This window comes from Saccoglossus kowalevskii, chromosome 22, assembly GCF_978046115.1.
Source record: "Saccoglossus kowalevskii chromosome 22, keSacKowa6.1, whole genome shotgun sequence".
NCBI classification, from domain to species: Eukaryota; Metazoa; Hemichordata; class Enteropneusta; family Harrimaniidae; genus Saccoglossus; species Saccoglossus kowalevskii.
In genome coordinates this window covers 12549358-12621446 of record NC_140662.1, presented here as the reverse complement: position 1 = coordinate 12621446, position 72089 = coordinate 12549358, and the positions used below count along the sequence as shown (strand labels likewise).

General features: G+C 33.6%; 1 protein-coding gene across 1 annotated transcript; it reads left to right on the top strand.

The window, feature by feature from the left end:
• Positions 1-54037: 54037 nt before the first annotated feature.
• Positions 54038-60641, top strand: LOC100378737 (uncharacterized). The gene is made up of 7 exons (XM_085495752.1): positions 54038-54086; positions 54499-54576; positions 56168-56722; positions 56848-56880; positions 57316-57873; positions 58095-58120; positions 60376-60641. The coding sequence occupies exons 2-6, from the start codon at positions 54501-54503 to the stop codon at positions 58115-58117; spliced, it is 1245 nt and encodes a 414-aa protein (XP_085351878.1). The 5' UTR covers positions 54038-54086; positions 54499-54500; the 3' UTR covers positions 58118-58120; positions 60376-60641.
• The last annotated feature ends 11448 nt before the right edge of the window (positions 60642-72089 follow it).

Sequence of the window (72089 nt, the reverse complement as noted above, 5' to 3'; positions counted from 1 at the left end):
ACTGCCAAGCACAGCAGACCACTTAGCCTACTATATGGGAATTCTTCTTCCAAGACTCAACACATGTATCAATAAGGTAGACCGCTCTGAGAACAATTGCGAACATGTGATTTCTAAATTGCATCATACTCGCAAATAAACCTTGCATGTCTCAATGTGTTTCCTTTCTGCAAAGGGTCGAGCCAACTACATAAAAAGAGGGTTTCCACTAACTAAATAAATCATAACGGATTGCTTCGAAAACTCTACACGGTTACACAATCAATAATATGAAATAAAAAACGTAAATTCTTTAGGGGTTTTCAGAGAGTGTCAACGAGTGATGACAGAGAACAAATATCATCTGATATCATATGAACACTCAAGAATGACTTTTACTTATTTTAATCTGAATAACATGAACACAATTTTGTTAGAGTCTAAATATGTTATATTTCCATACTCCATATATAATTAGGAGGTAAATAAGATTAACAAGTGAAATACTGTGAGTATGCAAATTATGTTCGCTGTCAATAGAAATAATGCTCCCGTGCTTGAAACCAAACTGACCAACACTGAAAAGGTTCTCAAAAAAGTTTCCATATTTTAAGAAAATTGTGCAAACTCTGGTTTAGAACTATTTCAACAAGATATCTTAGTTTTAAGGAATGATAAAAATAAGCTACCATGGATTTTAGTAAGTTACTGTCAAACGTCTTCGCCAATTCCACAAACTTAACATGAAGGCAATGTAAAATATATAATAGTAAATGGTATTCGTCTTTAATTTCAGATTGATTGCATTTTCTTGTCGGTTTCTATCCTGAGACAATGAGCAAAGCAACGAAAACGCGATAAAACACACTTGTGAGCGGGGACAGACAGGGAGAATAAGTATCGTTTGGGTTCAAGACGAATTTTGAAATATCAATAGTTTTCTAGTTTATCCTTGCTAGAAATGTCAGATTACCAATAAATGCAAATGATATTTCAATCTACAACCAAATATCTTAATAATTAAATCAATATTTGAGACTTCTTGTACACCCCAAACCTCTTGCATATTGTACAATACAAATAGTTGTTTTAATATAAGCGACCCAGTTTGTTCTAGTTCTAGACTGAGAAATCTCACAGTGGTACGACATTTACTAGGGTACCTTGAACATGGCATGCGTAATAATTTGGCCCAATACTTGACGCATCTCATAGCTGTTAATATAAAAATCCTGTAACGCCCACAATCTCCCATTACTGCACAGTTTGAAGCATTTTGGAAGACACCAAAAAATATTCTACAAACAAGATAGTGTACTCTTTATATTTATTCACAACAATGGTGACCCAAAATGTCAGTCTCATGAAAATCGGCAGAATAATCGTGTCAAATATTTTGAATAAATTGTCATAATATAGCAGACCCAATTCTCTCGTGCGTTTGATTAGACAATTTGAAAAAATTGACAGTCAACTTCCACAAATCACAAAACTATCTCAAACTATTTAACAATCGTTGTAAAACAAGCACAGATCTACTAAATCTTGTGACAACTGTATCTCAAACTTTGTAGTGCTAAGATTAATTCAATTATGAAAAAAAGAGAAAAATGAACTTATTATACATCCTTGTCTTACACCAATAGGGCAATCAAAAAGCTCGGTGCTACCTTTAAATGTTTTGACACTGACTTTACCAACAAAATAAATGCTAAATAGCATTCTAAACATACCAGTCGATTTTGACTCAAATTGTAATATAATTACGAAGTCGCTAGCTGCCATTCGGTAACATAACTTATTACCATACGACTATTTTGATTTCAGTGTGTAGAGTAAAACATCGACATTTTTTTCCATTTTTGTGGCTCAGAGAAAACAGACTTACACCCATGGTTCACAAGGTGAATACTTGGCCTATAAGTGAAACTATTCAAAGATTGGCCAAACAAACTTTTTGCGACATACAAGCAGTTGACTTTACAGCGTCACTATTTTATTAATCATTGCTACAAAATGGTACGTCCCCTTGTATGCTTGGTGAATTTTACCGGTATTTTTGAATTTTCTTGCGTTCGGATCTCCACGATGTTCTTAACGCCTCAGTTGAGAATGGACAACTCTTTCTGACATCATTCACCCCGACCAAACCTACTGTGCCCCAAGTAAAACAAACCTTTAATTAATAATTGTTTAGACTTGCAAATTTACAACTCTTCAACAAACAAGATATTTATTTGCTCCCTATATGTGTTCACATTTCATTCCCCCAACAATTAATTAATTTCTGGATTTGGAAACTTGTTACTGCTATAACATATGTTGCTAGTAACCTGTCTGAATATAGTGCTGAATTTAGTACAGTTAATGTGATTATAATCCTTATAAAATAACAAAACTCATTCATTTGTTTACCATCAAAGAGATGCTCCAACAAATGCTGTGATGTCACCATCTCCAGAAGTGGTATAAATCAAATGTGGATATTGACAAATTCACTTTAAAATATAACTTCAACATTTGTTTCTACCCTATACTACAATAACACATGATAAATTTAACCTTAGCATTAAGAACATTATCATTATCACATTTATTAATAATTATGGTTCTAGTCTCTGCAAACATATTATATAATTCCACCTATCTTGTTAAAAAAAATCCAGACCGATGTAAAACCATTCTACGCTAAAGACGAGGCCGAAATGTCAATGGATAATAGTTAAAACAAAATGTACAAAGAAGCCAAATTTTTCAAATTCATATTCCGATATTTCGATGCTTTACACTTCAGCAACAGTTCTAAATTTAGAGATTATACAATTTCACATGCGATCTCCTGCTCTGTGAGCTATCACTAATGCACACTTCCCTAAGCAATTCCCTATTTTAGTGAATTTATTCATTGTATTTTCAGCGCTCCGTTTCGTTTAATTATTTTGAGAAGTATTAAAGCCAGGAGCTTTTACTCGATAATTTGGTGTATGTGTATTTCATTTCCAGTACTATTGCCCATCCTAGCAGTGAATGAACCCCATGTCCAGTGTGAGTGCTGTGTGTGGCCCTCTCAATTGCAATACGCAGGCCTTACACTGTGACACCCTACAATGCGAAGATTTTTTTAATATTATCCTGTAGTGCTAGTAAATCCTGAATAAAGTCATATTGTGCATATCTAATATACATGATGCAGATTCTACAAAAGAAATATACGAGGGGCGTTCAATAAGTAATGCCCCTAACCCTCATCCAGTTGTCTGATCTAGATGAAATTTTGCATGTGTAATGATTTATATCTTTATGGGTTATGCTGCAAATCACAGCTCTAAACTGACTGTGGTTTCTGATTTAGAGTTGCTTTAACTGAGTCAGGTGTGAAATGTAGCCAGTTGAGTGTCACGCAGATTTGAAAAGACGCACACCAAATGAGACTTTTGATAAAATAAAAGAAACGGATCGTGGTGATGTCCCATCATATGATCTTGTAAAACACTGGCATCGTGAATTCAAACATGGCCGGAAGTCTATGGACACAGCTCCAAGACCTGGTCGTCCCTCATCTGCCATTGATGACGCATTTGCCCGTCAAGTAGAGGGAGCCATATTGGAAGACCGACGCATTACTGTTCGCCAAAGAGGTCAATATTGGTACATGGTCAGTGGAAATTATCATTCATGACCATTTGCATATGCATAAGGTGTCTGCCAGATGGATTCCCAGGTTTCTCACACCTTTCCAGAAGCAAGAACGCATCGAGTGCTCGAGGATGAATTTGGAGATGTGCCAAGAAGATGAGTCAAAGTTTTTCAAAAAACTTATTACACATGATGAAACTTGGGTCCATCACTATGATCCAGATACCAAAGCCCAGTCAATGCAGTGGAATCACTTGGACTCACCACCTCCAAAGAAGGCAAGGGTGCAGCCCTGTGCTAGCAAGTTCATGCTCACAGTCTTCCGGGACCAGGACAGAATAGTGATGACAGATATTCTGGCAAAGGATACCACAATAGTCTTTCATAGTAGCATTTCTATGGGATTGACTAGTATGAATGGGTTCAATTATCACTGTTCACTGATGACATCATTTGACTGGCCCTCTAGAGGCAAAATGACGCCAGGCAAAGCGGACATTTGTCGTCTGCTTCACAGCCTATTTTATACCTGATATTTAGGGCATTGCAGCACAAGTTGTACATACAAGTTGTTTTTGTCGACAGAATTCATTCAGAGATCACAAATTTAATGTACAGAGTGTCAAAAGCCAAACCTCTACTCCCCTTTAAGAGAAGCTATCAAAATCAAGAGGCGGGGCATGATCAGGTAAGGTATCCGCATTCTGCAGGACAACGCTCCGGTCCACAACTCGCATGTCGCTAGATCAGAAGCACGGGCGTGTGGCTGTGAAATTCTTTTGCATCGCCCTTACTCTCCTGACCTTGTACCTTCTGACTTCCATCTCTTCCCAGCCATGAAGTTGTTTTTGAAAGGAAATCGTTTCCCAGACGATACAGCCTTGATTTCTGAAGTTACGACGTGGTCGGATGACCAACCCGGGGTGTTCTACAAAAATGGTATCCAGAGCTGCATCAAACGATGGGAGAAATGCATAACTCTGGGTGGTTCCTATGTAAAGAAAGACAACTGTGCCAAGTTTCATCAATCTCCTGTTATGGGAAATGGGTCAGTGGCATTACTGCTTGAACGCCCCTCGTAGATGTCAAACTCTGAAACAATGCAATGTCAGGCCAAAAAACGTGTATTTGTAGTGGCTAAAATATGCTGTTAAAGTAATGTTAATAACGCCGAATGTCCACATTGACCACTTTGATCGTTAAACCTTACCAGAATAACCATAAATAGTAGTTATGGTCGCTTGTGAAGAATACACTCAACGTAAGTCAATTACAATGCAGATATATAATATATATATATAATATATATATAATATGTTATATGCAAATCCCTATCTATCCAATCAGGCTACAGTGTGCAGACGCTGTCTCCGGTATATCATAAATATATTCACCTTATTGTTCAGCTGAATTATGTTGACTGGCATGATATTCTGGAATGCAGTTTTGTTGAATGAACAAAATAACATTAAAATACTTATTTGAAATTCATGAAAACGAAATCGTGTATAAATGATACTGACAACATTTTGCATATTATGCAACATATTTATAGTAAGCACATATAAAATATCAGTTCTTTTAATGTAAATTATGGAAATTTTGGTCAGGCCGCCCTGTAGTATTTGTGGGGAATCATTTTTATTTGGAATGCACAGTTTGGATGGAAGTTTGAACCTAACAAGGTGTGATAAAATTGGCCTGTTATGTACAGATTCAAATCAGCATTGACTCATTAATTTGACAGAGAAGTGATACTTAAAATGCAGCAAGGTGTTTTAATTGCTGTTGTTTTTGATTTTTCTTTCTTAAATGTATTTATTGGTCCACTGAAATAAAAATAACGTTTCCCTGTAACTTAGACTCTTATTAATCAAGGCATTTTTAAAATAGGTGTTAACTCCCTTCAAGGTATGTCCCGTGCCCCCCATCAAATAATGGCTACATCTAATATGGAAATAAAGATGGCGGACTGTAGCGTTGATTCATCTCGTTCTACTCTAAATTACTTGGAGCAAATAAAGATCCTAAAAAGTTAGTATTTATTTGTGTTTTTTGTTTTGTTTTTTTCACTTTCTTTGACTTTTCCCATATGTTTGTTGCTATTGACAACAATTCAGTCTTTTGCAATGTTTTTCTTCACTACCTACCAGCTCCTCGTCGGGCACTATGTGGCTGGTGTGATATATTTAAGGTCGGTTTAACCCACTAAAGCTGCACAGAGAGTAGGACAATTTTCATATTCAGTGCTCTAAGAACATATTTTCTGTCCATTTGTATTTATATACATATATGCAGTTTCTTGGGCTTGAATCAAATTCACTGGCTTCTTACATGCAGGTATACCAATTTACCTGTTTCTAGTTGTAATTTAGCCAATCGTGTTATCCAAGACATTTGGACATTTGACACATGTCACAACACTCATTTCCAATATGTTTACAACAGGTAGTCAAATCTGATATTGGCTGAAGCTTTTGTTTATATGGAAATGGTGATGGTAAATAGCAAACTCGATGGTCAGAAAGTAATAAAAATAAAGGCTGTTTATAAGGCCATTTATGATGGTTTCATGTTTTTATGGAAAGCAGTTTTAACTATAAACTTCTATGCTCTTGTACCCAAACGTGGGGATCCATCATACTAACACTGGGCAAAATCGTTGATATACGATTGTATACGCAGATATACATGTTGTGTATATTCACGGTATACGTTTAGTATACGCAGATATGATTACGTATACAAATCGTGGAATATACATACATATGCGCTACGTATTTTTATGGTTTCTTTCACACATGCCCGCCTTGGGTGGCACGCAGCGTATACGTACGCATTTTACATGCATTCTTGTAGTACAATTAACGTTGTTTTACGAAGTCTGTATATTTACGCATACGTGAAGAATACTGTGCGCGTGGAATTGTCCGGTTTTATTTGGGATCGGTTGTTACTAATTTCTAAATAAAATAAAAAAAAACATTTCCTGACTGAAATGTACCATAGCTTTGATATTAACGTGACGTCTTCATTTGTCTCACTATACACTGGTGAATTCGAACACAAGACAGGAAATTGCACAATAGAGTATATGTTGATTAATTGCAATATCATTCGCAAGCCTGAATGAATGCGAACAATATAGGTGTGAATATTTTGGCGAGTGTTAAAATACTTTCCCTTCGGGTCATGTGCGTGTTTTTCGGGGCCGGCTTGTGGTCTCATACACGTGAATGTTGGCCGATCGGCATATTGGTAAGAATAGCCACAATGTCCATACCAAGAAAGTGAAATGGATTCTCACTGAGACACATGTAACAAAATTGGTCGAATTTGCCGTCATCGCATTTTCTAGGGATCGTTTGAATACGGAGTTTCATTTCTATTCCATTTACCATCGTACGCTGCGTTATTTTCAGAATACGATCTATATCACCACAGTCACTCTACTAGTAGAGTGACTGTGATATCACCACATACACTCGGAACACATACAGTGAACAACGCTAAACATCGCATTTTCTCTCGTTCGGGTATATATATTCATTTCATCTTTGTGGTAGAGTGTCCCACAATTCTTTGCGCGAACAGACGTCCGTAGAACACTGTCCAAAATAATGAGGGCGCAATACACTGATTGGACGTTATCATTATGGGCTGAGTTGGATCCGTCGTCACTAACAAATCAAACACTACGTTTTTAGTACGTACAGAATAGTAAAATAACAAATATCTATATTACTGTTGGAAATAAAATAATAATCGAACATGATGAAACTGTGAAATATCGAATTTCGCAATCGCACACCCCTACTAACAAAATGCTATACGCTAACGTGACTGAAGTGATGAGCCCTTTTGAAATCAGTTACGTAATTGTTATATTAAACCAGGAACAAGATGTCCCATTTCCATCGTAGTTGTCGATTGTCTGACGTTCAGCGTTTAGGCTGAGCTCAATCCCCATCTCATCTTCACCATGTCAAAGTTTATTCGGAAGTTTTGATAGATATCGCCCACAGTCTTCAAGCATCTCGGATCACCAACATTATGCGATCTTTAGTTACAACAGTAAATCGTTTGCGCAAGGAAGTCATGGCTACATCAAAACAGACAGAAAAAGGCGTGCTATTTTAAAAACCGAAACCAAGTCATCACAAGAGAATGATATCAACCATTTAAGAAGTTCTGAAAATCAGCGTCTCCGGATTGACCCTGCAGTATTTGTGTCAGTTGTGTTTAACTTTCAGACGAAGTAGCGTGTCAAGCTGTGTCATTTCAAACACTCATAGAAAAGTCACTGTTCAATTTTTCACACTTAGTTCATACCATTTCATTGTAACTATTATAACTTGTATTCAGTGGATCGATTTTGATTACAGCCTGTAAATCGCTATATACGCAATTTTATCTTATGTGTCAGAAAAAACGTAAGTATGCGAAAGTCGAAAATTGATGATCTAATTAATTGACCTCTTCACCCAAATTACTAGTAATTCATGTTGGCCTGGTTATACCATATGATGTCCGTTGTTCCATGCTTTTATCTGATCCTTCATTGTTTTCAAAGAGCTCTACTCAAATTGACAAAGGGCTCAGGCTGTTCAGCAATTAACCGATACAGTCTAGTGTAAAGTGGGCGTTAGACTTGCATACAGTCTCTTCTTTTATATTTTTATTAAATAAAATATGGTAGTGTATAAATGGCGATAGCGGTAACCCAACTTTCGTGGTAACCCGGCTCTTGCCATTTACACGCTCCCACTACCAACGAAGGAGCTACGACGTGATCCTGGAAACGTTGCCTGAACCAATCACAAACAAGAACAGACAATGAATTTTCGGATTAACACCTCTCCCTCCCCCACGCTGACCAACGTTTCCCCACACTAACGAAAAAATCTTTTGTCTTCTACTGACTTCCTGTAAGCAAGTGTGCGTGGATGTAGTCATATAGCACTACTGGTAATACTTCATACCAACTTGCATTTTAACAACAGTTTTATGTGGCATAATATTTGAGGCAAACATTTGAAATCACGAGATATGACCATTGCAATTATTTTTTTTTTCCCGCTGTCTTATTTATATTTTTTTTTTCTTGAATGTGTCAACGTTTGTTCCAGCTACAGCTCGCGTGCATTTTTTATTCTTGGTGATTGGCTTGCGTTTTCTTAACAAATGTTTCACCCCTATAATTTTAAATATAAAATACATAAGTTATTACTACAATGATTAGCACGTTTTGATTTCGAGCGGGAGGTAGGTTTGAATCTCATTGCCCACTGTTGAGTCGGTAATATATTGAGTAAAAACTGTCCAGGTCACCAAACATTATAATACAACACCTGTTCCTATTCAAATTTGCTTGACAAATCTCAATTAAACTGTTACATATTCTATTTTAGGTACTGTTACCAGAAAATGACAGAGAGAGACGAGAGTGTTTTTATACAGCATGGAAAAAACAAATAAAGAACCAAGGAGGAGATGAGTAAGTGTTAATTTATAGTTTTTATAATTTTGAATTCGTTTTATTCAAGCTTGTTAAAATAGCAGTAATAATAAATATAGTGTTCGTTATAAATAACATTTCTATCATTGCAGCTGACGGAATGTCGGGAAAAGAAGTTAAAGAGGAAGAACAAGAGATGTGGAAGATGGTGACGAAAGTTGTGGACATTATGGTGTCAGATGAGGAAGACGGCGAAGAAGATCGGAAAGGAATGTTCATTGTGAGGTCTCCGACATTCAGGTCATGGCACTGAACGACTTGATTTTGGATTAAGACAACCGAGTGGCAAGGAGGCAACCGATCCGCATGCTCCAGAAATAAGTAGGACCACCATGTACCTGTCAAACCCCACATGATTGCCCTAAGTTTTGATGACCAGCGTGATTTTTTTCTGATTCCTACTCAAATGAACCCTTTCAATATTTTTAGCTTATAACTGGAATTTTATTTCTTTTGTTTCATTGAATTTATAAATTACTTGACATTAAATGCATTAATTTGTTGAATTTCGTTATTTCTGTTAAAGAAGTCCACTAAATTTAAACCACTTGAAATGAACTTATTTTTCACCTTCAATTAAATTGGAATTAAAACCCCATATGATTTATTTATGTATGTCGAGGAAGACTTGTGTACTTGTAAGTGTGTGTATTGTTATTACAAATAAATACTAAATCACTTGAATCACAAATGTACGTCTTTTATTCCCACCTTTGCAATTACCCAAAAACAAATCCTCAATATTAATTAACACGAAATTGCATTAGTTGCAATGTGTTATCGTTGACCGTAGCTCTACTGTAAACGTTATTTCCGATTATGAACTGTTCACGTTGCCCTGATCCTACTTGTGTTGAACATCGAATGGCCAAATGTGTCATTGTGAATCACCTCCCACGTTTAATTTCCTGTGGTATGCGATCTAGTCCGAGGCAAGTCACGGGAGAACAGTCACTTGTAACTTACAGATAAAGAAAGGGTTAATGCCTCGTTGCTGGTCCTGTGTTCATAAAAAAAACGTCTGATCACTGGGATGGCCATGGGTGTGGCAATATCCATTTCTTTATTATCTTTACATGTATATGACTGTAACAGGGGCTCGTGATATTGCTAGGTTGTTGTATTGTGTTTATAAATAAATGTGTTGCGGTAGCAAACACGAGTAATACTATCGATACTTTATTTATAAACAAAATACTAGTACCTAGAAAAATTACAAGCACGTGCGGCGCCCAGGAACCAAATTACTACGTGAATGATTAACCGTAAATAAAGCATGACCTAAAATATGTGACCTGTATACAAATGTTCCTGAAAAATCAGCCAATAGCATGCGCTTTAAATATGCCGAGTATACGCAAAATATACGTAGATCTACGCCGATGTTAATTGCGTACACTGGTTTATTGCGTGACAGTATACGCTACGTATACGTCGATCTGCGTCAGTGTTAACTCTGTGCATTGGTTTATCACGAGTCCGTATATACTACGTATACGTAGGAATACGTTAGACAGCATTGTTCTGCATTAGGTGTACGTTAATGTGCGCACTGTATACTTCCGGTCTGCGTAAATATACTGTTGTGTATATTTACGTATCAGTATGTTCCGAATGTGTGAATATACGTTGCGTATTCCCCGTACATACGTTGAATGTACGTGTGCGCCGACAAACGTCTATCTTCGAATATCGGGAATATACGCGTGCGAATACACTAATGTACCCGCCGTATACTAACGATTTTGCCGCGTGTAAAGAACAGGTGTCAATATTACTAAGAATAATGCACTTCTTTTACATTAAAATTACTGGATGCTTATATTTATGTTCTAAAAAGTTGGTTACTGAACTTTTAATATCAGGCAATGCATTGGTTTATTAACCTGGCTATGTGTTATAATTGGTCTGAATTCACTTTGGTTCATTATGGAACTGAACGTCCAATATTGGGCTTTTATTGTGCATGCAAACCTGTGTTCTTGCCCTGTGTAGTTTTGGGTGGGTACCATTAAATTTCATTACCCTGGCTATGTGCTAATATTGGTTTGAATTCACTTTGGTCAGATAAGAAGATGTTTGACATCGCGACACCACCCTACCAAAGAGCTCTACGCAAAAGCGGTTATACAAACACCAATTATAGTTTGAGGCTCCCATGGAGAAGGGTAGAAAAACCGGCCGCGCAGTAATGTCCTTTGGTTCAACCCACCATATAGCTCCAACGTCCACAAGAGCATGGGCAAGCGATTCCTGGATTTAATTTACAAGTGCTACCCGACTGGTAATAAACTAAGGAAAATCTTCAACAGAAATACCATCAAAGTCTGCTATACACTGTAAATATAGGTGTTATATGACACATTTTTGTCCCCACTTTAAAACCACTTTTAAGTGATTTATAACACATTGATACTTTTCAATATATATGCTTCATACAGTCGGTAAAAAGTACTGTGTACAGCGTCCTGTTTATAATCGGGTGTTTTAGGTTGACACATTGCATGCAGTGCTTCAAGATAAAATAATTTGTAAGAAAAGTGTTCCAGTTACACTGATGAAATTATGTACATGTCATATACATAAACACATGCATAGTCGAGTGTTTTACCTTGAAACTGTATATGTGTGTTTGTCTTAGGATGTGCTTTATGGTAAAACAATATAACAATTTGAAAGAAAGTGTTTTACTGTTTTACTCTCATGAACACAAATGCGTCTTATACATTAACACTCTGTGAAATATTTATATATCAATATTTAGTCTGGTGTTTCGGGTTGAATTATCGTTGGTGATTTTGCTTTCTAAAGTGTTTCAAATTGAACATTTTTCGAGAGAAATCACATGTTTAAATCACAGGTGAGAATGTTCAGATGTGATTGTAACTACAACTACCTTCCACCAAATCCAGATTAATAAAATGCGTTAGACAACGGGGTACCGATTTCATCACGTGTCTCGATTTGTTGTTGTTGTTTTATTTCCCATATTATACAAGGTGAAAAAGTTACAATAGGGAGTAAGTTAATTAATTATTAAGTATAAATAAATAAACAAATGAACAAACGAACAAAAGTCTTAGTAAATATGCTTAATATAGCTGGGAAGCAGAAATAGCTATAGCAAAGCTAGTGGAGCCTGCTTCCCAGAGTTTGAGTAAGTAATATGAATTAAACACAAGGGCGATAAAAGGGGCATATTGTACTAATATTGTCCAAGGTAAAAAAATATATAAATAAATAAATAAATGAAAACATAAATATTATATACACAAATAAATAGTAACTAAATAAGTAACTTTATCATAAACTAACTAAATAAGCAAATAAATAATTTAATATCATTTAATATAATTCCTTGTTGCACTTAGGTTGGTAAGACCATATAGGTTGGTGCTTGACATACAATTATTTTCTGGGGGTAATGTCATAACCCATCTAATTTTGCGTTGAATTGTGTCACGTTCTGCATTTTTCTAAAAATACTAGAACACTACTGTTTTGATAGACAATACAAGTGTTTTATTATTTGATACACATGTTTTTAATTACAACATTGTGTTTTAATGAAAAACATGAAAGTGCTTCCAAGATTTATATTGTAGCTGTATGTAGAATATAAAAGATACTATCAACTGTAAAAACAAACGCAAACTTGCGACTGATAAGAACACCACGACTGATAAAACGAAAGTCAACAAGTTATGCAATTGCCGGAAGAAAACGGCATGTCCACTGGACGGGAAGTGTTTGCAGTCTAGCGTCATATACCAAGCGGAAGTTGCGAAAACATACGTCGGACTTACTGGAAATGAATACAAAACAAGGTACAGAAACCACACGGTCTCATTTCGTAATCAGGCCTCTCAAAATGCGACAGAACTAAATGACCAGGTTTGGTCACTCAAAGAAACAAATATTGAGTATAGTATAACATGGAAAATTCTTGCTCGCGGTAGCACGTACACTAGCTCCAGCAAACGATGCATTCTATGAATGAATAAAGAATGTATCATAATTTTTAGACCTCACCACTCCACACTAAACAAAAAAAATGAACTCGTATCATCATTCCGACACAGATCGAATGCTTTATTATGTAACCCGTAGGCATGTACGTTTTTATTTTATTTTAATTATATGTTAATTTGCGAAGCTCATAATGTATGTTCGTCGGTGAAGTGAATTATTAAACATAAAGCTCCTGATGAGTGAGGTACTTGTACCTTACGAAACAGTGCTGTCGTGTTTCAATATTCATGTAGTTGTGTCTTAATCCCCCTATTACCGTAAATAACAGTTTGTTCAAATAAAAAAAATAAAGAAACAATGAACTACAGACCTCACATCTTTTTATTTTGAGTGGGCCAGCAAAGTTCCCTCACCCGAAAATAAACATAATATTTCTGTTTAATTTATTTTATTTTATAATATTTTAACTGAATTCTTGAAAATATATTTGAATCTGTTTCAAGACATTTGAAACATTTATTTTTGAAGCATAACAATACGACAACTAAATTTAGTGTCACAGTTTGCCCCAAATTCATATTGGAATATTGCCAGCAATAATTAATAAAGCTTTTTCAGAATAGCAGTTATTCCCGACATCATATTCAATGGCTAGTTCTCAGGATCTACAACAGTAATAAATAAACATAAATCATTTTGATGCCATATTTTTAGAAGATACCGCCATATCAAACTTGTATTTGAACCATACCATTTCAAGATGCAGGGTGTCTAAACAATGACTCAACAAGCAATATAAACATCTTCCACCCACCAAAAAAAATGTAGCTATAATTGAACAACTAAGAAAGCAACAAATGCCAGGCTGCATCCTGAAGACAACGAGAGAGCATATTGCAACTAGTCATTACAAACATGAAATCATCCACTCCTCCCAGTACACCCTACAGCATTAATGGTTCCTACATTCATTTGCATCTATGTACAACAAGCTTAGTCAATAGATGCACATGACTCCTCAAACTTTTAACCAATCATTATTGTTGAGTGTGGGCGCTATTTACTAATAAATGGAATATTTTAAAAGAATTAAACAGATATGTATGTTTACTTATTTATGTGTATATGCATATGCCATCGAAATTGCCTATTGGATACTACATTAAAGGACAGAAACCATTTTAGGTTGGTATGCTACTATAATGAGAATAATTGAGCTATATGAATACATAATGTGTGGTGTTTCTTTTGGGTGGGGTCACGAGCATGCCCCTCCAACTGTTTATCTGCTTGGATGTTCGAGGAGCGTCAACATTTTGTTTGTTCATTTGTGCATTACTGGTATATTGTTAGCCATATGCATTTTCTGTTTGTACAGGCAACATATGTACTATACTGTTGTCTGGTTTAGCCCTTTTATTTTGTTATTCTGTCCTCTTAGCTTTTGTTTTCAAATGCTTCTTCAGCTCATTCAATCTCTCAATTTTTATTGTTTCTTTTATTTACGATCTGGTATACAGTAATCCAATTAAGGCATGGAATATAGTTTGACATGAATGATCTCTCAATTAAATTACTCTCACTCGGTGTGACAATATAAACAGAAACAATATAAAGATAACCAAATTATTTACATGGTTGAAACGCAACAAATGCGACATTAGTATGCTGCAAGAAACTTATAGTCTTCAAGAAATTGAAGAGCAGTGGGCAAAACAATGGGATGGCAAAATGTGTTGTCACATGGTACTAATCACAGCAGGGATGTATGTATTTAGACAATTATCCGATATTACAATTCATGACAACATCAATGATGATGAAGGAATATTTGTGTACTTTGACGTACCACCATTCAAAATTTGCGAATTATATTGGGAAGCATCTATGCACCTAGTATCTCAGTGAACAACTCCTGTTTTATGATTTGTGGTGCCGTAGTTTTAATAACCTGTTAGGAGCAATTAATTTTGGGAGGAGATTTTAATGTCTGCCTTAACCCTACACTGAATAAACAAGGAGGGAATCTAAAATACAAAAAGTGATTAATAGTTAATTTGAATGATAAACTGTCCGATTTTTATCTAGCGGAAATCGGCGGATAAAAAATCAGCAAACGCTTCACATGAAAACAAAAATCTCCTGTTATACAATGCCGTCTTGATTATTCGGTTATCTCTGATACCCTACTAGATCTTGTGAAATCAGTAGATATCAAACCGTCCATCTACTCAGATCACTCCGCTATTACTCTCTGTATTCAATGATTATGTGGGAGTATTTTAGGTATAAAAAGACGCTTTACAAGAGCTAAAAAAAAAAAACTTTAAGAACTGGAATCGTTATTAGAGGACTTAGGAAATAGTCTTGATAATGAAATTAAAACAGAACAATATTATGAGACAAAATTGAAGAAAGACAAAATCTGGAATGATAAAGGACAGGGTACCATTATACTATCTAGATGTAATTATTACGAGTTGGGAGACGCTTACAAATTAACAATATTACCAATACCTATATTAAGAATTTCTATTCAAACATGTATGAGAAATATCAGAACTGGGCGCTGAACAATTTGTATATAGTACGATAATTCCTTGTTAGCGTCTTGTGAGAAAGCACTAGCTTTGAACGAATGTTTTATAGCCCTAAACTTATTACCTAAAGAATAGATCGGGTAATGATGGCTTGTTTGTTAGTTCATATTCACTCAATAGTTTAAATTCTTCTCATATAAAATGACAGTTAACAGAGTTGCAAAGACAAGGAGTCATAATTCTGCCAAAAATGGCAAAGATAAAACATTCCTTGAAAACAATAGACCAATCTCTCTCATAATACTGATATTAGGATAGCCTGCAAAGCAATTGCAAATCGCATTTATGCCATCTTGCCAACTATCATTTACCCAGACCAATGTGCATTTGTGAAGGACATATTTATAGGTGATGCAATTCGCACAATTTTTGATGTAATGTGGCTAACTAGACATCAAAATTCACATGGCGTGTTAATATCACTGGACATCAAAAAAGCTTTTGATTCAGTTGGTCACACATTTCTGATAAAAACATTCGAGCTATTTTATTTTGGTACCTCCTTTATAAATTGGGTAAAAACGTTTTAAAGTAACATCTCTTCCTTTTTGATGAAGCATGGAACATCGACGGATTACTTTCCCATTGCAAAAGGTGTGCGGCAGGGGAACCCCATGTCCCTAGCTGTTTATAACAGTAGCGGAAATACTTGTAATTATTATTCGAAATAGTCCAACTATAAAAGGTATTGGCATCTTAAAACAAATATTGAGTTAGTTATGTATGCAGACGAAATAACCTGTACAATCAAGCCTACTTCAATGCAGTTAACACATTTGGAAAATGTTCAGGATTAAATCTATATCAGGATAAAACTGAGACACTTTTTTTGGGGTATGGTCACAGACAAATAGAGAAAAAAAAATATTAAATTACCTATGCATCTGACATGTCTATTGAAAACAATTTTTACAAAGCAAAATAATAGTTTCAAGTCAGTATGCTCATTATGGCCTAGAAGAAAACTCTCAATAATTGGTAAAATACAAGTCCTTAAAACCCTTGGCCTTTCCCAATTCATATATTTAGCATCAATGATTACAGTGCCAAAATAAAAAAAAATCAATAGTATTATTTACATTTTTTTTGGAATGAAAAGGATAAAATTAAAAGAAACATCCTTATTACAGATATTTAAAGAGGTAAATTAAATATGATTGAGGCGGACTCCTTTTTTAAAGCACAACATATTACGTGGGGTGGAACGGTTTGTTTCTGATAGCCAAGCCGGATGGAAGGATATATTGAAGGGACTATTGAAAAAAGTTTGGGGATCATGTTTTTTTTTGCAATAGGATAAATCCGAACTTGAAAATAATGGTCATATCTGACATCATATACTCCAAAAACAACATCTGAAATTGATGAACAGATATTATGGAACAATTGATTTCTGAAAAATTGGAAAGTTTGGCAAGAAAAAAAGTATTAGGAACAATATACCTAATAATAGACTTCCAACATTTTTATGGGATAAATCAAAATGTAATTTTCAAACAACCTATCAAGAAAACAATCTACACAGATCTTAGAGCATTACAATACAATATTGTTTGTAATGTCACAAATATTATTATTGGTGTAGGTGAACCGGAAAATATTTTATTTGATTTTGTTATATATGTATACACCTGCAGATTTCAAAAGGTTTATTTAATGAAATACGCATATAAAAATTGGATGAGGAAAATTAGAAATATTGAACTACAAATCGCAATAAACAAAAACAAAGAGACATTCATTATCAGAGATGGGAACCACTAGATAATTGGCTAGATATTGGGCACTTCTAGTTATACCAGATCAAATTTGTATTTATTTAATTATTTTATCTTAATTTTTTTTCATATACCTCTATGTTAAGTAATATTTTGTGTTGTATGTTTATATTATTGAAACGAAATAAAAATATTGCTTAAATATAAAAAAAAAATCTCTGCAGAGTACCAGTGGAAAACCTTATAATGTCGCATGAGGCCGTTTACACGCAGAAACAGACCTTACGCTTCCGGCCTTCTTGTATATGTTTTAGTCGTTTGCCGAATTAGTATACTAACACATTAGGCCTGATGACTGTCTACAGTCTACTTATGGATCAAAATATGGCGCAACACGAACTAATATTGTATTGGAGTAAAATATAATGATTATTTTCTCTCAGATGACATCATTATTTATAATCAACCTAAACATGAAATAACTCACACAGTGAAGCGGATGTAAAGATTTGATCATGTTGAGTTCATCCTAGCTTTCAAAAATTACTGAGAATCATTTTTAGTTAAATGTAACAACAAAAAATGTAGAAAAGGTGTTTTCAACCATGCCTTTCTTATCAATCCCCTCAAACATATTCTCTTTGAAATTACACATTTATTAATTAATAAATCAGAGTGAACATGAATCCTAGGTAAGTTTTCATCATTTTCACTAAATATAATCTGAACTCAATAAAATGCCACTAGTAAAATTATATGAAAAAACAGAATAGGCTGTATAAAGGTGTGACTACGGATATAATGAGAAGACATATATTATTACTCTGTTGCATAACATATTTCGAAGTGTTACTTGTATTAGGATCATACGTACATAAATATATTTATTTAATGCGAATTGTGTTCATTTTGATCACAAAACTTCCGGTATCCGGTCAACAAATCATCACCTCGCCGTGTATTGCAATGTGCTTATTACACTTTGTTAGTAGTTTGATTTGGGATATAGTGAATGTAAATTCGTTGTATAACTGTGTATGTGAGATATGAGGAAGTGTATATGATGTAATTTATGTTATACCAGATGGGTTGTCTATGAGTATGAAATTGTATTGACAGTATTTTACATATACTTTTGGTCATATGTTATTAATCACATTTACTATCCCTTTCCAACCAAATAAATCCCAACATTAGAATTACTAAATAAACTGTTTAATTTAATAAGTTAGAAACGATTAGTAAATGCGATGAATAACACGTGTCAAACAGTATGTGTTAAATTCAACATATTTATACTCTCACATTACCCACCTGGTAAGGCAGAAATCACATCATATCCATTGGATAACCACATTCAAATTCCTACAACTAATTTATATTTTACAAAACTGAAATCAAACGACTAATACAAACAAATTGCAATAGGCAGATTGTGATACACATGAGAACCGTATTGATGAGCAAATTTAAAAAAATATTCATAATCGAATATGAATGCTCATGACGTACACCTGCCCGAATACATATTTACCACGGTGCTTTACTGTTTCTGAACAATGACGAGAATCACTATTATATTGCAATGGCTGTCAATTTTGTTTCAATAGTTTATATACACAGCACGCAATGTACAGTTTAGATTTGACATTAATTGAATGTGTTGAGTGTACACATCAATAACGATTGCGCCACGCTGAATGATGACAATCTCAGCAATTACCAACTAACTTTGTCTTTTATAATTGTTTACATGTTCCAGTTTTACACTCATGTGACTGCAGCTGGAAGGTAATTTTTTATTTCAACTTTTATTTGTCGGCATTGATATACCAATGTGAATAAGCCACATTAATCCGATTTATTGTTTATTATTAATTATTTTGTAGTATTTGTCACGAGGTAGGCTTGCGTCCGACCACAGTTCTGATGAGAATCACGTCTTATTTGCCTAGTAATGTGGGTTCTTTAGTACCCATCAAATTATGATATTAAAATAAGCCAGATGAAGTGTTGTTGGCCCCATTCATAAATTATTAACGTGACAAACCCGCTCGCATACAATGCAATACACATAAATGTCGCCAAAGATGTTTCAATGATACCAATAGTACACAGGGAAACATGAATTCAGTGTACAATAGAAACATTACCACACATGTCATCGCATAATAAACGAGTTACGTCCCTAAGGTAACCCATATACTCATCTACAAAGTGGGATAATTTGGTTGTGCAAAGCACTCGACACTAGAATGACACAGAGCGACCATCACGCCATTACCTAACAGGCGTGCGAAACAATAAAGCAGGAAACGGGTCGTTATAAAATACAATAAACTTAATGCTACTACAACTTCTGAAATCATGCAAATACAATTATTTCGCCAATACATTACACCAATAATTACCAAAAACAACATATACAAACACAGTCAATAATCCCTAGCCTAATATGTATGTAACGAGTGATAATTAGCGGTTTCTGTGGGGTTATATTTATTTTTGATTCATGGGTAAAATAAAACAAAAACCCTAACGTTTATTGACATTTAACTAGGAAAAATAACCCTTAGAACCCCGTCGGCAGGCCTGTCACACTGGTTCTCACTGCAAGAGGTTACGATCTCCCCTGCCAAAATTCTAAGGCAGATAAAAAAATATATACAAACACTTAACGTATTGTGTAATAACAAACAAACAAACAACGGCATTGGATGAGATGTATTGAAGTAGACACATTGAACCAGATGACAACTTGAAAACTGAAGTGTAATAACGACCTCTGAACCATAACAGTTTAACGTTGAAGTTCACAAATAGATTTGTAATTTTCCATTTTCCAAGGAACATAGAGAGTCAGTAGTGGTCCAAGGGTATTTGAATCTGTTCGCTTGTTTGAAAAGTTTGAAGTACTGGTATTCAGATTTAATTCTGATTTAATTAATGGTGATGCGAGTTTTGAGAATTTCAACAGATTCACAGAAGAACTTCCCTCCAGTTTATTCCACCGGGAGATGTGGATTGCTACTTTTGCAGTAATACGGATAAAAAGGAAAATACTCTCACACTGACGAGAGGAAAAACAACGTGAGTGGTGAGGTGGCAAAATAATAAAGCACCAAAGAGGAACCGTCAAAATTTGTCATGCAAATGTTTGGTAACAATTTCTTCTTTTGAACAAACTGTCAGCCTGTATAGAAGGGTGGCTGTGATTGGCTGTTGCTTGAACGAGATGGAAATGTAATACCTATGTGTATCTCGGTTTCTTGGTGTAAGCCACTCAGAATTTGTATTAACTTATATTATCCGAAAATAAACTGGTCAATAAGAGTTGATATCTTCTGTAATTATTTTGTTGAAGGCCCATGTGATTTCATGTTATGTGGGGTAAATAAAATATACAGATAGTAAAGTATAGTTACATGGATATTTTCAAACTCTGAAAAAAATTAAATGTGTTTAAAATGGAAATTGTGATGGAATAAAAGAAATATGAAAATCGTGATATTTGCACCAATTCGCAATGATTCCGTTTAATTTCAATAGATTTTTTGTAGGAAACCGAATTCCGAAAATAAACAAATGGAATTGACTGTTCAACTGTTTTTGCCAAACTCCGTAATGTTATAATGCCAGGCACAGAATTATCAATCCTGGTATATCAATGGTATGGACAAATTGACAAACTAGTATATTAATGTTTAATCTGCTTGTATACGTCACACTGTAGGGATGCACATGTTAGGCATGCGATAAAGTGGTAATTGAAATTCATCATTCATGGTAGACTGTGTAATAGAAGTTTTGTACTTCACATAAAAACATACGGATATGTCGCATATGGAAATATATAATGCACCACATTTCATAAACTCATCTAATAAAAGGTTGTCTAATTAACTGAATTAGGGCAGTCATCAGGAACAATATCAGATCAGCATTTAAATATAATTTAGAGGGTATGAAAACCTTTCTTTTGATGTTTTGTTGGGGAGTATTGCCTTCGGCTGGGTATTATTTTGATCTGGTTTATGCCTGATGAAATGGTAAAGATAATCTAAAAACACCGTTTTACCAATAAGGCAAGGGAATTTAAATAGAACAAAAACTATGATGACTTAAGATATCAAAACACGTCCTACGCTCCACGTTCTTCAAACATAAATGTGAAAAAGTTGATTCCAGATGCCAAAAGCCCGCTTCAAGGAAGCGATCCAGAGAACTCTGTCAAATAAGCAATGTCAAAATTTGACTTTGATTGTAATCAATACTTTTGACCTGTTTACGCTATCACTTAACAAGGCACAACACATGTGATATCAATAAATTGAACTTAAAATTAAATAGTGTTTGTCAATTATGAATTAACGTCAAACCAAAACATGACACAACACGACTAAAAAAATATTTTTTTCTCTCTTTGAAAATTAGATGTCAGTCATTATGTATAATCAAACGTAAGATAACACGCACTATGAATTAGTCTTGACGATGTTGTTGTGTTGAATGCGTGTTTTCTCGGTCTTTCAAATATAGATGATTTTTGAACATTAAATTAATTTGATGAAAAATACATGGATGTCTGTTGTTGCATATTCCCTTCGGTAAACGGTATTCTCGAACTACAAATGTAGAAACGGTCTTAACTACTACATTTTAGGTAAAAACTAGAAATAATCAGAGTAAATTCGATCCAACAAAGTGAAATGTTTTCGATCTTATAACGTATCCGGTGACATGCAGTAAATATATTGACTCTTGGTGCCGAAACTATTGTAATCTAGTTATTTTCTAGAGCATATAAAGTCGCGATAATGAGACATATTTGACTATCGGCATAACATATTTCATATTGCGATAACATACACAATAAATAAATATATTGATTTAATAGGAATTTCACATATGCAAAATGTGCTCGTTTTTCATCCGGTATTACTAATTTGATATGTGCATTAATGTCAACAAATCTTCACGTCGTGTATTGCAATGTGCTTAATACAATTTGGCGGCGTTAGTACTTGTTAGTTGTTTGATTTGGGCTTTTAAATTCGTTGTAGATGTGTGAATGTGGGTATCTAGAAGTCATGTTGTCATTTCTGCTATGCCAGGTGGGTAAGGTGAGAGTATAAATATATTTTGCATTTAACATATGCTGTTTGATACGTGTTATTCATCACATTTACTTTTCATGTCCAGATACATATTACAAAGCATGGAAATTACTAGCGAAAATATGAGAACATTTTTGACGATCAGAGCAAATATAACAATATTCATAATCGAATACGAATGCTGTTTCTAAACAAAAAAGACAATAAATATTATATTGCAATGGCTGTCAATCCTGATTCAATAGCTCATATACACCATGCAATGCACAGTTTGGATTTGACATTGATTGAATATGTTGATGATACATGTCAATAACGATGGTGCCATGCTGAGTTATGTCAATCTCACCAATTGCCAACGAATTGTGTCTTTCAGAATTTATTACATCTATTGGTTTTACCCAAATAAAAAGCATGCATGTGACTGAAAGGTAATTTTTTATTCCAACTTTTCATGCGTCAAAACCCTGTTAAAACACAGCAAAATAAAAATGGCGGCCACTATCGGCTTTTGCCAGGCAAAAACATAATGCACTCGAAGGTAATTTTAAATTTGCAGTGATTTCCCTTTTGTGTCATTGACATAACAAACTACATCACTTGTAGCAATGCTGTTTTTGTTGATGTAAACTATGTTTTCTACTGTGATTAAAGTCCGGTTGTAGTTTGTGTAACAATTCAAGCAAGTAACGAGAAATAAACAGAATGAATATGGGATAACCTTTCAATCATATCTTTGGCACAATCATGTGCAATTTGTTGACAGAAAAAAAAATGCTTTCAAAATCAGTTGAAATGCCTGATGTATTCAACCATTTTTTCCTTTTATTTCTGCCAGCCAACTTGTTCTTTTGATTGAGGAAATCTTCTTTAAAACGGAACCCACATTCGTCAACGTAACATAACAAGATTTAAATGTACATTGAGTCTAACCAATGCAATAACAACTTTTAAAACAACTTCTAAGACATGAATGTTAAATTCGACAAAAATAATATAAGTGTATGAAAAATAATTAATCGAATACCTATGTAATGAGCAATGAAAAAATAAAATAAAAATGCAACTACATACTAGAATCAGACTGAGCACATATGAACCGACACTACGAAATTGTGTTCAATTTGACAAATATGTAATATATTATGACTAAGACCAACTAATATCACATTTCCTTTGTGTGTACCACTCTGATATGCTGATGGATACTTCGTCTTCAGCTAAAAATGTTAAAATTCAACACCCTAAAAGTCAACTCGATCTTTATGCGTATAAGAATACAGGTTATGATTAATGTTGCCCAATTATTATATAAGGTAAATGTAAATTAATAAATCGTATACAAATACCACGAAGTTATAACAGTAATGCTGAGAAAATAACAGACGTGTTATTCCAATCCAATACTTTTTTTAATGTTGTGTTCTGTTTCATCATACTGCAGCCTCTGATGCCATTGTTACAGTTCATTGTATTTCAATTCCCTTTGTACATTGCCACTCTTTTTTTCTTTTATTTCATTCTTAGTTTATATAATAATACATATATAATTTACTGTTGCAGCAATGCATAAACTTATCTAATAAGAGGTTAACCAATTCAATGAATGAGAGTCATCATCGAGAACCACATACTCAGATAATCTTTTTTTTATATAATTTCAAGGGAGCATGCAAACCTTTTCTTTGTGATATTTTGTCGGAGAAGATTGTCCTGTACAAGGTGTCATTTTGATCAGTTTTATTCCTAAAAACGGTTAACGTAACCTAAAAACACTAACATCGCTTAATCAATAGGGAAGGGGATGTTAAAATAGACAAAACCTATAACATTTGATCTTACAATACTCGTACTATTACTAACCTCAAGTTCTGTCTGGTTTATGTTGAAATTCTTCGTCTTTCAAAGATAAATTTGTGAAAGTCAATTCCTGATACCAACAGCCCACTACAAGAATGCGATCTAGAGGGCTCTTCTCCATAAAAAAGTATGTTTTGCATGTTCTATAGAAGCAAGCATTGATCAACTCAAATAGATGATCATATAGCTGTGGATACAGTTCAGTATCGCATCGCACAAATACACATAATATTGAGAAATTCAACTCACAATTATGCACGCTCGACTTAAAAGTGTATGTCAACTCTGAGTGCACGCCGTGAATCAAAACGCAAAAGAATATCAAATTAAAGTAAAAAAAATATAATTGTCTTTCTCTCATTGAAATGTAAATGTAAATCATTACATATAATCAACCTGAACGTGAAATAATAAGCACAACAAAGTGGTTGTGACAATTTTTTGTTTATGTTGAATGACTGCTCATCCGGGAGGACTTTCGAATATTGTGTATTTGTAAACTTTTATTTAGTTCTATGAAATACACTGATTGTTTTTTGTTGCGTGACCCTTCCACTAAACCGTACTGTCAAACTACTAATGTAGAACAGAGTTTTAAGTATTTGTTTCACATACCCTCAAACATATACCCTTCAAAATTACATATGAATTAACGACTTAGTGCTGATTCCACATGTGAGCCGAATGTACATGTTTTGAACAAAGCATCCGGAATCACCTAAATGTAAAAGTGTGAATGTAAGTATTCAGTGGATATGATTTATGCCATACCAGGTGGGTCGTATAACTTTAAATAGGTGCCCTTATTGTTGGACACTTGTTATTCATTACATTTACTGCTTATTTCCAACTAGATAAACTGTCTAATATAAAATGAAAAGAGATACACAAAAGAACCGTCGCATAAATAACGAGATTTAAACGTGACCTACTCAGACTTGTATAGTCAACTTATCAGAGACCCCTTCTATGTCGCCCGGTTACGTCGTGGGTCAAAGATTTGTCAAAAACAAACTAAAATAAAAATGGCGGCCACTATCGATGTTACCCAGGCAAATTACCCAGAAAAAAACATGATGCCTGCAACTGTACTTTGAAATTTGCAGTGATACTATTTTCTTTTTGTTTTGTGTTTGTTCTTATTTCCCATTCCCACAAACAAACTACACCAGTCGTAGCAATGGTATTTTTTCTTGTTTTTAAACATAGTGGTTGCACCGCATTGCATATTCTCATTTACTGTATTAGAAACAATATCCCCAGATCAGCTTTTAAAATATACTTTAAGATTTCAAGAGAGCATACCAACTCTCGTTTTGATAGTTCGTTTGAGAAATTGTTAACACGGTGGCATTTTGCTTTATTGCTAACAAAAAAGAATCATTCTTGAGTATTATTGTTTTTATTTATTTAAAGAAACGTGATCTTCAATATTATAATGACATTGTGATATAACCCAAGATCTTGACTTACTCTTTTTAATGTTTAATTTCTTTTCTCCAATGTTGCAAACAATAATCACTGAAGCAAATATTTATATCCACTGCATTTACCAAAAGTAATTATACCTAACAGGATATATGTATATCTACTTACTAACCTATAACTTTGACAAATAGAAATGTTAAAGCCTTTCAGAAATTATTTCAGAAATGTTCATGGCGACTGTTTTATATAGGCTCAATTTGTGTCATCTTTCACGTTCAAAGGCAGCGTCATTCAAAGAAACAAGTAATGTCAGAAAAAAACAGATATTTGGAAATCCAATACAAAATCATTCGCTTCTACTTAAGAAATGCAAGTCAATTATGAAAAAAATAATTATTAGTATTTATTTCACTCATTGAAAAGTTGATGTCAGTAATTATATTTGTATTATTATAAAGGTGAACTGAAATAGTGATCAAAAAACAAGCAAGATGAAGCGGTTGTGAACAAATATACATTGTTAGTTTAGGTGAGAATTCTACCTAGTTTTCAAAAATAGCTTCAAAAATTCGATGCATATATAGATAGAATGTTACCGGTCAGTGGTAGCAAGGTGGCTGTGCATCAGACTCATGATCGGTAGACCCAAGTTCAAATCTACCTCAGGGTGAACATCGACTCCTAATCTGGGTGAGTGCATCACAGACTCAATGGGAAGGCCAATTCCGCTGTCCGAGATTCATTCACTAACGAATGCGACGTTATCAGTCAGATAAAATGTAACCTTGTGCTACCTGCCTTATATTCCTATTGTCTAAGCGATTGAGCAATGGGCAACTCACTAAACCTAATCGAACCAGCGTGATGAGTTACGGTTCGTGGAAGTCACCCGCCATCAGTGGCGTGAAAGGCTGAGGTGATGATGACAGATAGAATGATACAGAAATGCACACTGGTCAACAACACGAATTATACTTAGTAAAATACCATCTTTCCCTACAATCCAATCAACGCTAACGCGGCCTTGATCCTTTACCGATGTAGAAACACAGTAAGTCTTGAAGACGCCAAAAACAAGCACGACATCGACAAAGTCGTTAACGATACGATGAGAAGGAGAGATAACATTTAAATCTCTTCACAGATATATTTGTAAAATAGATTTGTTTCAGAAAGCTAATGCAGACCGGTTACCAACTTTTTCCTAGGGGGGACTAATAATAATACACGGCATGTATAGAATGCATATGAACCAAAAATTGTATTTTCTGATGCCTGTATACAAATAATATCAAACATCAGTCAATTCGAAGATTATGTGGTCAAAGAGCCCATATATAAATGATCATAAATAATGTATTAAATACGAGGGCGCACCTACAATCATTCTATTCAATAAAAGTTTATTTATATAAAGTTCACTTCAAGTTCAGTTCAGATAAAGAAAAATTCCTTAAAGTACATGGTTCTCAGGAGGCCAGGCATCACACCAAGCTCTTCCCCGATCAGGCAACATGCGTGAATAAAACGCACACGAGTTTCACAGTTTCTAAAACGGCCCCTTCACTGTTTTCTATTTGCATAGAACATAATGTACTCTTCCAAAGTAAAATGTTGTGTACTACCTCTATGTATTTATTGCAATGTGTTTGGATAATATCGTTATTGAACTATGAATGTTGGTGTTCAGTGGGCATGATGTCATTTAAGCATTTCCAGGTATGAATCATATGAAAGTATCAACTTAAAAATGTTTAGTTGACCATACTTACAGCATTGGACACATTCACTCTCGTGTTATTCGTAATATTTACTATTCATTTTCAACTAGACAGAACATGAACATTGCAAGTTACACTTGTTGATATACATAGGGATACATATGAAAACGTGCAAAGTAAAATTAACAAAATTCCATGTACACCTACCTTGTATGCATGTTCGTATCCGATTTGTTTATCTGATTCATAATGATGACAATCACAATTATTGACTCATGGCTGTCAAAAACAGTGTTTACTTTGAGCTTGATATTTATTCAATGTTCAATATGACGCTAATATCAGCGATTGCCTATGAACTGTGTTTTCTTATTTTTTTTTTATTTTTTTTTTGCATTTTCTAATATATGTAATATTGAAGGCAATAATATCTGAGATACGAAAATAACATACTGGGTGTAACAATTGTGTGTATAAGCTTTACACAAATAGAAATCCATAATCTGAGAGAAAAGTATTGTTTTAAACAGTTCAATCTGATTAAAATTAGATGTGTTTATGAAACGGTGAATATTTAATTATTATTATTTGTATTATTTTCTGTCGTTGCAAAATTTAAATGGGATCTAAGTATGTATTAGGTCATATCCCTATGGGCTTTGACGAATACAATTTAAAAAAATACCAGCAAATAAATAAAAAAAATCAAATAAATGAACTATGAATAAATAATTGAATGCATATTTAACAAACATGAAAAACACAAAAGCCCAAACTTGAATCTTATTTTAATCAGATTGAGACCATATGTCACATAACCTAATCAATATGTATAAATAAATATATATCAATCTATATAACACTTATAAATCATTCTCTATGTGCCATGTTCTTCTAAGAAGGCAGCAATCACGGAATTCCACGCACATGTGATCTGAAGCTCTTAGTATTATCAAGTGCTAGTTCACACACTCAAATTGTACATATATTCTGCTGCCTCTCCTAAAATCAAACCCAGTGTCCCGCTTCTTTTGTATGTGCTAACCAAAACATCTCCTTTATTCAAAATGTTAACATTCTCAATATTCAAAAAAACTTATCATTTTGTATTTAGAATACAGAAGATAATTGTCTATTACATATTTCATTAAAATACAAATGTAACGAGGGTATAGCAGTAATGCTGTAAAATTGGAAAACAAAATAAAAACATTCTTAACATTAAATTGTAAACAATTTACCTAAAAAATATCAATAATTTGGTAGGTTTGGGTAGATACTGGGCGGTTGGTTGTTGCGGTATATTTTTGGGTAGGTGTTATATGGTGGTATAATATGTATAATGTTGTGGTTAAAATCATGTTGTATTATATCGTGTACGTTTTACAAATGAAAGATAACCTTTTGAACTGCTCTTAAAGCAAAGAAGCAACTTTTATAGAAATAATAAAGAACATTTTGTCAGTTTCAGTTTTTGTGAGGTTCAATTTATAGATAAGTCGGCAAACGGACGAAAAATGTCATTTTTTTTATTCACTTGATGTAGCATTTTGAATGTCATAACTCTGTTTTACCAAGTTGTCCCATATGATGGGAATGATGTGTAATAGTTATTAATTATTATTGCATTAAAATCTCTTCTGCTATTTAAATATACATTTTCACTGCACTTTATTTCATTGCTTTCTTAGTTTATTAAGTTACATGCTTTAAATTGAAGAGGTTAACTTGACTTAATGATATATGGAATACATGTGCAACAAATCATCTTGCGTCTATTTCAATCTCTTTGTATTGGACAACATTGATAGCAATTGCACCTACCTCCAAATATGTTTGTTATAACCTGATATTATCCAGAAAAATACTCGACAAAAAGAATTGATTTCTTTTTCAAACTTTATTTTTCACAGTATACAATGTGCCGCGCCTAACCAATGTAGGCTAACGCGCTAATCACTCCACACTACTAAGTTAGCTCGGAATGGCCGGTAGCGAACACGCCTCACAGTAACTAGACGGAATTAGACATTCGAATCTCGTATAACACAAGCAACATATAATATTTTAACTAATATAGCCAAGTATTCAGGATTCATTACGAACCGTTCAGCATATGATGATCTGCGGAGACAAATACTGTATATACAATTCTAGAATATCAACTCTATGGTAGATTCTATAAATAACGTACATAATAACGTATAATATTATACATCTGTAACTGTAACTCTATAAGTTACAGTGTGTCGTAATTTGGCGGCATTGCACTGTTTATTTTCATTACATCATATTAGGGAATGCGAATTCCAAATATGGAATGATTAATATAACATTGCACTCGCCTGGTATGCTATTTTAGACGAGATTGCGCTATATTACTTGCGAATAGTTTGTGTAAACTGCCTATTCTGCTTCTACGTGATATTCATTCCAATTCGCTCGAATTATTTATAATTTCAACTGAGTGTTTGAAGAAAATTAATTCAGAAAATAAACACTTTACATTGGCATCAGTAACCATCTTTCCCAATCTGCACTGCACAGTGCACAGTGTAGGGATGTGCATGCGATAAAGTAAAAATAGAATATACTATCCCTGGCCAATTTTGGAAATTTAAAAATAAAAACATTCATGGTAGAATTTCGTGGCTATATATGACAGGAATTTCGCACACGTGATGAAATGGTATTATAACTGTTTCAAATTGACCAAGACATTCAGTGTAGATACTGTGACTGAAATCTACAGTTCATATCTCTGACATGAAACATGTCACACACATACAGGTATATGTTACAACATATGTTACAAAAGTAACCTCTTTTCACAGGAAGCTACGTTTATCAATTCTACATATGTGCTTCTATAATTTGAAGCGACATAGCATATTGAAACATTTTATTTCTTTAAAAAAATCATGATTCTAAATGTTGGATTTGTTGATGAAATCAGTGAGCAGATAGTAAAATGTTATTATAACACTTATATTTAAAATATGTTCTGTTTTTCTTTGATTTCATTTCTCTGTTGATTTGTATAACAAATTGTGCATGGAGCCAAACATTGTTGAAATACAGGTATTAGTAATACTGAAATAACAACTAATGTTGTTTGTGAAAATACAATTGACAATAGACGATAGTCTAACTTGACCATGAATACTTTTTGAAACAATGTGGTAAATGAAAATGTGGTATTGTGGACATTCAAACTTACATTGTGTACATTATACATGTTAGGATACATTCAATTTGATTCACAACCAGAACCAAACGGCCGACTAGCAGCCATTTTTTTGTGGGGGATAATTTTTTTTTTGTATTATAGTATTTTATTTTTGTCACATACGTTATATAAGCCTATGTTTATTTGTAGGAATATCTTCCAAAGTGTAAATTTAAATATTCATAGCAAAAAAATCATAATAATAATAATACTAAAAAATTAGAAAAAAAAATATAGATCATTCAGGAAAATGAATTAGCCTACTATTCACTGTCAGTTACGAAGCATACACTAACAGTCCAGAAACATGGCCAGTGATTTGCATATCCAATTGATTGATTGCACGTTATGCGCCAATACATTACATCAATAATTAGCAAAAAAAACATAACAACATAGTCAATAATCCCTAGCCTAATGCGTATGTAACGAGTGATAATTACAGGTTTCTGTCGGGCTATAGTGATTTTTGATTCACGGGTAAAACAAAACAAAACTATATACAAACATGTAACTTATTGTGTAATAACAAACAAACAAACAAACAAACAACGGCATTGGATGAGATGTATTTAAGTAGGCACAATGAACCAGATGACAAGTTGAAAACAGAGGGTATTGACTTTGAAGTTCACAAATGGATTTGTAATTTTTAATTTTCCAAGGAACAGAGAGAGTCAGTAGTGGTCCAAATGTATTCGAATATGTCCTCCTGTTTGATAAGTTTCAAGTACTGGTACTCAGATTTCATTCTGTGGTGATGCGAGTTTTGAGAATTTCAACGGATTCACAAAAAAACTTCCCTCCCGTTTATTCCGCCGGGATATATGGATTGCTACTTTTGCAGTAATAATGATAAAAAGGAAAATACTCTCACACTGACGAGAGTGGTGAGGTGACAAAATAACAAACCACCAAGGAGGAACCGTCAAACCATGTTTTAAAAATTTAGAAGGAATGTGCAAATAATTACTAAAAAATAACATTTAAAAACACAGACAATAATCCCCAGCCTAATGTGTGTGTAACGAGTGATAATTACCGGCTTCTGTCGGGCTATAGTAGAAACTGCACGCTGCACGTAGATTCAGTTCGCTACCCAGGCCTAGTTTCTTGTAGATTAATTCGTGAAACAGGTTCTGAACACAAAATGTCCGTAGAATTACACGTTGTATACGAGTCACATTGTCTGCCCTCGCGGGCTGCGTCTAAATATTACCCTTCAGGACGTTCCCCACCTGGCATCATTGCCATGACAACTAAGCATAGTTGAATTGTTTACCTGGAATAGAAAATTCAATACTTGAAAGAACATACGGATATGTCTCACACGAAAATATATAATATACAGTTTGCATAGCTTTATTCAATAAGTGGTTGTCCGATTTACTAAAGTAGGGCATCCACCAAGAACCAAATTTCCTAGTCAACAATATAATTATAAAAAGCATGAAAAAATTTGTTTTATATTTTGATATATTTTTGAACTTTTTCCACGACGCTGTGGTATGTTGATCTGGTTTATTGCTGATGAAACGGTTAAGATAATCTGAGAACACCGCTTAATTAACAAATCAAGGAAAGTTAAGCAGGACAAAATCTATAATTTAAGATGATACAATATTCATATTATTATAGGGCTCACGTTAATTTGTGTCGACTGTTTGTTCAAATGCAAAGTCTTTCATAGATACATTTGTTAAAGTCGATTTCTGGTGCCAAAATACGACTCATCGTCATAAAAAAACAGAATACCATGCATATTCTATAGAAGTAAGTATGTCTGAAAATGGACTTCAAACCTTTTGACCTGTTATAATTTTTGCTAACATATAACTGTAGATACAGTGCAATTTCACATGGCACAAACAACGTAAAAGCAAGAAATTAAAATTCCAATTATGCGCGCTCGACTCAAATAGTACATGTCAATCATGAGTGTACGTTACGGCGCAACACGAACAAATATTATGTTGGAGTAAAAAACATTATTTTTTTCACTAATTGAAAAGTAGATGACAGTCATTATGTATAATCAACGTTAACAAAAACGTAAAATAAAGATGAAACAGTTGTAAGGATTTTTGTTTATGTTGAATGAGTGGTCTTCCGGGCTTACAAAAAATGATTTTTGAATTTCTATTTAGCAGAACACGTCTGATAAATAACATAAATTAAAAATAGCTTCTCAAGCTTGACCTTGGCACAATCAATGTTCAAATTGTTGACAGAGAAAAAAAATAAGCTTTCAAAATCATGTATCTAACCACCTTTTCCTGGTATTCTCGCTAACCTACTAGTTTTTTGATTGAGGAAATCGTCTTCGAAACGGTACCCATAATTGTCAACGCAACACGGTATCGATGGAATTTTTCATGCAAATGTTTAGCAGTAATTCCTTCTATTGGACAAACTGTCAGCCAATATAGAAGGGTGGCTGTGATTGGCTGTTGCTTGAACGAGATTGAAATGTAATACCTATGTATGACAACAACCCAGTGTCCCGGTTTCTTTTTGCAAGCCACTCAGAATTAAATATTTCAGGCGTTTTGTTTATTAACTTATATTATCCGAAAATAAACTGGTCAATAAGAGTTGATATCTTCTGTAATTATTTTGTTTATGGCCCATGTGATTTCATGTTATGTCGGGTAACTAAAATATACAGTTCATGGAGGATAGTTACATGCATATTTTCAAAGTCTGAAAAAATTGAAATGTGTTTAAAAATGGAAATTGTGATGAAATATAAACAAATATGAAAATCGTGATATTTGCTCCAATTCGCAATGATTCCGTTTAATTTCAATAGATTTTTTGTAAGCAACCGAATTACGAAAATAAACAAATGGAATTGACTGTTAAACTGTTTTTGCCAAACTCCGTAATGTTATGATGCCAGGCACAGAATTATCAATCCGCACTGGGAACGTCATACTGTAGGGATATGCATGTAAGGCATGCGATAAAGTGGAAATTGAAATTCATCAGTGATGGTAGACTGTGTAAGTGGAATAGAAGTTCTATACTTGACATAAAAACATACGGATATATCGCATATGGAAATATATAACGTACCATATTTCATAAACTCATCTAATAAAAGGTTGTCCAATTTACTGAATTTGGGTAGTCAACATGAACAATATACTCAGATCAGCATTTTTATATATAATTTGGAGGGCATGCAAACTTGTTGGGGAACATTGTCTTCGACACGGTAATATTTTGATGTTGTTTACGCCTGACAAAATGGTAAAGATAATCTAAAAACACAGTTTTACCAATACGGCAAGGGAAGTTAAATAGGACAAAAACTATGACTTAGGATATCACAACACGTCCTACGCTCCACGTCCTTCAAACATAAATGAGAAAAAGTCGATTCCAGATGCCAAAAGTCCGCTTCAAGGAAGCGATCCGGAGAACTCTGTCAAACAAGCAATGTCAAAATTTGACTTTGATTGTAATGAATACTTTTGACCTGTTCACGCTATCACATAACAAGGCACAACACATTTAATATCAAGAAATTGAACTTACAATTATGCGCGGTATAATTATGAATGAACGTCAAACCAAAACATGGCACAACACGACTAAAAACATATTTTTTTCTCATTGAAAATTAGATGTCAGTCATGATGTATAATCACCCTAAACGTAAAATAACACGCACTATGAAGCAGTTTTGACGATGTTGTTGTGTTGAATGCGTGTTCTCGCGGTCTTTCAAATATAGATGATTTTTGAACATTTAATTAATTTGAGGAAAACAAACATGGATGTCTGTTGTTGCATATTTCCTTCGGTAAACGGTATTCTTAACTACTTTTTAGGTAAAAACTAAAAATAATGAAACATTTTCAATAAATGTATTTTACACTAAATTAAAATTTCTGTAAAATTATAATTTCTGTAAAATTATTTAGTCAGTGGCATAATATTTCACTCTTGAAATCAACTTTATCCCATCCCACAATGTGAAATGTTTTCGATCTTATAAAGTACCCGGTGACATGCAGTACCTATACTGACTTCTGGCGCCGAAACTATTGTAATTTATTTATTTTCTAGAGCATTTAAAGTCGCGATAATGAGACATATTTGACTATCTGCCTAACATATTTCATATTGCGATAACATATACAATAAATAAATATATTCATTTAATAGGAATTCCACATGTGCAAAATTTACTCGTTTTCCATCCGGTATCACTAATTGGATATGTGCATTAAGATCACCAAATCTTCACCTCGTCGTATATTGCAATGTGCTTATTACACTTTGCGTTAGTACTTGTTATTCATTATATTCGGGTTTTTAAATTCGTTTTAGAGGTGTGAATGTAGCCGTTATCTTTGGCACAATCATGTGCAAATTGATGACAGAAACAAATTAGTTTTCAAAATCAGTTGAAATGCCTGACGTTTCTAACCAATTTGTTGTTATATTTCTGCTAGCCAACTTGTTTTTTGTTTGTTTTTTATTGGGGAAATATTCTTTAAAATGAAACCCATTTTTGTCAACGCAACACAATGTGGCATTTTTCATGTGATTGTTTGGTAATTAAATTAGCTTTCAAAATCAGTTGAAATGCCTGACGTATCTAACCAATTTGTTCTTATATTTCTGCTAGCCAACTTGTTTTTTTTATTGGGGAAATATACTTTAAAATGAAACCCATTTTTGTCAACGCAAAACAATGTGGCATTTTTCATGTGACTGTTTGGTAATTCTTTTTTTCTTTGAAAACTAACAGCCTGTGCAGAAGGGTAGCTGTGATTGACTGTTGCTTGAACAAGATTTAAAGGTACATTGGGTCTAACCAATGCAATAACAACTTTTAAAACAACTGCTAGGAAATAAATCTTAAATTCAACTAAAATAATATAAATGTATGAACAATATGTAATCGAATACATATTCAAATGATCAGTGAGAAAAAATTACAACTACATACTAGAATCAGACTGAACACATTTGAACCGACAATACCCAAATGTGGTTAAATTTGGTACAAATATGTAATATTAGGACTAAGACCAAATAGTATTCCATTTCCTTTGTGAATGCCACTCTGACATGCTAACGGATACATGTTCTTCACTTAAAATTGTTAAAATTCAACAACCTAAAAGTCAACTCGATCCTTATGCGTATAATAATACATGATATGATTAATTTTTCCCAATTATTATATCAGGTAAACGTAAATTAATAAAACGTATACAAATACCACGAAGTTATAACAGTGATGTTTTATTCCAATCCAATACTTTTTTGAATAATGTAGTTCTGTTTCCTCATACTGCAGCCTATAATGGCATTGTTACAGTTCATTGTATTTCAAATCATTTGTGCATTGCCACTATTTTTAGTTCTCATTCGGACGCAGTCCGAAAATGGGGAATTTTTGTTTTGACCTCCGTGCGTGTGTGCGTGCTAGCGTCCGGACCTGTATCTTGAAAATGCCTCAACCAATCACAATCAAACTTCAGGCATACATCATACATGATACTATACATTTTCACATCAATTTTCTTCACGATCTGATTCAAGATGGCCGAATGACGGCCATTTTTGTTCTAAAAATCATCAAAATCAAGTATTTCTCGGCTGTTAACAGATAGATTTTGTTAAAACTTGGTATATACGTTGGACATTATAATAACTTGATGCACATCATTTTGTTCCAACACAAAATTCAAAATGGACGACTGGCGGCCATTTTGTTTTACTAAATGTGGTTCTAGTGCTATATCTCTGACTTGCTGTGACTGATTATGTTCAAATTTTAGATATACAGATATATTGGTTTGATGACCCTATTAAAAATGGCCGAATGTTAGCAATTTTTGTGCTAAAAATCATCAACATCAATCATTTCTCGGCTGTTTACAGATGGATTTTTTTTTCAAATTTGGTATAATATGTTGGACATTACAGAACCTTGATGCACATCATTTTGTTTTTCAGATAAGACAAAAAATGGCCGACTGGCAGCCATTTTGTTTTAATGAATGTGGTTCTAATGCCATATCTCTGATTTGCTGTGACCGATTATGTTCAAATTGTATATATTCATCATACATGTGTTCAAAATGGCTGATTTTGTTTTAATTAATGCTGTACCAGGGCAATATCTCTCAATACTCGTTTGACAATCAGATAAAAATGTCAATCATTTAAATGTTAAACAATCATCAAAATCATATTCCTGACATGTAATGTTCTATTTGCAGCTATATTACAATAAACGAAACTATATATCTTCAATAACTAACGGGGACTGTGCCATGTATGGCTTGTTCTCTTTTATTTCATTCTTAGTTTTTATAATAATACATATATAATTTACTGTAATTCATAGACTTATCTAATAAGAGGTTAACCAATTTAATGACTTAGGGTCATCATCAAGAACCATATACTCAGATAATCCTTTTTTTATATAATTTCAAGGGAGCATGCAAACTTTATGATATTTTGTTGAGGAAGATTGTCCTGTACAAGGTGTCATTTTGATCAGTTTTATTCCCAAAAACGGTTAACATAACTTCAAAACCCTAACATCGCTTACCCAATAGGGAAGGGAATGTTAAAATAGATCTTACCTATAACATTATATGTTCCATATTCGTACTTTTATAGAGCTCAAGTTGTAGCAGGTGTATGTTGAAATGCTACGTCTTTCAAAGATTTATGAAAGTCAATCTCTTATACAAAAAGCTCACTTAAAGGATGCGATCAAGAGGACTCTTCTCCATCAAAAATAAGTATGGTTTGCATTGTTCTATAGAAGCAAGCATTGATCAACTCAAATAATTGATCATATAGTTATAGATACAGTGCATTATCGCATGGCAAAACTACACAGAATATCGAGATTTTCAACTTACAATTATGCACGCTCGACGTAAAAGTGTATGTAAATTCCGAGTGCACGTCGTGAATCAAAACACAAACGAATATTAAATTAAATTAAAAAATATAATTTTCTTCCTCTAATTGAAATGTAGATGTAAGTCATTATATATAATCAACCTGAACGTGAAAAATAAGCACAATGAAGTGGTTGTGATAATTGTTTATTTATGTTGAAGACTGCTCATCCGGACGGGCTTTCGAAAATTGCTTAGTTTTAAACTTTTATCTGGTTCAACGAAACACACTGATTGTTTTTGTTGCGTTTCCTCTCCACTAAACCGTACTGTCGAACTACTAATGTAGAATAGGGTTTTAACTATTTTTTTTCACATACCCTCAAACATAACCCCTTCAAAATTACATATGAATTAACGACTTAATGCTGATTCCACATGTTTTTAACACAGCATCCGGAATCACTTATTGGATATGCGCATTGAGGTCAATAAATCTTCACCTCGCCGTGTAATCCAATGTGTTTATTGCAATTCGTTTGTGTTATAACTTGTTAATTGTTTGAATTAGGATTTTGTATATGTAAATTCGTTGTAGGAGTGTGAATGTGTATATTCAGTGGATATGATTTCTGTCATACCAGGTGGGTCGTATAACTTTAAATAGGTGCCCATATTGTTGTACACTTGTTATTCATTACATTTACTACTCATTTCCAACTAGATAAACTGTCTAATATAAAATGAAAAGAGAAACACAAAAGAACATTTTTGAAAACACACGTGACTGGAAGGTAGATTTTGATCCAAATTGTATTTTTCTACATTGGTATAACAATGTGAATAAGACACACTTATCTTATTTATTTATTTATTTTATTTGTACTATTGTTTTTATTATCTTATAACATTAGTCACAACCGACGCATAAACGTGATCCACTATGACTTGTATAGTCAACTTATCATAGACCCCTTCTATGTCGCCCGGTTACGTCATGGGACAAAGATTTGTCAAAAACACACTAAAATAAAAATGGCGGCCACTATCGATGTTCGCCAGATAAATGACCCAGAACAAAAACATGATGCATCCAACTGTACTTTGAAATTTGCAGTGATACTATTTCCTTTTTGTTTTGTATTTGTTTTTATTTCCCATTTACAAAAAAATCTACACCAGTCGTAGCAATGGTTTTGTTCCTTGTTTTTAAACAATGTGGTTGCATATTCTCATCTAATCATTGAGGTTGATCAATTTACTGAATTAGAAACGATATACCCAGATGAGCTTCTAAAACGTATTTTAAGATTTCAAGAGAGCATACAAACTCTTATTTTGATAGTTCTTTCGAGAAATTGTTCTTAACACGGTGGCATTTTGCTTGATTGCTAATAAAAAAGAATCATTCTTGAGTATTTTTTTATTCATTTAAAGAAATATGATCTTCAATAATATAATGACATTGTAATATAACCCAAGATATTGACTTACTCTTTTTAATGTTTATTTTCTTTTCTTCAATGTTGTAAACAATAATCACTGAAGCTATATTTATATCCACTGCATTTACCAAAAGTAATTATACCTAACAGGATATATGTATATCTACTTACTAACCTATAACTTTGACAAATAGAAATGTTAAAGCCTTTCAGAAATTATTTCAGAAATGTTCATTATTTAATGAGAAAGGTGACCGTTCAATATAGGCTCAAGTTGTGTCAGCTTTCACGTTCAAAGGCAGCGTCTTTCAAAGAAAAACTTGTAAAAGTCGTTTCCTGATATATTTAGAAATTCATTGCACAATCAAGTGCACGTCATGGACAGAAAGATGTTAAGACACGTGCAACAATTTTACAGGAGTAAAAAATAAATTTTTAGCAATTATTTCGCTCATAGAAAAGTTTATGTCAATCATTATTATATTTGTATTATTATAAAGGTGAACAGAAAAGGTGAACGAAAACACGCAAGATGAAGCTGTGGAAAAAAAATATTTTTATTTTAAGTGAGAAACTAGTCTTCAAAAATAGCTTAAAAATTTCTAACTTAAATTAGTTGGTCGAATGTTTGTTGTTGACCGAGTCCTAGACTGTATGTTTTGTGTGTTATGAGGTCATTGGGGTGGGTTAAATATTAACCCCAAACAGCTTATAATAAACGAGAATTTTACCATCATTGAGTTACGGTTCAACACTACAACATAATGAAGCTGCTGTGGAGGCCACCACTCAGCAGTGGCGTGAAAGGCTGAGGTGAAGATGATAGATAGAATGATACAGAAATGCACACTGGTCAACAACAAGAATTATACTTGGTATAATACCATCATTCCCTGCAATCCAATCAACGCTAACGCGGCCTTGACCCTTCACCGATGTAGAAACACAGTAAGTCTTGAAGACGCCGAAAACAAGCACGACAAAGTCGTTAACAATACGATGAGAGGGAGAGATAACATTTAAAGTACTTCACATATATATTTGTGGAATGGACCTGGTTCAGAAATCCAGATGCAGACCTGTTACCAAACTTTTGTTTCTAGAGGGGGAACTAATAATAATACTCTGAATATATAGAATGCATTAGAACCAAAAATTGTATTTTCTGATGCCTGTATACAAATGATATCAAACATCAGTCAATTCGAAGATTATGTGGTCACAGAGCCCATATATAAATAATCATACAATAATGTATTAAATACTAGGTCGCACCTACAATATTTCTATTCCATAAAAGGGTATTAATATAAAGTTCACTTCAAGTTCAATTCAGATAACAAAAACATGTCTTAATGTACATGGTCCTCAGGAAGCCAGGCATCACATCAAGCTCTTCCCCGATCAGGTTACAAGAGTGAATAAAACGCACATGGGTTTCACAGTTTCAAAAAACGGCCCCTTCGCTGTTTTCTATTTGAATATAACATTATGTTCTCCCTCAAATCGAAACGTTTGGTACTACCTCTTGTACATATGCGTTAAGGGTTTGTCTTTATGTTTATTGCAATTTGTTTTGGTAATATCGTTTTTGAACTACGAATGTCGATGTTCAGTGGGCATGGTGTCATTTAGGCATTTCCAGGTATGAATCATATGAAAGTGTATGAATTAAATATATTTAGTTGTCCATACTTACTGCATTGGACACATTCACTCCCATGTTATTCGTAACATTTACTATTTGTTCTCAATTAGATAAAATGAAAATTGCTAGTTACACTTTGTAATATACATCGGGATACTTATGAAAAGGTGCAAAGTAAAATTTCACAAAATTCCTTATTTAATCTGAATTCGCATCACGTATTCCTACCTTGTATGCATGTTCGTATCTGAATTGCTTCACTAACTCCTAATAATAACAATCACAATTATTTTCAGATGGCTGTCAATATTAATATTCTATACACATCAAAAACAGTATGTAATTTGAGCTTGATATTTATTCAATATTCAATGTGAACTGTGTTTTTTCTTATTTTTTTTGTTTGCATTTTCTAATACATGTAATATTTGAGATACGAAAATAACATACTAGGTTTAGCACTTGCATATATACGCTGTACACAAATAGAACGCAATAATGTGACAGGAAAGTATTGCTTTCCACAGTTCAATCTCATTAAAATCAAATGTGTTTGATGAAGAGGGGAATATTTTCACTCTTCTTGTATTGTTTTGCAATGGTTTAACTATTATTATTTGTATTATTTATCTGTCTTTGTAAAATTTAAATGGAATCGCAGTATGTATTAGGTCATATCCCTATGGGCTTTGACGAATACAATTTAAAAAAAAACTACCAGCAAATAAAATAAAATAAAATAAAATAAAATAAAATAAAATAAAATAAAATAAAATAAATGAACGATAAATAAATAGTTGAATACATATTTAAACAAACAAGAAAAACACAAAAGCCGAAACTTGAATCGTATTTGAATCAGATTGAGACTTTCAGTGTAATGTGCTTCTAAGAAGGCAGCAATCACGGAATTCAACCCCCCCCCCCCATTTGACCCCCCCATGTGTTCTAGTGCTAGTACCTACACTCAAATTGTACATATATTCTGCTACCTCCCCTACGACCAACCCAGTGTCCCGCTTCTTTTGTATGTGCTAGCCAAACATCTCCTTTATTCAAAATGTTAAAATTCTCATTATTCAAACAACTTTTGTATTTAGAATACACAAGATAATTTTCTATTACATAACTCATAAAAAATACAAATGTAACGAGGGTATAGCAGTAATGCTGTAAAATTATAAAATAAAATTAAAACATTATTAACATTAAATTGTAATTGTTGAACTGCTCTTAAAGCAAAGAATCAACTTTTATAGAAATATTAAAAAACATATTGTCAGTTTCAGTTTTTGTGAGGTTCAATTAATAGATAAGTCGGGAAACGGACGATTTTTTATTCACTTGATGATGCATTTTGAATGTCATAGTTCTGTTTTACCACGCTGCCCCAATGATGGGAATGATGTGTAATAGTTATTAATAATTATATTATTGCAATCTCTTCTGCTATTTAAATATGCATTTTCACTGCACTTTATTTCATTGATTTCTTAGTGAAGAGGTTACCTTGACTTAATAATATATGGAATATATGTGCAACAAATCATCTTGCGTATATTTAAATCGCTTTGTATTGGACAACTTTGATAGCAATTGATATTAATATTGATAAACTGATATTATCCAGGAAAATACAACAACAATGATTTATTTCTTTTTCAAACTTTCTTTTTCACAGTATGCACTGTGTCGCGCCTCGTCATGTAGGCAAACGCGCGAATCGCTCCACACTACTAAGTTAGCTCAGAATGGCCTGTGGCAAACACGCCTCACAGCAACTAGACGGAATTACGCAAGTCGAATCTCGTATTACACAAACAACATATAATATTTTAACTAATAAAGCCAAGTATTCAGGATTCAAAGCGTTCAACATATGATGATCTGCGGAGACAAATACTGTATATACAATTCTAGAATATCAACTCTATGGTAGATTCTATAAATAATTTACATAATTATTATACATCTGTAACTGTTCGCTAAATCTGTCTTTTTTGTATTTCGACATTCCCTTGATGTATCCTTAGGATGAAAAATGTATAATAATATGGTTATTACGAGGATACCGAAAAGTATATACACGGTACACGGTCGCATCGACCTCCACTGCGCGTCAGTCGAAACTTCTGCTGTACTGTCTTCGTGCATACTTTTCGGTATTCGCATAATAACCTCAAATATTTCATAATGTATTTTGTGGGATTATGCATTTTGCATGAATATTTCTGCAGTTAGAAAGAAAGAAATTCTACATTTTCCATGTGCATATTTTAAAAATCCGAAAAACTGGCAAATCATGAAACATTGAGAAACTAAATATGAATATTACATTGCACTGCCTGGTATGCTGTTTTAGACGAGATTGCGCTCTATTACTTGCGAACAGTTTGTGTACACTGTCTATTCTGCTTCTATGTGATATTCATTCCATTTCGCTCGAATTATTGATAATTTCAACAGTATTTGAAGAAACTGAATTCAGAAATTAAACACTTTACATTGGCATCAGTTATCATCTTTTCCAATCTGCACTGCACTGCAATCTGAACCATTTAAACCCAATATTTCCTGAGAATCTTTGCGTAGGGTACACTATAAAAATAATGTAGACAGTATGTGATGTCAGTCTGTGATATGTATTTTTAATATATTTGTAATATGAATGCGATACAGTAAAAGATAGAATATACTGTCCATGGCCAATTTTGGTAATTATAAAAAAACATTCATGGTGGAATTTCGTGGCTATATATGTCGGAAATTTTGAACTCGTGATACAATTGTAGTGTAACTGTTTCAAATTGACCAAGACATTCAGTGTAGATAATGTAACTGAAATATACAATTCATATCTCTGACATTTATCATGTCACATACATACAGGCATATGTTACAACATATGTTACAAGAGTAACATCTCTTCACAGGCAGCTAGGTTTATCAATTCTATCCACGTTCTTCTATAATTTGAAGCAACATAACATGTTGAAACATTTTATTTCTTTAAGAAAATCATGATTTTAAATGTTGCATTTTTTGTATGAAATCAGTGAGCCCAGTAAAAATGTTATTATAACACATATTTTTAAAACATGCTCTGTTTTTCTATGATTTCATTTCTCTGTTGATTTGTATCAAAAATTGTGCCTGGAGTCAATGACTGTTGTTTTTGCAAATAAAGTTGACATTAGAGGATAGTCTAACTTGACCATGAATAATTTTTAACACAATGTTGTAAGTGAAAATGTGGTATCGTGGACATTCAAACTTACATTATGTAAATTATACATGTTAGGATACATGCAATTTGATTTACAACAAGATCCAAATGGCCAACTGGCAGCCACCTTGTTTTTTTTTTGAAAATGTAATATTTTTGTATTATAGTTTAATATTTTTGTCAGATACATCATATAAGCCTATGTTTATTTGTAGGAATATCTTTCAAAGTTTATATTTAATGTTATTAGTCAAAAATCATAATAATAATACTACAACAGTAAAAAAAATTACAACATATATCTTTTAGGAATGTGGCTGAAAATTAATTTATGGATGGAAAGATTTCTTCATGCAATACATATTACGATTATGACTCTGAGTAAACTTTAACTGACTCGCGATGTTATATACATTGTATGTTATTCACTTGATGTACGTTCAAATTAGACTTGTGCTTCGTTTTCATTAAATTGTAAAGTGCTTTAATTACCATCATGAAACCTTGTTAAAAACTGTGTCAATTGGTAACGATACAATAAATTAATTGACACATGCTTACGATTCTGACCGAAGAATCAGTGATTTGCATATCCAGTTGATTGATTGATTGATTGATTGATTGCACGTTAGGCATCTAGCAATACATATACATAATAATTCAATTTGTATTCAGATAAAAAATAATATACCATCTTCATTTTACGCTTATTACTAGACGTGTGTCATTAACATTACCCAAAAAAGTACCCAAATTCTCTGTAGTGTATCGTTAAATTATGTTAACTCGTTTTTCATATAGAAAAAAATAGTAATCTGTATATTTATGCATTAATTAAGTCAGCCCTGGGTCTGATTTTATTTTGTCAGACTGTCGAATACAGAAGTTCAGACTGTCTAATGAACTTCTAGCTAGTCGGCTAGCAGAAATATAAAAAAAAAATATTACATACATCAGACATTTCAACTGATTTTGAAAGCTTATTTTTTTTTATTTAGTCAACAATTTGCACATGATTGTGCCAAAGATAAGCTTTGGAAGTTATTTCATATTTATTCTGCTTATTTATTTTATTTCTTGTTATTTGTTTGGTGGACTACAACCGGACGTTAACCACAGTAAATAACTTACACAATATAATCTAAATATTGTTAAAAACAACAACAACAACAACAACAAAAATCATCATTGCTACAAGTAGTTTTTATGTCAATGACACGAAAGGGAATCACTGCAAATTTTAAATTCCCATTGAGTGCATTATGTTTTTTTCTTGGCAAATACCGCTAGTGAACGCCGTGTTTTGACAGGGTTTTAACACATGACGTCACCAGGCCCAGAGAAGGAGCTACGTGATAATTTTACAATACGATTTAAATGGGATCTCGGTGAAATGTCATTTATGCGACAGTTGAGAATAATTTTACAGAATAATTAAACAAATAGTACAAATAAAATAAATCACAATAGTGTGGTATATTAATATAGTTATACCAGTGCAGACTAAAAATGCATGCTTTTCATTTGGGTAAAACCGGTACGTGTAATAAATATTGTTATATTTGCTCTGATGGTCAAAAAGGTTCTCATATTTTCGCTAGTAATTTCCAATGCTTTGTAATATGTATCTGTAAATAATTTATAAATGTGATAAATTAACATGTGGCAAACAGCATGAGTTGAATGCTAAACATATTTATACTATCACCTGTCCTATCTGACGTGGCAGAAATGACAAAACAACCACAACCACATTCACACATCTACTGCGAATTTAAAAAAAAAATCAAACGACTAACTAAGTTCTAACGCAAACAAATTGTAATAAGTACATTGCAATACATGGCGAGGTGAATATTTGTTGACCTTAATGCACATACCGGATGAAAAACGAGTACATTTTGCACACGTGGAATTCCTATTAAATCAAGATATTTATTTATTGCGTATCTTTTCGCAATATGAAATATATTATGCAGATAGTCAAATATGTCTCATTATCACGACATTAAATGCTCTAAAAAATAACTAAATTACAATAGTTTCGGCGCCAGGAGTCAATATAGGTACTGCATGTCACCGAATACTTTATAAGATCGAAAACATTTCACATTGTGGGATGGAATAAAGTCGATTTCAATAGTTAAATCTTATGAAACTAACTAAATACATGCATAGGACATGGAGTGTAATATATATTTTTCTTATAATTTTACTGATTTTTTAATTTAGTGTAAAATACATTTATAGAAAATGTTTCAACTTAATACTCTGATTATTTTTAGTTTTTACCTAAAACCTTTTCTGGATTTGTAGTTCCAGAATACCGTTTACCAAAGGGAACAACAGACATCCATGTTTTTTTCCCATCAAAATATTTTAAAACATGTCTTTTTTGCGAGAATGACTTTTTAGCGAATTTAGCGAGAGAACTGATTCGCAAATTCAAGATGTCGTTAATGACTTTAATATAAATTCAAAATTGCCACGGTTTGAAGATCTGTATACAGTAATCCGGACAGTTTTTCTTTGTTTTCATGGAAGTGATAACGGCGCATTTGTTTTGGCATGCGACAGTCAGGTATAGTTAAAACAGGAAATCAACAATGAGAGGGATTCGCTAAGTCAACATTTCGCTATTACGTAATTTTACCACAATTCGATAAAATTGCATGTCGCTTTTTCAACATGTTTTACAATAATTAAATGTTCAAAAATCTTTATTTGAAAGACCGTAAGAGCACAGCAACACCATCAAAACTGCTTCATAGTGCGTTTTATTTTACGTTTAGGTTGATTATACGAAATACTTTTCAATGAGAAAAAACAATTGTTTTTAATCGTGTTGTGCCATGTTTTGGTTTGACGTTCATTCATAATTGACAAACACTATTTAATTATATCGCGCATAATTTTGAGTTCAATTTATTGATATTACTTGTTTTGTGCCTTGTTATATGATAGCATAGACAGGTCAAAAGTGTTGATTACAATCAAAGTCGAATTTTGACATTGCTTGTTTGACAGAGTTCTCTTGATCGCTTCCTTGAAGCGGACTTTTGGCATTTGGAATCGACTTTTACTCATTTATGTTTGAAGGACGTTGAGCGTAGGACGTATTGTGATATCAAGTCATAGTTTTTATCCTAATTAACTTATCTTATCTTATTGTTATGCCTTATTTTATCAGGCATAAACGATCATGTCGAAAACAATATTCCCCAACAACAAATCAAAAGAAAAGTTTGCATGCCCTCTAAATCATATTCAAAAATGCTGATCTGATATTGTTCCTGATGACTGCCCTAATTCAGTAAATTGGACAACCTTTTATTAGATGAGTTTATGAAATGTGGTACATTATATATTTCATATGCGATATATCCGTATGTTTTTATGTGAAGTATGGAACTTTTATTCCAGTTACACAGTCAATTTCCATTTCCACGTTATCGCATGCCTATCATGCATATCCCTACAGTGATGTGCAGTGCATGTAACTATATTCTCCATGAACTGTATATTTAGTTACCCGACATAACATGAATTCACATGGGCCTTCAACAACATATTCACAGAATATATCAACTCTTATTGACCAGTTTATTTTTTGATAATATAAGTTAAAACACGAAACGCCCGAAAGTTTCAATTCTGAGTGGCTTATACCAAGAAACCGTTGTCGTACATATGTATTACATTTCACTCTCGTTCAAGCAACAGCAAATCACAGTCACCCTTCTATATTGGCTGACAGTTTGTTCAATAGAAGGAATTATTACTGAACATTCGCATGAACAATTCCTTCCATACCGTGTTGCGTTGACAATTATGGGTACCGTATCGAAGACGATTTCCTCAATCAAAAAACTAGTAGGCTAGCGAAAATACCAGAAAAAGGTGGTTAGATACATGATTTTGAAAGCTTATTTTTTCTCTCTGTCAACAATTTGAACATTGATTGTGCCAAGGACAAGCTTGAGAAGTTCTCTTGCAAACGCGTTAATCAGCTAATTTTTAATTCCAGTTATTTGTATTCCAGTTAAACAATTCAACTATGCTTAGTTGTCATGGCAATGATGCCATGTGGGGAACGTTCTGAATGGTAATATTTAGACGCAGCCCGCGGGGGCAGACAATGTGATTCGTATACTACGTGCAATTCTACGGACATTTTGTGTTCAGAACCTGTTTCACGAATTAATCTACGATAAACCAGGCCTGGGTAGCGAACTGAATTTACGTGCAGCGTTCAGTTTCTACTGTAGCCCGACATAAGCCGGTAATTATCACTCGTTACACACACAATAGGCTGGGAATTATTGTCTTTTTTTAAATGTTATTTTTGGTAATTATTTGCACATTTCTACTGAATTTTTAACCTGGTTTGACGGATCCTCTTTTGGTTTGTTTTTTTTTTGCCACACATGCCCAATAATTGCATAGACGTGTGCACTCCCAAAACATATGGTATTGCGTTTTTGTGTAATTACAGATACGACATAGTTTGCAGTCTGCCTTCTGCTATTCAAACAGTTTTTCATTGTTTGGCTGATAATCTGCGCTCTTGGGTAATTTTGATTGTCCGTTCAACTCATACATAGTCCAGCAAACATTTAACTTGTATGTTTTTCCAACATTTCGTTTACCCAAGGAACAATAAACGGTACATTCACATCAACAGGCTCATCTGTTTTACCGATTTACCCAAAATGGTTTTAGACCTTTGCATTGTGACCAAATATCCAATGCATTCAAGCCCTCCCCCGGTTGTATTCATTAATAATAGTACCACGCTAAATGCTTAACTAACATTCTATTAAGATTAATAAGGAACTCGTTAGGAATAGTGTATACATTCATCACATATGTAAATTTAGCGGCAGTCATGGTTTTAATAATCATCACCTCCCCATAGATTGTTAAATTCCAAAGATTAAGGACATTTCCATTTGATTTCAATTTTCCTTTTTAATTAAGTTTGGTTTGTATTCACTTGTGCTAAACTACACACCAAACGATTTAAGGTAGAGATGTAGTTTACCTGACAGGTATTTTAATTAGTTAATTAGGAAACCAAGATGACCTCCCTTGTCCACAAAACTATATATTTTCAGAAAGCTTATTGTCTGAATTTTAAGATTTTGTTAGTATTTTTTTTATGGACAATGTAGTTTGAAATATGCACAAAAATGTGCTTTTTTGGTCAAAAGTGATTTAAAAAAAATTGCATTTAAACCATGCTTCTGTTTGCTGTCAAAATTTGTTTATGGGTACATCTGTTTACTATGAAGAAAGCGCCGTCTTGAAAACTGTTTACCAGTGGTCAATTTTGCAGGGCAGCTGCCCAAATTTTACTACTTCAAGTTTATACATAAATTAACACCCAGGCTAGTTGTCTGTACGATTGTTGTAACACTGTTCAACCAAAAACAATGCCCCGACGGCGTTTTGAAGATAAACACATTGTCAATCATTTGTGAAAATTTCACAACAAAAGGTCAAAGCATTTATGAGCTATTTTTTTAAAGTTCTAGGATGTGCACTAAAAAGAAGCTGAGATAATTGTTAATTTGCATAACAATTCACTCACCAAGAAGTTTGCTAATGCTCATAATTAAAATGGCTGTAACAGTTCCAAATTTAAATGTATTATCGTTTTGTTAAAAGTTAAATATTGTGCATAATATGGAGTTCCCGTCATTTCTTTTTTTCAACATGTTTCTTTTTTATTATTTATGTAAAGCCTTGCTAAATCTTGCTAAGCATTCAAAAGAGGGAATGTTTGCACGTGTTATCTATATTTTAAAATCGTTTTGTTGAGTATGTTCCACTATTCACAATTCTACAAAATTTCAACAGTCTACAGCCAAGACTGTTTGGATAATAAAAAGCAAAAAAAAAAGAAAATTTCACTCCCAAGTGTCCACGTGCATCTCTAACTTAGTGGGGTCAATCGGCCAACTAATATTGACAATTATATTCCGACGTTTTTTCGACTTTCCGACCCAGAGACCTTCTGTTTTTCTGTTATTTAGTTTAGAACCTGCAACATTACTAAAACTAACTACAATGTCACTGGCCTTAGTAATCGAGTCTTTGTTTGCAACGAATAGTGTTGTATCATCCGCAACTTGGCAATTTTGCAAGCAAGAATTTCCACAACAAATAAAAATAACAAAGCCAATAGTGGGAAGCCTTGATCGATACCACGTGTTAGGTGTAGTTGGCTGACAACCAACCATTATTGATAATACATGCTTTACAATCTGGATAAATTGTTGTAACCCAAGAAATTAATTTATTACTAAAATCAAATTTACGCATAACTTTAAATAACTGCAAAAGTCTAGAAATAACATTGCACTGAGAATGTTTTCCATATCAGTATAAGCGATTATATCGTATATTAATCGGACATTTTCGCCAATAAATCTAATTTTAATACATTCCGTTTGATCTGTATTAATGATACGTCTGAGAATTGGCTGAAAAGGTTTGGTCATAACAGATGCAAGTATATTTTAATCTGTATCTACCAAACTGATTGGACGCCAATTATCTAGACTACTTTGCTCTCCCTTTTTATACAACAGCCTTAAAAGTGCACTGTTTTGTGATTCAGATAATTTTCCGGTTATTAGACCTTCATTAATTGAGTTAAATACAATTTCTCCAATAACATCCCAGAATTCCGAATAAGATTCGGCTGGTAACCCTTCACAGCCTGGAGTTTTATTCTTCCCCATAGCAAGTACGGCCATTTTACATCCCTCTAGGAAAATTGGTTTATCCCATATAATTCTGTCATCATCAGTTAGTGCAGACTCTAGTTTAACTTCTGTCAAATAAGAATCAATCTTGTCATCTCTTATATTTGTTGTTGAGTGCAAGACAGACTAATACTGATGGGCCTCATGCAAGATTTCTTTTTGTTCAGTAACTTCAGAATTCCCTGACTTAATTTAGAGTTGTGTGTTTAGCGCAATTACGTCGTTCATGGTTAAGGAAATAACGAGTTGACCTCTCATTTTTGACATAGGAATCTACGCGCGAGCGAATTCTGGCACCATCTGCTATGTGCTGATAAATTATTTCAATGTCGTTCTTAACATTCTCATACTAATTCAATATATAAGTATCGAGAGTGTTATTGATTTTTTTTTCTAGTGATTCTAATTGTTTTTCCAAACGAGATAATTTAGCTGGTAATTTAGCTGATTTTTCTTAAGAATATTCCACTGTAATTCACGAATTTGTATTTTGCAATATTCAAGTAAAGAAGTAAATCTAGACGTGTCAGAATGAGGGGATTTTGTTGTCGATAGGTAAATTCTTTTGAGAGTGTGTTAATTTCCCAACATATATCGATAATCTTAAGGGAACTACACGTTGATCTTATTGCCGCTTTTGAATTCAAGACACCAGTAGTACGCCATCCCCTTTTGTAAAGATCAGTATTTATTATAAAGTTGAAATCGCCCCCTTTAACTAACTCATAAATATCCTCCTGGCGTAACCAGTCAGTCAAATTTGCGAAGTAAGAATTCCTATCCTTACATGCACTTGGGGCATATACAGATACAGAGGTATATTTTTTTACTTGTTTCACAATTTAACAGTAAACGTCTGCCAACTGAGTCAGCATCATTAACATCTATCACGATGGAAAAAATAGCAATCCCATAGCTGTGGGTCGTGCTAAAAGCCTGAAAAGCCTGTCCACCCCATAAATTATTAAATTTCAATTTAATTGCTTTGTTAGCATGCATTTTCTGTAACGTCAGCTTTTTGTTTTTTTCAACCAATTAAAGATAGCATGCATTTTGTTAATATCTCTAAGTCCACTGACATTATCAGTTATAATCTTTAAATTGTAGTTCATTTAAATATTAATGTGAGAAATTAATGCAGAAAGTTTATTATTAAAGATAAAAAGACAAACTAACTGCCCGTATCACTTATCTGCTCATCCCAAGTATCCCGTCGCTTACTGTTCTGTTGACTTGGTGGAGTTCTCATTCTCTTCTTGGTCTTGTCGACGGGAGTTTGGTGTCTAACAACCTGTGGCAGGGTGGTGATTGTACGTCGACCAACGTCCTCTAGCGAGCGACACCTACGCGCCCTGCTGGTTGTGAGTTATGTTCCACGTTGTTTACCGGCATGTAAGCTGCATCTTCCCGTGCTACTTTGCCGCTTTTTTTTTTTTTTGAAGCACCATCGATTTGGGTAGAATCGCTTTCTTTATTGGAGTCATTATTATCGCAGGCATTTTCTTGTGAGTTGAAGTTTTCTGTCAATGGTGTTTGGAATTCTTTGTATTTTTCATCACTACAAGTTTCTAATCGGGCGATCTCATCTTGCATATTATTTGACTGGCACTCGGTATCGCACTTGTTTTTAGCGTCACCATTTACCGTTGGGCTGGTTGGTGTGATGTACATGTTATTGCTAGTACCTGCAAATGCTCTGTCGTGCATTGCTTGATTTGTTTCTCGATTAAATAAATTTAATTCCTCCTTCAGACGACGATAAAATATGCTGGTGGTAAATTTTCCCATACGTACACCATATGTTGGAATGAGTCTCTCCATCGACTTGACATATACAAAGCGATTGCCTGTCATACAATCCGTCAGTTTACCATTAACCCGTAGAAGCTCGTTGTCTATGCCGACTATTTCACACCCGTATTTTATAAGACCACTCGCAATTAGTGAATTGTCAGCTGGGAATGATAATTCTTTCACAGTCAGTCGAATGCCATTGTAACGCTTAACAAAAGGATTGTTTTCTCGTAAGTGAACACGCTGACCTTTGATAGTAAAGCCACTACTCTCAAGTTTTACTCTTTCGGCTGAACATTTCAAGTATATTGTACAAATACCTCTTGCAAACTGGATGCATCGTAGGTTCGTAGCAGGTATTATTTCGGCTGCGGCTAGGTACACCTCTTCTTGTGTTACATAATCGTCCTTCCTACGTCATGAATCTCATTCAAAATCATGAAGATCGGCTTCACGTCTTTACCATTAGCATTTGTCGCCATAATTGGTAGCCAATGCTTACATGTGTAGACAATACATGTCAGAAAATGTTCCAAAAGAGTTAGCTACGTTCACCAATGGGCATAACAAATGATATGTGTTGGTTGATAACTTGTTCGTTTACGCTGATCGTTGGTACAGTACAATGTCATATAAATTGAAATTCACAAACGCAAATTGGAGCCAATTCTTTCATGATCCGTAGAAAGATCAAGCACCTTCCAATAACTACAAAACTGATGGAAATAATACTATATGTGACAGTGCAATAACTACTCAACATTTCCTTTATTCTTTACTGCATATCTCACCTAACGCATGTATGTTTGTAAGGTATGAAAAAACAAATAAACAACAAATATGATGAATCTGACACTGTGAGATTAAACGGTTAGGGAAAAGAAGTGCTAAAAACCTAAATATTGAAAGAAAAATTGTTGTTCTTTTTCCTGAAAATTATATAAATGAATCTTAATAAATAAATCAACTCATGTAAATATATGAAAGTAATTCCACTCGATTTGAGAAAAATCACAGTTAACTGCAAATTATTCTCACTGCTTCGATGAGACGCGATGTAGGATTTTGACGTTTCGTCTATTAAGTAAAGTTATTTTAGTTAATTAGTTAGTTCATGTCATCATGCAAAATTAAGTTCATGAAATGTAGATTCAGGATTTTGACACGTTGTCATTTATTAAAATACCTGAATTTGATGTATGTCAATCAATGTGTTTCCGAGATAAGATTGGCTGACAAGTAACCAAAGAGGGTGATTATACTATATCAGGTTGAGGGATGGTGGCTGGGCATAAATAGAGAGAAGGTTTATACAAAGAAATAATAATAGAGCGAGGGACGATGGCGGAAGAGGAACATGTTCGATAAGTCCATCCAATTTCACCCCTGTAAATAATAGAATACCCGTCACCCACCCACTGTCATGAATATTCAATTTCGTTCGCAAAAATGTGCTTAAAAAGCGGAAGCTCAACCGTTGTTAGTTACTCATCCGTAGAAGTCCAACTTGTATCACCTGCAAAGAAATACAGAAAGTAAGTATTACATTTAATCTAAATATTTGTGATCGAGTTGAACTTTCCTGCAAGTTCATCCTTTCACCGCACCACGTATGTGGCATGGTAGTACGCGAATATTTTGTTTAAAATGTGGAATGGTCGGGTTATATGACGATAAGTTAATTAATTCACTTTTACAAATAGTTGATATTTAAATATTGATAATTGTATAAATATGGTTTCTACGAAGACGCAAACCGTTTTTTTTATTCGGTTCAAATAAATTCCATACACATAAAAAAATGATCGCACAAGATCTATTAGTTCTGTTATGTAGATTTACCGTGCCAACACAAACAATCAAAAAATAATAAATATCAGAAGCTAGTCTTTCAAACTAGACCGGATTGATCTAATGTAGTAATTGTATACATATTTTTCTCTGCAGATATGGCTTCTTTGATAATGATTTTACTGCTTGCAGTACCGGCACTGTGTGACCCATTTCCAGAGCTCGACTTCCCCGGTAAGAAAATATAGTCATAATATATGTCAATATATACTACATTGACGGTAAGTTAAAACTTCCCCCCAACATATCCCGGTGTCTGAATCTTTTATTTAAAAAAACAAAATCAACGAGTAAAAAGATTTAAGATTCAGCTGTTATTAGATATTATTGTGAATGGAGGTATATGATTTATCGAAATCAAGCATGACACGTTTTAAAACGCCGCTGATATTGGCCGGAAAAATACATTAACGAGCAAAAAGTTGAAAACAAAATCCCTGAAAAGACAGTAGTATATGCAATGTGAGTGTTAAATGTGATCTTGATTGAGACTTGGCGACGAAGTGTAGTCAAAGGAGCACTTTGAATGTTCGTAAATTGAGAATATTCAAACCCCTAAAATATCAACTTCTACTCTGACAGGTCTATATCTTTTCTCTATCATAGACTATATATAATAGGTGGCGCAACAATTGAATTGCCATAATCTATAGCATTTGAATCTTGTGTTCAATGTGTAATTCATTGATTCGGTGACAATCCCCCAAGCGCCGATTTGTTCCACGTGTTTTGTTTGGAATCACTCAAATTAACATGTTATATCATTCATTGCTATGCGCAGACGCGTGTAATATTATGTTGATTCACAATAGAGCAGTTATTTTGATTTAATATGATACTATGTCGAAAAACGACGACTGGAGTAAATTTTAGAAGAGAAAGGTAACAGCTACGATGACGGCTCGGGAAAGCAATACCCAACCGAAGTATCATGTTATCTTGATCACATGCTGGAGTAATATCTCTAAAATTGGAGGATGGTGGACACAATTGAATGAATCATGTGTCCATTCACAATAATTAACCCAGAGTTTTACACTAACATCACCAAACTCACTTGTTATATTGTAAAACTGATATATTTTTATGTAACCAAATCTTTTCGGATATTAGTTAGTGTACACACCATTGTCACTTTTTTGCATCACTTCCACTGCGAATCTATTTAAATCAGTTGCACTTTTCAGAGATTCCGTTAATAATATTTAATGTTAATATTTGATTTTCAATTTAAAAAAAAAACATTGCCTACTGCACTAATTCCTCTAATTCCTGTGCGTAAAATATTTGTTGCTTTTCGAGCGTGGGCATTAACTTTGCGAACTCTCATTGGTTGTATGTTGTAATACAAATAATGTTGAAAATCATTATTTGAATGGCATAAATGTATGCAATAAAGTGTATTATCCCACTAACATGCCATGTAGTACTCTACAGATTGGCTGTGCGAAGATCAGTCTGTTAGACTTGAAATTTCTAATCGAGATATGAATGAAAACCTGCTATGGCTATATGTGATGAGTGTTAGACCCGTTTCAAAGGTATATAGGGAAATGAATGACATTATTATTCAAAGTTAATTAGTTTCTGTATGTGTTAATGCATCAATACCAACACTTAATATGCCACGTTACAAAAATACGTTGTCTAGTCACGAAGAAAAGAAATGTGTACATTGGAATTCATCTTTTTGTCAATCAAATAATAGATATCTTGACACATTATATGCAATAAATTACACCAGAATTCTTCTTACCTTTTTCAGATATACAATATCTAGGTTGTTTTAGAGAGTCACATGGCCCTGTTGTTAGAGCGCTGCCAGTGCCTCACGGAATGTTGACGGGTGGATGTATTTTCGATAGATTTGTTCAGTGCGCAGGCAAGGTTATAAATCATGGCCACGATGTCTTCGGATTTAAAAGAGATGATAAATGTTATTCTGGTGACAATGCCGCTGATACGTATGACATGTTTGGGTATTCGAATAACTGCGACCATGAGGCAGAAGATCAATGTAGTTCGAATTCTCGACATGTGTTTGCCAATGTGTATAAGACCACGTCATGCCAAAAAGAGATGTTCGAAATCTCCTGCAATAATGGTGGCACTATACAGATTGTCGATGGATTCTATGGACGCAATGGGGCTGGGATTTGTGACGATGATGCTGAAGAAGGGGATTTTTGCCAATCTGACGTCACGAATATATTGAAGAAGTTATGCGACGGCGAGACCTATTGCACGAAGAACACCGTTTTCAGTGTGTTTGGTGATCCCTGCAACCACCAACTAAAACACCTTGACATTCGTTATTACTGTAAGTTTGTCAGACATATTAATCTAGGTTATTTCATTTTCGTATACTTTTTAAACGCTCTCAAAAATATCAACCTTATATATATTGGCTATAATTTTTGACTGAACATGTTATATTTATTTTAGGTGGTCACCGTAATCTTCCGCCATTGGATCTAGGTACACCTTCCGTTTTATTTTTATTTGTCGATCTTTTTGTACATGGCTGATAAGATAATTTTGTTCATTGATATTGGAATTAGTTTCCATAATGTCCTCGTAATTCATAATTACTTTAACCAGACATGGTATAACATTGTACACGTTACTGAAACTTTGTTAACAAGAACACCAGTAAAATCCAGTGAATGTGTGCTGTGGTTAACAATAAAACATCTTATTCTGATTCATTTGAAACACCATGGTTGTCGTGAAGCATTCGTTCACATTTCGTGCAAGTAAACAATATATTATACACGAATTTCATATGTCGCATGTGGCTCAAATCAACAAGGCAACAGTACGCTTTGCAAATAATGAACAATTCCCGATACATTTCCGGTAATAATAATGTTTATGGGATATTATTATAATCACGTCAAGTTCTCTTTTTAGAAGGAGGTGATTTAATTCGTCTTGGATGTTTCCGTGAAGTATCAATAGATGGCGACAGGGCTCTTCCTGATGTAATGGGTGCACTAGATAACGAATGCTCGTCGAATTTACAAATGTGTGCAGACCTTGCTGTGGGTCATGATGTATTCGGAATACGGCCTGCAATAGATACCACCGCGCCGGCAAAATGTTTCTCTGGTGACGATGCGGGTGACAATTATGACAAATATGGTGTTAAAGATAGCGAGTGTGAAGGGTGGAATGCTCGTGAAGTATACGCGTACGTCAAGAGAAGTGTAACATGCCAAAAAGAAATGATGGAACTATCCTGCGACTCTGGCGAAATTCGCATTCTCGAAGCACATTACGGATGGGGAGGTCTTCTTGACGTGTGTGGTAACGAAGTTAATGCGGCGTTACCGTGTGTGGAAGACGTCAAGAATGTAGTAAAAAGGATATGCGAGGGCAAAACGTCATGTAGTAAAAACACCGTCATGAGTGTGTATGGTAATCCCTGTCCGGACGATAGAGCCAAACATCTTGTAGTCACCTATTATTGTAAGTTCATCTACGTGATTTTTGATGATATAACAATAATCAATTCACTAGTGTTCTATGCGGATCTATTACGTTTTTTCCCTGATTTGTAATAATAATCACATTGTGCATTTCACCCAGATATTCACAATATGACAGGTACACAACATAACTTAGATGAGTTAGACAAATTTGCGATTCAACTTGTTAACAATTTCTTTTGTATCTTTTCATCAACATAGGTGGACACCCAAGACTACCATGATCAGTGAGTATCCATTTCTAAATATGTACTATGATGCAGTACATTTGACTGCATGCGTACGTATTGCAGGTTTTGTGACACGTGCCCTCCATCTCTCGAGTGTGTTACAGTTTAACAGCTCAGGCGAACCGTTTTTCTTGTCCAGATTGGAACAAATTCCATCATTGAATACTTTAAATATAGTTCCTCAAATACGTGATATTGTTGCATTATTTATTTTATTTGGCATTTATGCATGAGGCAAACGCGAGTCAGTTTTGCATTCCTTTCTTTAATAGTGTATACGTGACATTCATATGTTTACTATTTATATCGAAATTCCACGGTTACTAAAAGAGACGGTTAGGAAACGCTATTGTTAAAAGGTGTGAATCTGCCTAATCCCTCAAGGATGCGTGTCGCGCTGTGCACGCCCTCTATTGCTTGAGATTTCAAGGCCCACCATTTTGTTTCATTTTTGTGTCGATCACTTGATGATCCGCGAATTTGAAATTTTAAGCTCGTTTTCGATAGAATATCCACGTTTAGTGAACAAGCTCTACGAAGAACCACACGTACATTTCAGATGAGTACTCTTTGTGACTGTGAAAACATTCAGAATCGAGAATCGTCATTTATCGTTTTCACTGTTGTCATGAGAGTAAGCTTGGGTACCGGTAGAAAAAGTGACAAAAATTCTAACCCCTAAGTCACTATTTTAAAATACATTATATTATACAAAATACTACCAAATGAATTTTTAGTATACTACTGTGCGTACTTATGAAGGTTGTGTGCGATTTGGGGGCTTATTAGAGTAAATGTTATCGTTTTTCTTTCGCGTCACTGTATCAGCCATTTTGTTTAAAGTCGTAACACTTTTTTTGTAGACGCCGTAGTAATTGTTGAAAATGTATTCAACATTTTCTGCCAGTTTCATAAAATGCCTGTTTAATTGTTCTTGTCTGTCCTTGTTTCAGTTTTTTGGAAAATTTTTTATGTTGCAATAGTCAGCGTGCCGTTAAATGTGGTTTTAGTCAACACTACAATTTTTGAATACATTGAACTGTCGGTACAACTTTCTAGCAGTCTCTTCGCCAAATCAATTTTTCGAACCCTTTTTAACCGTTCTTAATTTCATTGGAACTGCCTGTTGTTGCATATTTGGTCTGCTTACATGCATTTTGTAGAGCATGGGCGGGTCATTTCAGTTATCTTATCGCACATTTTGTTTATTTCCAACAAAATGTACGTGGTATCATGGCTCCTCATTAAAACTTTCGCCTGGCTGAAATATAAACACTTGTATGGTTTCTTTGACGTCTTTTTTTCTGATCATGTTTTGTTGGTTTTTTTATTTCAGTTTTTTGCCGATCTTGTTATTTAGAAACGAAAATGCCATACAAGACAGGCAAATTTGTATTGAGTTTAAACCGAGCGACAGGTTTTGTCAGGATTCACTGTAACAACTTACACTTTAGTATTACTGAAAGTATCGACAGTGACACAATAAAATGGCGTGCAGTTGTTGATTGTAATGAACTCTGTGGAAAATGACGTCATAATTGTCAACTGTCTACATTTTATGTTAATGATTTATCACAGATTAGTACGTCTTTTGTTTCAAATGTTTACCCGCGACACGCATCCAATGAAAAGAACATGGTTCGTTTCCTAACCGTCTCTTTTAGTAACCGTGGAAATTCTAAGAGTCAGTTGGGTCTATTTATATACAGTTATCAAAATTGACACAAATGTTATATGAATAACAGGACGTGCAATCTCAATTCATTTCTATCTCAAAATCCATACGTTCCCGTTTTATTTTATCAGAAGCGAATAAGACAAACAAAAATATTTTTTAAAAAAATTGAAAAACTAATCTAGTTTGTCGCCCATCGAGTCATAATCAAAACAGTTAAATAATGGTATGAATACCAATGTCAAACTGTACATTTATGCTTACTATAGAACAATGTATATACTGGAAATGAAACAAAATTAGAATATCATAAATTAAACAAAAATACAATAGAAAAAAAATTGTGAATAAATAACAGAACATATGTTTTCATAGGGAACGAGAATAATTTTCTATTTGGGATTTGTTATGTAATCAGGCTTTGCTGGTTTACGGCGAGGTTCAACTTAAGGAAAAAAAAACATGTCTGAAGAAATCTGCATAATAAGTACACCAATTATGCGAAGAAACAATTGTTTGTAGACAATGTCACTGAGAGCAGGGGAACATTCAAAGTGGTTTTATTGTTTTTTTGCAGGCATAATATGGCGTAGTTACACTTCGGATGTATACTCAGAAGACATTATTACCCTCCCAAATAGAAAGGTACATCGAAGACAAAGTTGTTTAATAATGAATATTGGAAATGCTACAGGAACTCAGCGATGACATAGTGAATTACATATTCGCTTAAATTCATTGGATACTGTCCTTCGCCAAAATACTTCATTCATTCAGTAGTTACTTGAATAACTTAATGTACATGTCTTGATGTAGTAAATAAATATAAACATTGCAAGGCAATATATTGTATTTTTTCTCATAGAAAATAGTACATTGTTCACGGGATTTTTTGGCATACAACGTCCGACTCGAGATAAGTGTTCACAGGATAGATTTTCGTCGCAAAATAATCAGCGATTGAGGTACTTTATTAGACTCAAAATGGTGCCACTCAAACCATCAAATAATATATAATAATGTATTCGGCGCATTTTTTATTCCTTTTTAAAAAGAAGATTATGCTGTAAGGCATCATGCATCAATTTTACCAAACAACTTCAGAGCATATGAGGTACCACACACAAATTGTATATGCCATCAATGTATGAAACGTTTGTTTTGAAGTATATACCCCTTTTAGACATCAACAAGCCAGCTCGGCAGGATGTTATAATATTTTTCCTGAGATTCCCCCTACTTCCTATATTAATTGCTCTACATTTAACGTGTATCTATTGTTCCCAACCTTTCCACTTTATGTTCGCTTCTATATTTCCGTGAGAACCAAATAATTGATAAATGTCGGATGTCCATAATAGGTAACAAATTGATTATGGTTTCGCGATTTGCCTCTTTGTCCACCCAAGATGAAAGAAATTATAATTTATTGCCAGCGTCTATTTAAACTGTGTGCAAAAACCAAAGAAAGATTATTCTTGGAGTTGATGCAAGTACGTTGGCTACATGTGAATTACCAAATTTAAAATGACTGTTTAAAATTTCGTGTATACAGTATGGCGATTGCTTTACAATTGTTATAATAATTTGACTGAATGGATGCTTGTCCGCTTGAGGTGTTTCAATAGAGTAAGATCTGAACTGTTGATATATTTTAGGTGAGCAAAAACTGAGTCTTAGTTTGAATGTCGAATTTTATGTATTTAAAATTACTTCAGCTGACGTGACGGTTTTAGAAACATATAATTAAAAGTAAAATATTTGCATAGATTCAAATATTGTCATAGTGTTAACAAATCTTATCGAAGACCTATATATCAGGTATCAAAGCTTGCCTAGATTAGATGGAAAGTCAAGACTGAAAACAAAACTGTTGACTGGCATGTATATGTAAAGCTTCACTCAATCATCCTCTATGGCTGTAAACGAACTATTTATGAGTTGGGTTAGTACTACATATTAGTACTAGTGTACATGTATTCTCAGAAGCAGAGAAGGTCGATAGTCGTTAGATGTATAATGTTAGCTGAAAATTAGCCTTGTTGTTAAAGCAGGTCGGCTGAAAGATTACGAAAAGTTTTTTTTTTTTATTTTGATGGGTTTTATCGAACAGCACACGTTTATTGTATACGCAAACAATAAAGTAGCAACCTCTCAGTGGGAATAATAATAACGAGAACTGTGAGGGCACAACAGAATATATGATTGTAAACATTCATAAATGTTTTTGATCTTAACAATGTCTGCCTGCTCTAATATCCACGCACCTGCTCTCTGTCTACGCTGCGCGTCGGTCGTTATTCCAGCTGTAATGTCCTCGCGCATATTTTGAGGTATCCTCGTAATGACCTTATTAATATACATCTTTTCCCGCCAAAGATACACAATTGGGAATGCTGAAATCCAAAATGTTTAAAACAGAATCAGCGAACTTCTTTGTGTGGAATCCGGTCAAATCCTGATGGCAGCCATGTTTGGTTTTATAATTAGAGGACGCTTAAGCGCGTAATGTTTTTGAGGTTGTGTCGGAAGGAAAGTGCAAAATATACTTGCATCGTGTATACAAGCGTATAATGAGACCAAGGGAGCAGAAACAACAGACATCCAGTTCCGATACAATTAAATAAAAATTCACATTCAGTAAAAGTTCGTTTGACCAGAGCCTCCAACAACATTAGACAAATTAATTTCAGCCTGAAGTCACAATGATTCCCATCATGCAATGTGAACATACAATTTTCCTAGAATACATTGCACTGAATAATAATTAAAACCAAACATCATGAAATCAGAAATAACAAACACAAATTCCAACATGCAATTGATTCAGCCTGAAGTCACAATGATTCCGATCATGCAATGTGAACATACAATTTTCCCAGAATACATTGCGCCGAATAATAATTAAAACCAAACATCATGAAATCAGAAATAACAAACACAAATTCCAACATGCAATTGATTCGGGAGGGATGGACTTCTATACATTTCCCAGCATGCATCATCAATTTGGAATAATTGAACTTCAACGTTGTGTAATCTTAAACGAAACCTGGACTACATTTACGAGAAACTGTACAAAGATAGAACAATTCAACAAACTTTGCTACATACAGAAAATAATATTTCACACACCCAAATCCCAGCATGCATTGTGATTACAACCTTCGCCATAATGCATGCATAATTTAGATGTAATTCAAATTTCAAATATAATATTTAACTGTGTGAGCAAATTTAATCAAACAATGGAGCATGGAATAGTGGGAGTTTTGAAGAATCCACTGATTAAATTGGAAATTATGTAATGACTGATATTATAACAGCTCTATATAGCCAAAATAATTCCGTTTATTTTCCTGGCTGGCCACTGTTCTCATCGTAAATATCAACATGTCTGACCTACGGTGTTATTTAATGAGCATGTTTTTGTTAACAGAAATAATTAATGTACATTGCTTGAATAATTTCAATTAATTTCATGAAATTAATTCACATAATGATAAATTGACATAAGATAATTTTCTCTCCGATAATTATTGTCATCAACGAGGTCACTTGGATGGGATCCTATTGGTTCTCCATCTGTCTCTACTATTGGAGATATAAGCTTGTTAACTTGATAGTTGAGTCTAATATATAACTATTGCTAGCAGAGTGGTGAACAAAGCTGCCCCGGCAAACTCCAACCTTCAGGCAACAACTCAGCAAAAAGATTACACTTTGTACATCATAGATGATTCTGACTTAAACTTAAACTGACTTAGACAATACCTATGTTATTGTGAGTTGTCAGAATATTTCATCTTAATATTAGTTTAAAGCGGGTAATTGACCTCCTTGTTTACCTATAGAATTCGGCAGTTGACCACACATGTTCGCCGTTGAAAGATACAAACCCATCCTAGAAGTCATATAAATAATAATGTCAACGGAAGTGTATATGATTGTCTTAATGTTCGTATATAATGAGTCATCATTTCGTGATTGGCTCACGCTACTTTAGAGGGCCATTCCATTGTTTTGTCCACTGCTCTTCAACTTCTTGAGAATTATAAGTCTCTTGCAGCATAATAATGTCACATTTTTGCGTTTCAACCATGTAAATAATTTGGTTCTCTTTATATTGTTTCTAATGCCTCTCACATTAAGTGAGAGTAATTTAATTGAGAGATCATTCATAGCAAACTATAGTCAATGCTTTATTTGGTTTACAGTATACCATATCATAAATACAAAAAACAATAAAAATTAAGAGATCGAAACAGTAGAAAAAGCAGGTGACCATAGCTACGAGAAAGGAATAACAAAAAAGGACGACCAAACCAGACAACAGAAAAGTACATATGTTGCATGTGCCAACAGAAAATTCATATGGCTAACAATATACCAGTATTTCACAAACAAACATAACTAAATTCTAGACGATTCTCAGGCATCCAAGCAGATGAACGTTTGCAGGGGGCATGCTCGTGAGATACAACACACATTATGTATTTATATAGCTCAATTATTCCCATTATTGCAGCATAGCAACCTCAAATGGTTTCTGCCCCTTAAGATAATATCCAATAGGCAATTTCCATGACAGCAAAAATACCAAACAGAGGTAAAGAGAAAACCATACATATAAATATACCATGGATGTTCGAAATTACAGATACATTTGTAAACAAAACAAAATGGAATGGCAAAATATTTTTCTCACATGGTACTAATCACAGCAGGCGTGTATGTATTTATTATTTATTTAGACAATTAGCCAATGCTACAATTCACGATAACATCAATAATGATGAAGGGAGATTTGTGTATCTGGATGTCACCATCCAATATTTACGAATGGTAGTGGGAAGCATCTACGCACCCAGTATCTCCAGTGAACAACTCCCGTTTTATGATTTATGGTGTTCTAGTTTTAATAACTGGTTAGGTGAGGGTAAGATTTTAATGTATGCATTAACCCTGCACTGGGTAAACAAGGAGGGAATCTAAAATACAAAAAAAACGATTAATAGATAAAGTGAATGAGAAACTGTCCAATTTTGATCTAGTGGACATTTGGCGGATAAAAAATCCAAGCAGCAAACGCTTCACATGGAGTCAAAAATCTGCTGTTATAAATACCGTCTTGATCATTGCTTTATTTCTGATACCCTACAAGATCTTGTGAAGTGTGTAGAAATCAAACCATCCATCTGCTCAGATCACTCCGCTATTAGTCTCTGTATTCAAAGTGAATCATGGGGCAGACATGGTCGGTCCTACTGGAAATTCAATAATTCTTTGTGTAAAGACGTTTTACAATTCAAAATTAAAAGCTCAAGAAAAACACAAATAACTTCGTGAACTGGAATCGCTAATTGTGGACTTGGAAAATAATCTCGATAATGAAATTAAAACAGAACAATATCATGAGACAAAATTGAAAATAGAAAACATCTGGAATGATAAAGTACAGGGTTCCATTATACGATCTAGATGTAATCATTACGAGCTGGGAGAAAAAGTAATATTTTTTTTCTGCATTTGGAGAGATCAAACAAAACTAAAGCAACTGTGAAACGCTTACAAATTAACAATACTGAGGAAACAAATACTGATCACATCATGTCCTATATTAAAGAGTTCTACTCAAATCTGTATGCAAAAGATCATTTGATAGAATCAGACCTGGGCGCAATTTTTATATAGTACTAACATACCCTGCCTAGGTGAGGAAGTAAAGCGGTCTTGTGAGGGAGCACTAACTTTGAATGAATGTTTTGGAGCCTTAACTTTATTAAAAAAATATAAAACACCGGGTATTGATGGCTTGTCAGTTGAATTTTATCTAACATATTGGAACATTATTAGTTCACATTTACTCAATAGCTTAAATTACTCTCTTTGAAAGGGACAGTTAACAGAGTCGGAAAGACAATGGGTCATAATCCTGATCGTTAAAAAAGGCAATGATAAAACACTATAGACCAATCTCCCTCATTGATACCGATGTCAAGATAGCCTCTATAGCAATTGCAAAACGCATTTATGCCATCCTGCCAACTATCATTCACCCAGACCAATGTGCGTTTATGAAGAACAGATTTATAGGTGATGCAATTCGCACAGTTGTTGATGTAATGTGGCTAACTAGACATCAAAATACGCATGGGGTCTTAATATCACTGGACTTCAAAAAAGCTTTTAATTCAGTTGATCACAAATTTCTGATAAAAACATTGAAGGTATTTAATTTTATTTAACTCCTTTATTAGTTGGGTAAACACGTTTTGCAGTAACATCTCTTCCTGTGTGATGAATCATGGAAGGTCAACTGGTTATTTTCCCATTGCAAAAGGCGTGCGGCAGGGAGACCCCTTATTCCCATATATGTTTATAACAGTAGTGGATTTACTTGCAATTAGTATTTGAAATAATCCAACTATAGATGGTATTGGTACCTCTAACAAATTTATTAAGTTAGTAATGTATGCAGACGACATAACCAGTACAATTAAGCCTACCTCAATGATACCGCTCTTCAATACAGTTAACAAAATTGGAAAATGTTCAGGATTAAATCTAAATCACTTTTGTTGGGGTATGGTCACAGACCAAAAGAGAAAATAAATATTAAATGGTCGAATGGAATAACAATTTTGAGACTTTTTTTTTACCTGTGCATCTGACATGACATTGAAGACAATTTTTCAAAGAAAATTAACAGTCTCAAGTCAGTATACTCATTATGGTCTAGAAGAAAACTCTCAATAATTGGTAGAATACAGATCCTTAAAACCATTGGCCTTTCCCAATTCATATATTTAGCATCAATGGTTTCAGTTCTAAAATCAATAGTATTATTTACAATTTTATTTGGAATGGAAAGGATAAAATTAAAAGAAAGGGGTGCATTAAATATGATTGAGGTGGACTCCTTTTTTAAAGTACAACAGATTATGTGGGTGAAACGATTTGTTTCTGATAGCCAAGCCGGATGAAAGGATATATTGAAGGGAATTCTATGGAAACTTTCATGACAGGCAATATTGGAAAGGAAAAGGTATCACTTTGACAGAATACCATACTATACAATGCCCGATCTCTGCAATACCAGATGACTGGAGAGAGAACATTCATGCTAATACCCATGAGTGGTGTGATTTTCAAAACAAAGTCAAATGGAATTCTAAGTACATTTCAATTAATACACTGACGAGCAAAAAGGTGTATAAATCTCTGTGTGAAAACATTATTGAAGAGCTAAATATTGCCATAGACTTCCAACATCTGTATGGGATGAAACAAAATGTAATTTTCAAACTACCTTTCAAGACAACTATCTCCACAGATCTTAGAGCATTCCAATACGAATTTCTACACAGAGTTTTAACAACTAATGTAAAACTGTATAAATGGAAAATAATCAATTCCCCCCACTGTTTTTTGTGAAAAAGAAGAAGAAACATTAGAACACCTATTTATTAACTGTATTGTTGTAAAGACGCTGTGAAGACTGATGCAAAGTGATTGCACACTTATTGCCAATTTTGTTTGTAATGTCAAAAATATTATTATAGGTCTATGTGAACCGGAAAATATATTATTAAATCATATAAATATGTATATACCTGTAGGGTTCAAAAGGCTCATCCAACAAAATACATATATAAAAGTTGTATCAGGGAAAATATAAATATAGAACTACAAATCGCAATAAACAAAAACAAAGAGATTATCCATTATCAGAAATGGGAACCAATAACTAATAAATCTTAATTTTAATTTTCCTTCCTTATACCTCTATGTAAGGTAATATTTTGTATTGTATGTCTATATTACTGAAACGAAATAAAATATTGTTTAAATAAAAAAAAAATCCGTAATTTGAATACAAGATTATAAAAGACAAAACGGACACATTTGTGCGAAAATTATAACGTGTGTAAAATAGTTTCGATTAGGATTAGATGTATTCAAAATAACTGTGTATTATTAAATTACACTTTCTAAAGGCTTTTTACAATTTCACGAAATGTCTACATGTGATGTTGAACATGTGCTACCCCTTGTAATAATGGAACATCCCTATAATGCATTCGGATATATTGCTGTCAAAGCTTTGACACGTCCACAGTTAGTCACTCATCCAGAGAAGCAATCAAACACAATGTATTCACACGAACATAAAGTAAGCAAGGTAATCACTTTTTTATATTTAATGCGAGTGTTCATGTTCAATTGTAATGAGTGGGAGATGGTAGCTCAACATAAATAGAAAGTGAAGTGTTAAACCACTCTTAGAATATTAACTATTGTGAACATTATTACTCTCTTATGATGTATGATATCAACATTACATGTATCCTCAATAGCGCATTCAATAAAAAGAAATACAGGTAAAATATTATTCTGACAAACTATATTCCCTTACTTTATCGTTAACGTGAGGGTGAGTTCGAACATTTTACAAGCAAAACTCATAACTTAACATTTACACACCTCAAACCAGGGTTTTATTTAATTTTACCATGGTATTACTATATATATAGAAAACCCTCAAATAAGCCACGACAGGGGATTTTGATTACAACATCAGCGAAATGAAAATATATGATAAATGATATTCTAGTGACAGAGACGCTGAAACCAAATATATGTTGACGTGTGGGGCAGCAGCGTGTGTACAGATTTACGAATGCTTGCAATTTAATATGATTAATCATCAGAAGGACGATATTTGGATTATTATTTTTGTTTTGAATGAACATGAAGCAATTATAAACTTCCACGTTGAAAATAATATTTGTCCCTCCGAAATTTTATTTCAAAATTAAATTGCCAATCGACAGAAATATATTTTTTGTTTCAAAACAACCCCTAACAAAGTTAAACTAATTTTCAAACAATCATTTGAATGGCATAGGCCGCAGCCTTCATTAATTATAACTGTTACTTATTTCATTCTACGGGGAAAATATGAATTTCTATTAATCAGCATTTTGTCAACACAGCTACAAGTTTGATACATGCGCCATAACACACTAGACTATATAAAGAACAATAATTGAGAACATTCCGAAATTAGTCTGCTTGCTAAATTATGAACTAAAGTGTCAATATTTTTTTTCAAAATACTCAAAATACAAGCACTGCGATGATGATGACAATTATTAAAACCACCTATATATTGAGTGTTAACAGTTAAGTCAGGTATTTTGGTTGTTCACAATTCTGAGCAAACAGCATGGGTGGAATATGGGCTGTGTTTTTGTACGGCTGGTATCAAAGTCTTAAAGGAAATTTTATACTCATCATCTGTGCTGACAAACAACCGCTGTTAGGATTGTATTTTCCTATCTAAGATACAGTAATAAACACATACTAATCTAACCATTTTCTGTGAATTGCAATATTACACATGTAAACATTGTCATTATGAGTATTTTAAATTCACAGTCCATTTAAAGTACGAAATCATTCATGAACCACTTTTCTTCCTTTCATGTATACAGGCGCACACGTACAAATACACCATAACACTAGTGAGTATTTTTTTGCATAAATAACTAAATTTACTAAATATATTTACATTTCTCTTAAAAGTTTGCAAGTTTAATGATTGCTTGCTAACAACATTTTGTGTGACACCAGTGTTTATATAGATTATACCATATTCACATGTGAACGACTGTTTGATTCATGTCTAAATTTTAACAATGTTTATATTTCAGGAGTACACGCCTTTGTACGTCGGGAATTATACACAAAGGGCAGTTATTGTTGACTCCCAAAAGCATCACAGATACTGTGGATCTTAACGAAAGTAAGACGTAATTTTGTAAAAATGTTGAATTGTAGTTGAAAATTGTATAACATGTATCATATTACTACGCAAGTGTTAAAACCATGTGCTTCAATATAGTATGCATGAAGCATTATTCAGCTTAATAGCGTCTAAAATGCATAATTCGATCCTGCATTCACTTTTAGTTTGATGTTGAAATTATGCTATTTGAAATAGATTTAGATTTAGTCAGGTGTTGACGTTTGCAGTGCTGAATTCTTTCCGACGTGCAATGATACCTCTTTTTATTGATATATACATTCGTTGCAGGAGAGTCTACATATTCGTTCATACCCAGGCAATTTCAAATACAGGCATGTGCCAAATAGTTAATTCTAGACTTGTGTACAACTAGCCCCATGTAAACAGTGGCTAGTACATTGGAAGGGTTATTGGCGAGAAATACGATCCCGTTCCTGGGATTGTTCAATTTAAATATTTCTATTACTCAAATGGATAATAGTAATTTATGTTAGCATATCAAAGGTTTATTGTGGATCACAAAAGTGCTGGGATTATTTGCCGGGTTGACAGATGATTGTATCAAAACTTTAACTTACATACAAAGACCAAGAAATTTAGTGATAAGAGATGTGACATAAGAAATGGCTTTGTGAAATGGTATTTGTACTATACATATTATTTATTACTTTCCGTACTGAAGTTTAATAAGAATGTCTCGTTCTTTTGTTCTCCAGGTTCAAAGTATCTCGGATTCTTTAAGGAGTCAACAATCTCCCGCTGCCAAAATATCAAGAACTATACAAGAAAATAGACAATTGAAAAGCTACAAGCAAGGTTTCACTTCATTACTGCTCACAATGAAAGCGATGATCAATGTGATGCTGATTCACATTGATTCAAATTGATTCATATATAGATAATCTACCGAGAAACACACAATTTTCATTTTTACACCCGCAAATTAAATTCTTGTTATCACAACATATAATATTATAATCCTAATTCTGTCTTGGAAATGGAAATTTCAATGCACTGTACATAGAATTGATTCTGATCACTTGACTTGCTGAAAACAAATCATTTATGATCCCAAAGCCAAAATTCTACGCTCGTAATTAAAATAATTTAATCGAAATTGAATGTATTATAGATCAAACTAATCGGCTAAATGTATGAAATATTAATTATTAAATAACAAAATGTGGAAAGCAGGACTTTAATCAGAATAAGTATGCCGCTCCTCTAAGTAAGCATTTGTTATTTGGCATTTCTAATACTCACATTGAAATCCCACTAAAATACCGAATCACAACCAAATGTTAACGTGTGACATATAACATGAAAGGGCTGCATGTGTAGAATGTGACTAAATTATAGAACCCGTCATGGGCATTTGCTTCAGTATTATAGTTTTAAACAATAAACACCTATATGTATATATATGTATATATATGTACATATAATGCGAGGGTTTACTGCAACAGGCTTTGGTAATTTTTGTTCATGCATGTACTTTTGTGTGTTACAATGGTTACGGACATTACATCATTTTTTCTTGTTTTATGACCACTGAGTTTTAAAAGTGACTTATTTTTTTAAAGAAATAATTGTTATTTATGATAATTATTAGAAATATATAATCACATACAAACGTTCATCAACATTTTATAAGAACCTTACACAGCTAAATTATTCTGAAAACCCCAAATCAAATGGTTAAATCGCCGGGGAAGAACTTTTTGATTTCTTAATTCGACAGGGTTCAGTTAATCTCCGGTCACATGAACAATCTTTCCAAAATATGAACTATCAAATTCCTGAATATTTCAGCTTTCAGGAAATATATAGTTTGCCTTAAATATGTTTTGATTTGTATTGCTCAGATCAGTTTAACTAAACAATATTATTTCCCCTGTTGCTACCTCAACGAAGACAAATGAATAATTGTTGTTCCCTGTTCTGTTAACTCAACAACACAAATGTGGAATGGGTGCATTTGTACATTTATCTTCCTGCACATTCTGCCAAAATTAGTCCCATCGAAAACACATACGGATTAATCAGAGTGAATTGAAAAACCTGTAAACATTGTGCGCAATATGAGCTAAAATAAATTGTTATTATAATTTTCCCTACAAGAAAAAAAAAAGAATATGTCGTTCTATATTTATATGCATTCGTTAAGTTGGGATCATACAATCATTGTTTAATTGGCCCAGACGGCGAATAATAAAATTTCATATTGAGCAGCAAATTTCAGATCTAATAGTTCTTCTTATTAATTGGGTTGGCCATAGTATGTTGGTAAAAATAGCACATGGTTTTTTGCATTAGCAATACTAACTCAAAATAAAAAAAAATATCTGGTAGAATTTTGATGAACAGGATTTATATAGGGCGGATGTCACATGTTATCAGTATCTTAGCTATATGCATAGAGGTCGATATATCTTCACCACATCATGTATTGCATTGAGCTTGTCGCAGGTTGTTCT

Bases quoted from the DNA above. Each gene is read 5' to 3' on its own strand.
- LOC100378737 (XM_085495752.1), top strand. From the start codon at position 54,501: ATGGCTTCTTTGATAATGATTTTACTGCTTGCAGTACCGGCACTGTGT. The intron at 56,723-56,847 runs GTAAGTTTGTCA...TATTTATTTTAG, and splicing joins CCTTGACATTCGTTATTACT to GTGGTCACCGTAATCTTCCG. The intron at 57,874-58,094 runs GTAAGTTCATCT...TCATCAACATAG, and splicing joins TCTTGTAGTCACCTATTATT to GTGGACACCCAAGACTACCA.